This window comes from Lethenteron reissneri, chromosome 4 (assembly GCF_015708825.2).
Source record: "Lethenteron reissneri isolate LAM-NWPU_2019-01 chromosome 4, ASM1570882v1, whole genome shotgun sequence".
NCBI lineage: Eukaryota > Metazoa > Chordata > Hyperoartia > Petromyzontiformes > Petromyzontidae > Lethenteron > Lethenteron reissneri.
This window is the reverse complement of record NC_083782.1, coordinates 4,138,466-4,209,408: the sequence shown is the minus strand read 5'-3', so window position 1 is coordinate 4,209,408 and position 70,943 is coordinate 4,138,466. Positions and strand designations below refer to the sequence as shown.

Below are 70,943 nucleotides of genomic sequence, written 5' to 3'. Positions count from 1 at the left end.
GCATTAGGGTTTCCACGATACAGCAAAACAATACTACGTAACACGGTCCACGCTAATTGTACGTTTTTAATAAATACTGCTATATCGTTTCTCATGTTAGTTTCTTCATATCTTACTTCCCGAAGAAACAGTAAAATAAACACAATTAGTTATTGACGAATCACTGTTATCCATTACACTGCTGGTTTTCTGTATCACAACATAAAAGCCGAGACCATTGCGGTAATTTAGAATGTTTGCTGCACTATACTCTTTGGTTTTTTCGGTAAAGTCACGTAGGTAAAAAATAAATAATAAAAATAATGGAAATAATACCTACGTGACTTTACCGAAAAAACCTAAGAGTATGAATCCTTGCAGTCACGAAAGCTTGAAATCTAGAATTAGTTTGCCGTACTGTGTAACTGATACCTACGTGACTTTACCGAAAAAACCTAAGAGCATGAATCCTTGCAGTCACGAAAGCTTCAAATCTAGAATTAGTTTGCCGTACTGTGTAACTGACTCAAGTATGAGGGCCTCCCCACGCATTGCGGGTCGCGGGAGTTTATTTGACCATACTTCACTCACGTTGGTCATTGCGGTTGATGCAGGCAGAGAGAAGTGACCTGCAAGCACAATGGATTTTGCTGCACTGCCCTCTGCTGACCACTTGCGTAGCACAACCCCGCAGGAGGTAATTATACAACCTCGAAAGTACATACACTGTTCTTGAATTACCAGGCAATTCCAGAGCAAAGAATCGGCATTGTATCTCGTTTATTAACATCGCTGGACATGCAAAAGGCTTCTCGAACAACAGGTATTTAGGCCACAGCAGGTTCAGCTTTTCAAATCGACAGATCTTAACTTGTTTGACAATACGATGACGAGACTCATAAGTTAGAGAACCCAGACGGGACCTAAAAACTGGACCACAATAAATGTGCCAATGGTAAAATATCTATATAATTTCAAGTGTTTTGTAATATTCCATAGCACTAGAACATTGGATGATAAATGTGTTTACATTTTCAAAGCTATATGGTGTAGCGAAAGCTGTGATTTAATTATTATACAGCCCTGTATGTCAGTCAAATTTGAACCCAGATTCCAATCATATGAATATGAAATTATAAAGGATGTACCTAACTACACCCTATAAGGCAGCATAGCTTCAGGTTTGGTACACAAGCTCAAAAACTATACGAGGTAAAATGATAAACTAAATCTATGTGAAGTATACCATAAATTTAACATCCACAAAATGTCCCTGCTACATTTCCTCAGCTTTTTCTTTAAAGAAGACATTTTTTTTACGCAAGACACCACAACTTAACCCCTATGAAAGAATAATTTACATTCTGGCTTTAATAGTTACTTTGGCAGATTCATAATTATTTAAACTTCAGAATCTGTTGCATCCATGTCACACATGCAAAACCATTTACCACCATAGAAATAGGATGAATTCGAGATGCCCATATAGTTTTAAAGACAAGTCCACTGAAATCATTTCATTTATTCAATGAATTTGTGTACCCCACACTGAAACAGGGTCAGCCAACTGAATGCGGATGGATCACACATTCCGTGTGATCTTGCCCGTGTTGGCCATGCACAATTTATTTCATTGATCAAAAATCATTTGAAACAACTTATACTTCATATATAGCATATGAGTAACATTGAAACAGAGGAAACTTTTTTTTTTATAAAAAGAGCCCAATGTAAAGTTTCCGTGTTCCCCCTCCCCCCCAATGCCAGAGTAGTCCTCATATTCGCCGCCTGTGTCTTGACGATTCACATGTTTGCATGCTCGTGCTGTAGCCTCGTTCCGTATGCCCGGGACACCGTGTTCCACGCGTCCATGTAGCGATCCATGCACATCGCTACGCACTTCTGCAATGACAGCAGCAGTCGCACACAGTCAGTCACTCCGCTCGAAATATCCAAACGCGGTTTCAATACGTGTAATGTGAGCATGTAACTCCGTCGTGGGCAGTTGAGGGCAATGTAGCTAAATCTTTTGTTGTACTGTTCAATGCACCCACTTCTATGCTTCCTGTTTTCACCAACCTGCACTGAACAATGTAACCACCTGTGGTTAAATAACTCCTATGGCCTGCACGGCGTAGCAAGGCCCTCATGCAGCGGTCCATAGAACATAGGGCCGTACATGTTAATGTGTACATGAAACCCTAATTCAAAACCGTTGTACAAGACAACCAGGGGAAAAAAGATATGGGCCTGGGAGAGCCTGTAGAATTGAGAAATACAGACAACAAAAGCTGGAGAATATTGAGAGTCTAAGGTTACAGATGACGTTTGCCAGCGTGATTTGGTGTTGTGGACGTGCAACGCTCCAGCTGGAGTCCTTATTGAAAAAAGGGATTGTTTGTCAATGAGAAGGATTTTGGTGTTAAGTTTGTAACATATGAGAAAGGTTGAACTAATTTAAGGTTGAGACTGCATCAAGGCAGGAGGTGGGACTCAAAGCACCAGTCAGCTGTGATGCAGTCTTGTGGTTTTTGCATGGCATTGGGTCAAACCTGTTCAGAATTGTCGAGGGACGTCCCGGGTTTGCTGATGCACTTCTTAAAGCATTTGTCTGTCATCCTCTGTAAATAGACACGAGATCAGTAATTAAAAAACAATTCAGTTTAACACGTAGGCTTTCGCGACCAATATCATTCATAATAAATGTTTTTGGGTTTAGATCGCGTTATTTATAAATGTGTCGTAACCCTCCACCACCCGACACGGCCAATCAGCAAAAAAGTGTCACGTTGACAAAAGACAAATAGTTCACTACCGGTGTGTTGAAGCGTGAAACCACAACATTTACAATATTTGAGTACGACGTTTCGCTGGTAATTGCATCCAGCATCATCGGGCAATTCGCCAACACACTATTTGTATTTTGTCAACGTGACACTTTTTTGCTGATTGGCCGTGTCGGGTGGTGGAGGGTTACGACACATTTAGAAATAACGCGATCTAACCAAAAAACGTTATGAATAAAAACCAATTACATGCGGGTTGTCTTTTCATTGGTCTCAAAGCACCTGACGTCAGTTACGTAATAACATTTCTTATATCCAAGACGTACACCCTGTAGCTGATAATTTGGGTGAACAGAAAAGCCATTTGAATTGTTTCCTAACATCCATTTAGGTTTGAGCAAGACCAGTTCCAGTGTTTTTCCTTTCACTCAGAAGGTAGGATAGTCCCAAGACATTTCGGGCATTAGAAATTATCAATTAGATTATACAACGAATTTGGTAAGCCACCAGCAGCCAATGTAGTTCACGAAAAACTGATGCAACTGGTTCTCGGCAATAAATACCCCCATAGCAGTGAGGTACTGCATTCTGAACGAGCTGAAGTGTATAAGAGATAAAGGCAATCCTAGGGAGGAGTGAGCTTTAGGAGTCTAGTTTGGATTAAACAAGTGCACGAATGACTATGTCAAGGTCTTCTGAGAAAAATATGTACTTTGTGGATTAGCGCCGAAATTAAAAACGACTGCTCCAGACAACCACATCTCTCCAATTAATACTTTGAAGGTAGCTCTCTAGGAATAAACCCTCATCCGTCACACCCCAACTCCTTGCAATACTCTTGCAGTACGACATCAACGGCCAATACCTCTACTTTGTCCGTGTTGAATCTCAGCCAGACTCTTCACGAGCAAGAAGAGACATCAGTTATTTTCCCACTGCCCTTTAATAATGCCCCTGTGATGCCTGAAAAGGCCATCATGAGCTGTGTTGTCATTTGTACGTTGCTGAAGATGTTGCCTATGCTTCCTCATGACCTCCCCAGCGGCTTCATGTATTTACATTAAACAAGAGTGGTACATACCGTTTGGTTCTTTCGGTAAAAGTCACGTAGGTAGAAAAAATAATAGATCAAATTTTAAAATGCTGTTGATTCTCTCTTCAGCACACCGGTGGGCTAAAGAAGTGAATTATTTTGTCCTTTGAAAAACGTGACACATTTTTTACTGTTTGGCCGTGTCGGGTGGTGGAGGGTTATGACACATTTATAAATAACGTGATCTGACCCAAAAACCTAGATTATGAATAATATTGGTCGCGAAAGCCTACGTGTTAAATTGACGTTTCGATGGCAACACAAGCGACCGTCATCAGGTGTCAAACCCACGTGACTTCACCGAAAGAACCAAAGAGTATGGATTCCCGCAGTCACAAAAGCTTCCAAATGAAGAGTGGTACCGTAACACCCCTGTTTAAGACGGAGATGCGTTCCTGAAAGGTGCGACAATGAACATCGAAACGACGTAACAGGGTAGGTGGAGGAGGTGAAGGCTGAGAGGCGACGGATGATGCAGTCAGCGACACGGGTGTGGGCTTGAGGCGAAGCAAATCAAATAGCGAAATTAATAAAGTGACAACGTATTTGCAAGATGACGTAAAAGGGGGAGGCGTAAATCTGGGTATTACAGTACTACAACAGAGCCCTGCAGAACACTTCAACAATTAGGGAAAACTGAACTTAATGAAAATCAACAGCTACATGGTGATGATCAAAGCAGGAAATGGTTCTGCTGAATATGGCAACAACGACTACGGATTTCGATTTAAAGCTTTCGTGACTGCAGGGATTCATCTTCTTGGTTCTTTCGGTAAAGTCACGTAGAATGGAAATAATAAAATAATAAAAATAAAACATAATAAAATAATTCTCACGACGTTTCGGCCACAACGCAAGCAGCCGTCCTCAGGTGAAGAACAGGTCTGCCGAAACGTCGTGAGAATTATTTTAATATGTTTTTTTATAATTATTTTATTATTTCCATTCTACGTGACTTTACCGAAAGAACCAAGAAGACTACGGATTTCTCACCAAATGGTGCAACTCCAGTCGGACTCACCGAAGAGACAACAGTAATATTATGATAATGACGATGATGATGATGCTGATGGAATATGTGGACCTTGACCAGTATTTAAAACCTCACAATCTCACAAGCAGGACAAGCCCTGTAAATCCGTGGCCATCATAATGGACTGCAGTGGCACAAGATGACATCTAGTGATGGGAGGAAGTACTTAGGCAAAAGCTACTCCAACTGCAGCCGTCCAGCCATTGATTTACAGCACACCCAGTGAGTGATGTAATGATTAACAGATCGATATCGCCATTGGAACCTCCTTTGCCAGTAGCAAAATATGATGATTGTTTTTTTACCTTTTTATCTGGCAACAAAACTGACACCTTTTTTACAAGGAGTCATGTTTGCATTGACCACAATAACTGCGGTCGGAATGCAAACAAAAAACACAACTCTGATAATGTATGCACTGTCCTTGAAATTGATTGGTCCACACCCGAGACAGCTTTCCTGACCACTGAATTGTGCCATTTAATCGAATCGTATCGCGAGACGGACCGTGAAGAGTGAATAATTACGAGACATCTGTGAAAACGAGCTTTGTAACTCATCGGATTTCCCCAGCATAAAGATTCTGATACTTCTCGCCGACAATATAACATCCGCTTTAGATAGTACAATAGATAGCGTGCAACAATACCGTACACGCAGTACAGAAGCGGCAGTACGCACAGTGCAAACGATGTAGGGTAGCCACGAATATCAACGTTGCAGGCAAATAGTCTGTCACTCATTTCCATGAGCCGAGTGATGACATTCGTAGGCAATGGGGCAGTCCTCGTGGCAGATGACCGCACGCACAGAATCAGGACCTTCTTTAGATCGACACATCGTCCGTCGTGATCGCGCTATTCCATTTAAATCACCAAATGTCTCGGCCCGCATCTACTTTTTTTGGGTTAGTCCCACGTGGTAGTTGCAGCTTTATGCCAGAATGCATGTCATTGAACCCTCCACCACCCGACGAAATTGTCAAGTTCGCTAAGATTTGTTTTAAAAATACGCAAGTATTGATCACGTGAGAATAGGGTTTCCCCTTTTTCCTCCTATTGATCACATTCTGAACAAAAAAAACCCATCGCTTTAGACGTTTTACTTGAATTTAGGTCTACAATATTTTAATAGACTACCTTACATAACTTGGGTTGTCTTTAAATGGACAGCTAAAGGCACGAGCCGCAGTGCGATTATCGCCTTGCAAGCCAAACTACGGACCCCAGTCTGCGCTCATTCAACGGAGGAAAGGTAAACAACACTCCCTCTCACACGACGTCCTCCCGCCGTGGCGAGCAAGACCCTTTAACATTTGGTATTCAGCTCCAGAACATATCACTGCTGTCAACGCAAGGCTGGAACGTGCCGCGTACTGTCACGGTTTGCTACGTACGGTGCGAAAGAAGTTCAACACACATACGTGCAAACACACGCCATGCAGAAACATGGTGTGGGCCAGTTTCAAAGACAACGTATATTTGATCAGAAGCATGTGTGTTTGCATGTTCACCACACGCACTGTGTGTGTGTGTGGTCAATGCAGACTTGATTCCATGCGAAAGGTTTATAATTGGTGTTTGAACATCGTACCACCTGTTTAATTGCCAGAGGTCCCATGACATTACTGTACATACAAGTTCACACGTTCGAGGCTTGACAGGCCTAGGTTTTTTCGGTGAAGTCACGTAGGTAAAAAAATAAAATAAATTACTAAAAGTAATACTGTAATATAAATCTTTGCCTCACTTGATGAAGCAAATCTAGCTGTGACGGTCCCACCTGATGACGGAGACTTGTGTTGCCTCCGAAACGTCGTGATTTATTATTTTACTTCTATTATTACTTTGAGTAATTTTAATTTTTTTAAATTGAATTTTTCTACCTACGTGACTTTACCGAAAACAACCCAAGAGTATGAATCCTTGTGCAGTCACGAAAGCTTCAAATCTAGGCCTTCACCTGCAATAGTTCCTGAGCGTTCGCCAGAGCGATCTGCACTTTCACTTGCTCCATGAGCATGCCGGTGTCCACCTTGCCGCCTCCGGCACCGGCGACGTCGCCGAAATCGCCGGTGAAGTCCATGGCCGAGCAAGGAGCGAGGAGATCTCGGGTTGGAGTCCGGGTCGCTGGGCCGGGCAGCTTGAGCCGGGGACCAAGGGCACAGATCCACGTGCGTGCGAGGGGTCCTTGCGGGGTCCTTGCGGGGTGGGGTGGCCACGGGCCCAGTGCCTGCAGAAAGCGTGCGGCAAAGAGCCTCCGCAAAACGTTGTTTCTTCAGTTTATAAATATTTCAATGTCACGGCGACGTTGCGCGATAATAATTACTGGTCGCTGTTAAAGCATCGGGCCGTGGCAGGGTTGCCGATGTTATTATTGAAATGTTGAGCGGGCTACTACAAGGCGGACATCTTGGTAAGGGGTGCGTTTGAGAGGGGGGGGGGGCGATGGGGGGTCCTGCCTCACGCGATGACGTCACGGCGAGTCGGGTCAATGTGGTGACGTCATGACTCGCTTGACCCCTAAACTGTACAGGCTGGTCCAGATGTCTTGTGACCCCCCCCCCCATTCATCTCTCTCAATCCTTGAAGCTTTCTAATATATTTTCTAAAGTAAAGGTAATTTAAAGCAAAAATGAATAAGGAAAGGTACATAAAATGTGAGGGGGGGGGTCTATTAATTGGGGGTCACAGGACATCTGGATCACCCAGTACTGTACAGTATTATTGATCCCAATATCAGCAGCAAAAACAACAATTCAAAACACATTCATCAATAATATTGCGGCTTTAAAAGGCGACGTTTCGTGCCATAGCCCTTCTCGATGGCACATCAATCAACATGAAAAAGGGGTGGGGGGGGGGGTGGAATTTTCTCGAAACGTCGCTAATTCACACAGAGTTAGGACCGCACGCAGCGGCACCGACGAACGGCGATTGGCTTTTGTCTCGGGCCTCATTGTCCCCTTTGTGTTGCGTGTTGATGTCTCCTGTGGAGACGACTGTAGATCGTGGCACGACACCTCGCACGCTTAAAAGGGCCGTGCCACGTCAGTTTCATTTACTTGGTAGAGCCCTGTGAGCCATTCGGCTCTTGAATCGGGTGCAACCGCAAGAAAAAAACTAAAACATGAACAGGAAAACATCTTAAAGTGAATATGTGACTAAGTGCAGACAGAAAATCCAATAAAAGACGGCAAAATATTGCAGAAAAAGCACCGTACATCAACGATGTGTGCAAAAATCCCAGTGGGATGTAAGTCATTCTAGATTTGAAGCTTTCGTGACTGCAAGGATTCATATTCTTAGGTTTTTTAGGTAAAGTCACGTAGGTAAAAATTTAAAATTAATAAAAGTAAAATAAAAATCACGACGTTTCAGAGGCAACACAAGCCTCCGTCTTCAGGTTAAACCGTCACAGCACGATAGCTGTATCAAGTGAGAGAAATTCCAAGAAAACAGTCCTTGTATATATACTGGTTGAGGGTGGGAGGAGCCAAGGATGTAAGTCAAACAAGAACAACCACAACCAACCTAACCACGATGCCACCGCTCCCCCAACACGAAGACATTTCACGCACAGATGCGTTGAGAGCCTTTTACTGCCCCCAAAATTAAAGATTTTAACCCTAAGGGGCCGTCCATAAATGACGTCACGCGATTTTGAAATATTTTGACCCCCCCCCCTTGTCACACAAAGCTCTGCCCCCCCCCCCAAAACCATATTTCCATTTTGAAAATAAAACATGCTTCAAATCGCTTTAAAGTATTGTCGTTGTAGTGCGTATTTAATGTGGCGCTGCACCCTGATGTTGTAGGAGAAAACGTTTATTAAAAAGTATATTTAATTAAGTTGTCTATATGTATTTAAAGTTGCGCATTTTGATGTGACGTCATATTTCTCAAACTCCCGCCCCCTCGTTACACATCGTCACAAATGTCTGACCCCCCCCCCCCTAGGTGCGTGACGTCATTTATGGACAGCCCCCAACCCCATCGAATGCACTCACCAGACATCTCGTTTTTTAGTAAATCTGGAGTTGCCTTGGGCCAAGAACCACGGTAATTCGTAAAACATTCTTTAACAAGCCTGACTGCTGATGAGATACACAAGTTCGAAACCGGGTTGCTCCCTTAAAACAAATGCTGCCGGATAGTATTTGTCTGGAAAGCAAAGTGTCCATAGTTGCACACTGGAGGAGAGTTTTAACATTTTCCATTTGTGCATCATCATCATCATCATTGTCAAGTATCTGCATCTGCCACGGTTTGTGTGTGGATGTGGAACGTAAAAGCCAGGAGGAGATCTTCTGCTTAGTCGGGTGTTGCACGAGGTGTTTCTTTGCGGCTTCTTGTATGTCATCATCACCATCATCATCACGATCCATTGGGCAGATAGCCCGTAGTAGGTGGTCCACAGCACATTTCGTCATTTGCACTTTCCTCTGTCTTGTGTCAATGTGCTCAAGTTAGGGGCCGTCCATAAATGACATCACGCACCTGGGGGGGGGGGGGGGGGGGGGCGGTCAGACATGTGTGACGATGTGTGACGAGGGGGGGGGGGGGTTTGAGAAATGTGACGTCACATAAAAATGTGCAACTTTAAATAAATATAGACAACACGTTCTACTTAATAAAATGTACTTTTTAATGTTTTCTCCTACAACATCAAAGTGCAGCGCCACATTAAATACGCACTACAATGACAATAGTTTAAAGCCATTTGAAGCATGTTTTATATTTGGGGGGGGGGGCAGAGCTTTGTGACGTCATATTTGAGGGCGGGTCTGACTTTTTGTGACACCATGTGACGAGGGGGGGTAAAAAATTGTCCAAAATCGCGTGACGTCATTTATGTACGGCCCCTTAGTGGCACATCTTTCTGGCGCCGATCTCTTATGTCGTCGTAAAGACATTTTTCCCGAACACACTGAATTTCCCTTTCATACATCCTACATGTGTCAGTAGTGTCAGTAGTTTTCTTCACTTGTATGCATGTATCGAGGGGTTCCCAGGAGACGGAGGTAAGGATATGGGCCTTTGCCAAAGGTTTATTACAGACTTTCACTTTACACAAGGGTACACAACTCCCAGGAGCTAGGGGTCCTGAGTCCTGCTCCCTGCCCGGCTAGCTCCGGTCTCTGTCTCCGTGTCGGATCGTGGACTCTGCCGACTCCACCGAGTGGAGAGAGAAGCACCTCTATTGGCTACCACCGGCGTCCTTCCAGACTCACGACTTCGTCCCTCCACACCCTGGTTCCCTCTCTGCCCTTCTCACTCTACTCGTTTCCACAGTGACCCCGCCTTCGTCACGGGGTCTCCCTTAAATACTCTAGGAGACGTGACGTCATCGAGCCGCCCAGCGCAAACGTGACGTCATCACACTGGACGGCACACAAGACGTCACTGTCCCCATTTTACTCCTCTACACATGTTAACCTTTTTCGCACCGTACGTAGCCAACCATGCTAATCGGAGGTGCCTGGGAAGGACAACACTTGCTTTCCAATCTAGATTTGCAGGAATCCACACTCTTTGGTTCTTTTGGTAAAGTAACGTTGGTACAATATAAATTAAATCTCGACGTTTTTTCGCAATTGTTTATTGCTGTGGTTGTTTCCACCTGGTGATGGGCACTTGTGTTGCGCCCGAAACGTCGTGATTTAATTTATTTTTTTACCTACGTGACTTTACTTGCTTTCCAATCATCCGTCTATTCTTGTGAACTCCATTTGGCTTTCCAATCATCGACCTTACTCGTGATCAGTTCCAAGACAACACACGACTCGGATTAGCCATTTCAATACATTTATTGTTAATTTCACATCAACGATGAACGTGTTCCGCACCACGTACGGACATCCCCCCTTGCTGATGAACCAGCGTGCAAGGGTGATTTTTTTAAGTTACGGTGGGAAACATCAAGAACGATCGACAGCGGACTTTGTCAAAATGTGTGCTGGTGCCAGCGTGCGAGACGAATATCTTGGCAAGGTCTGATGTTGCCCCGTCAATATGAAATGTCACCGTGAACTTGCAAGTAAACCACGTATTGTTTAGCCTAAATCAACTTACAGTCCATTGGTAGAAATGATGGAAGACACATCCAAATTGCATACAGGGCCTATCAATAACACTTTCACTTATGCACCCGACTCAAAAGGATATTTACGGGTTTGCTTTTGAGTGTATGCAGACTGCAATGAAATGGTGGACCGCTTTGAGTTTACAGTATTTCAGTCATTCCACATTCTGCATCTTGAACCATTATTATTTTGACTTTCACTCTTCAAGTTGCCCCAGTAAAAGCCATTTTGCACTCTGCACACCGTCAAGCGGAGATGAAAACGCCTTAATTCTGTGCAAGTCAGCTTCACTCGTTTCCACTTGCCTCTGCAGCAATGCCACCTTCTACAGCAGTATGTATGTATGTATGCTGAACTTCTTTCACGCCGTATGTAGCCAACCGTGATAATCGAAGGTGCAGGAGAAAGACAACTAAACACAAGAAGCAGTTTTAAAGACATTGCTTTTCAATCTAGATTTAAAAGTGCATAGCTCCAGATGCTTCCTAATATCGGAAGAACGTTCCAGACGGCCACGGAAGCGCATCCCAAATCGCGCGATGCGGTGACCGACTTTGTTCAATGGCTAACCTTGACGAGATCAGCAAGGTATTATGGTTCATTTGTGGAAAGCACTTTGTGTAAGGAGTGTAGTAAATTTTCAGTGCCAACAAAAGATCCTGCCCTCCTTAATTGCATTTTGTGACAGGGCATCTGCTTTGCACAATGTCACCAACAAGAATGACACCGCACAGACATCCCTGCGTACCCTCTTCTTTACTGCCCTTGCTCTTGTACTCCGACACTTTCACAACCGTTATGGACCTGATTTATAGTCTTTAAAACGTAGTCATACCTCGGTATACGACCGCTTTGGAATACGTCGAATTTGGTATACGTCGTGTTTTTACGAGAGAAAAAGTCTTGGGATACGACGTCTTGCTTGGGATACGACGCGCTTGCTAGAACTTGTATGGGTCGGGATGAGTCACCACGTACCCCGTTCACACCTCCTCCTCTTCCTCACCACCATCCTCGTAGGCTATCAACTCCTCTTAGCAAGGTAAAGTGATGTTACATTTCATTAAAATTTATTTTAATTTATTTATGCATTTATTTTAATGTATGTATGCATTTTAGTAATTAGTAGTGTCTAAATTATTTTATACAACCCCATTAATTTATAATATGCCATGTAAAATATCATTTCTTATACTCTGCAACGGATATTTCCTTTCACTTTATTTCTTATGGGAAAAATTCGTTTGGTACTTACGTCATTTTCGGTATAAGTCCTACCTTCCTGGAACGAATTAACGACGTATACCGAGGTACCACTGTACATACATTTTTCTAAACAAGTAAACCATTATCAGTGTGTGTGTGAACTGAAGAACAAGTCAGGCTGGATTGCAAAAGGTTTCGAGTTCAATACCCACGAACCTCACAAAGATAATTCATCATCAGCTCCACAGCGATTCACGTTACTTATTGTTTTGCGGTCCTGTGAACGGTCGATGGCCTAAGCAAAACATCTATTGGAGTGTATTGCCGCAGGCCATCGGCACTATTCACTTTGGCTGCCATACAATCAGGGATGTATCGATTTAGGACTTTGCATCATGCCAACCCCTGCAAGGATTAAATGGACATTCATCTTATTTGCGCAGCATTTCAAGGCAACGGAGCAAAGTACTATTTGTGAGAGTTAAATGTTAACGTTATAACAGTGTACCTCCTCATATTGAATACATCAATGTTTTCTGGTGAGCTCAATACACCAGCTGTGTGAATGAGTGAATCAGTGTTTGACTCACACATACATACACAATACGAATCTGCAGCTCCACGTTTGATGGAAAACAGCGCTAGGAATTGAAACGCTAATACGTGAAGAAAAGTAGCTACAAATAAATCACATTTTAAATATTATTGACAATCTTGATTTTAAGCTTTCGTGAATGCAGGAATCCATACTCTCTGTGATTCTTTCGGCCGTCTTCAGGTGACAAAAATAATCTCCCTCTCGTGCCTATATAAAGCCACAACAGCAGATAATTTTTCTCACCTGAAGACGGCCGCTTGTGTTGCGACCGAAACGTCGTGTTTTCTTTTATTATTTTTTCTATCTACGTGACTTTACCGAAAGAACCAGAGAGTATTATTGACAATGTCAAAATAACCCTGTTTTGAAACCACCACCTGTTAACTTTTAACTCCACAAACTTGGTGCTTAGGCCACAAGTGGATGTGTTTTCGTTTTCATTCTCAACTGAGTTAACGACAACGTTGGCGTCAGTGCATGATATTTGCAACATAAACGAGTGCACGATACAGTTTAGCTACAATGTCGTGTAATCAAGCTCTACAGGCGCACAAATATGCCGTTACAGATTCCCACTGTGGCTTCCTTTGATCGTACTGTGGATATATATTATGGAAATGCCCAGTCGCAGATTACCCGAACCATTTTGATAGAATCAAGCACGTTCTTAAGGGAGAATGATGGCATTTTTCATGAAATTTTAGCACAAGACGATGCAAACTTAATGTGGAGCTTTCGTGACTGCAGGAAATTACTCTTTGGTTCTTTCGGTAAAGTGACGTATAAAGAGAAAATAATAAATTAAATACTAGCATACGACGTTTCGATTGCAACACAAGCAATCATCATCAGGTATAAATGAAATAGAAACACAAATCTAGTATACTTAGAAATGTAATGTAATACAACAGAGAGTCGGATAACATAAGGGTGCTGACTGTTATGTTATCCGACTCTCTGTTGTATTACATTACATTTCTAAGTATATTAGATTTGTGTTTCTATTTAATTTATACCTGATGATGATTGCTTGTGTTGCAATCGAAATGTCGTATGCTAGTATTTAATTTATTATTTTCTCTTTAAAACGTGACTTCACCGAAAGAACCAAAGAGTAAGACGATGCAACCCTAAGAATAACAAAACCTCAAAAAATAATCAACAACACTGCCCTGAAAGAAGAACAATATCATGGGGGACATTTCTGGAAATGGCCCATCTTTTGCGATGAAAAAAATGCAATTGCCTAAAACGTCACCAAAATGTTGTCTCTTTTCTTCCACCGCGATGAATGGCCACAGCCAGAAGACACGTTATCTATTATATATATTCGTACCTTTTAGGGAAGAAGTGTTATTGACGAATGTTTGAAGTTTTCGTGACTGCAAGGATCCATACGCTTTGGTTCTTTCGGTAAAGTCACGTAGGAAAAAAAAATTTAAAATGATGACAGACGCTTGTGTTGCATCCGAAACGTCGTGATTTAATTCATTTTTATTTTTACCTACGTGACTTTACCGAAAGAACCAAAGAGTATTGACGAATGTATTGACTTTTTGTTATTTGTGCTTGTCTACCACTGCCAATGCAGTACCGCACCAAAATGTGTTCAACCTCCGATAACAATCCTGTTTTACACCAATTCAAAATACGTAGTTCCGCATAGCTACCAGCAGAAGATTGAATTGAGAAAAAAAATCCTACAACTGTCCGACACAATGAACGCAACAGCAGCAATATCCATGAGTTTGCGAATGTTGGTTTCTTACACTAGACAAAGTTTAGCAACGGACAACACCAAAAGGCATTTCCCCTGGGTCGGGGGTCAAAACTATCGGCGAAGCGAGACGTAGGCCAAGGGGAGGGGGGGGGGCGGGGCTGGTGGAGTGCACCGCGTGCGGGGTCGTGTTCTCGCGCCTGTCGCCGTGGCGCGTGCCGGCTAAGTGATGACGGTCGGGCCGGTGCGACCCGTGCGCCCGTGGAGATCGGAGAGCTTCTGGGAGATGGCCACCAGAGGAGCCAGCATCACCTGCGCAAAAAGGAAAAGGGGGCGCGCGCGATTTGTCACGATTGTTTTCATGCCACTGCCACGATCGTCGTCAAACTTCTTGGTTCTTTCGGTAAAGTCACGTAGAATGGAAAAAATAAAAATAAAACATAATAAAATAATTCTCACGACGTTTCGGCCACAACGCAAACAGGTCTGTTGGGAAGTCAGCGTCTGAAATCAGACGCTGTCTTCCCGACAGACCTGTTCTTCACCAGAGGACGGCTGTTTGCGTTGTGGCCGAAACGTCGTGAGAATTATTTTATTATGTTTTATTTTTATTATTTTACTATTTCCATTCTACGTGACTTTACCGAAAGAACCAAGAAGATGAATCCCTGCAGTCACGAAAGCTTTAAATCGAAATGGATGTCAAACGTTAAACATTTCCATGCGACGGAAGCCATCGCACTTGAAAGACGCGCCGACGGACAGAGAAGTTGAAGGGACCACTGCAAGGAGGTATCTGTGAAGGAAACAGTCATGCCCCAAGGGACTAGAGAATGACCACCGCAGCCATCATTGCCTGTGATCAAATGATGAAGCTGTCGCATGGCTAGGCGCAAACTCACACGCTAAATAAATAAATTATTCCACTGCAGGGTAAAGACCTCCCCAAGCGGTTGCCAACTCTCACAGTCCTGCGATGTACTAATCCACCTACTCATGAATGGCTTTCATCGCTCCATCTCCACGGTGGACGTATTTCGGAAATGTTTCCACCTTTGGCTGCCACTCCATGGTTAGTGTCGACCACTGGGGCCATCAACACGGCCCGCAATGTGTCCTGCCCAAGCCCACGTGATTGTTCTGTTACCACTGTCACCCAAACAAAGGAATAAATAAGTCACTCGACATTTCTCCGTGATTGAGAAATGCCACTCCAAATGAACATTTCTGCTCAAGAATGCCTCCCGCCCACATGCGTTTGAACATTGCATCGTCGCGTGCGTTAAGTGCCGTAGGATTACAAACTCTTTATTAAGTCAGTGCTCTTTGTGTTTAGTTTGTTGTCCTTCCCCCGCACCTCTGATTAGCACGGTTGGCTACTCATGGTACACGAAAGAAGTTACACGTGTATAGGGCAATTGGCAACACGTGACAATGTTTTATCCGCAAAATTATGTAAAAACACGAATAGGCAAAGAAATGCTGTTATAGCCTCAGTTACTGTTAGTTACGCAACATTCCGTAAAGAACCTGTACTCGTTCTATGCGACATTGATGTTTCTGTCTTTGTGTAGTTGTTGCTAATGTGCTCACACACCACGCATCTCCCTTGTAAAACAGTCGAGCACGTGGTCAAACGGGACCATCACTCGTCTAACAAATCAAATAAACATAAAAGAAAGCGGAATTCTATTAATTAACCACGCTTTAATGAAACGTACCCTACTCGTAATGGCAGAACTCCACGACTCCAGGAAGTGGCCGCAAAGCTTGCAATAACGTAAGGGGCCGTGGTGATTTACAGCCAACATAACATATACAAATTAATGTAAAAAAATACTTTTATTTCTTTATTTTTAAAAGAATATTGTATTGTCATCAGTATGACATAAGTATACCAAGTTTGCAGTCGATACCACATTGAAGTGGGTTACAATTTAGTTACAATATTTGAGATACGACAACAACAGACAGAGTGAGTTAAATAAAAACGTGTAAAAAGATCGTTCAATTTATGTATTTATTTTTTATGATAGAATATAGTATTGTCATCAGTATGACATAAGTATACCAAGTTTGCAGTCGATACCACATTGGGAAGTGGGTTAAAATTAAGTTACAAGATTTGAGGATACGACAACAACAACAGAGTGAGTTAAATAAAAACGAGTAGAAACACTTCCTCGCTTGCGCGCACCTGAGGATCTTGGTAGATCTTGGCAGGGTCCTTCTCATAGCTGTCGATGTAGAGTCGGATAGTTGCCCCGGCACTGCCCGTTCCGCTCAACCGGAAAATGATGCGCGAGCCATCGGTGAAGATGAGGCGTAGACCCTGGGGAAAAAAACAGAGATGGAGTGTACATTCTGTACTCCTTACAAACAGCAAATATCTCTTGACGTAAAACAAGGGAGCAAAACCGCTCACGAGCCAAGCTCGTACAGTAAAGCCATTCACGGATAATTTCTAACTGGGGGCGCTTTGGGTTTAATTGAGACGAATGACGTTGCGGTATTAGCCATATCGATTACTGTCAAAATAGCTTCACAAATACAACGATGCGACATGGTAAGAGTCATTACGACTCCGATGTGTGTAAAAATACTTGGCCTCGCGAAAGGCCAGCCTGCTAATTTCACCCAAGCAGAGTGAGGAAACACTGCTCGCTCCAAGGGTGTGTGGCCCACCCACTGCATGAATGACCCTGCTGCCAAATTATCCACTTGAAAAAATGAAAATAAAACCCCATTTAACTTTGCAAAAGTCTTTACTATGAGCGACACGACTAGCCAAGAAGCAGGTTTCATTAATGCATTGGGCAAAATCGTAACGGACGATCGTCACAAGGGCCCCGTGCGTCCCGGGATATGCTGCGCACATACATTTGGGAAGCTTGCAAAAAAACATAACCGCAATGTAGACCCCCCCTATCACTTCGGCTACCATTTAACCCTTTCGCCGTATAAGGGGCCTGCAGCTCCCACCGTCGCTAATCTGTATACGTCGGCGCAAGATGACACCCGGAATATTCGCACCGAAATCCGATCAGCCCCACGACTGTCCCCGCCATGCAGCCGCGTCGGTGACTGCAACCGCCGCCCGAAGACAAAGATCCCCTGCATAGCCTGTAACAAGCTGTTGGGGCAAGTGCTGAAAGCGAGGAGAACCTATGAAGGCTTGCAAGCGCACGTGAGGGGGTGGGTGGCCAGCACCACGCCCGGCCACCTTTGTTTCCCCAGTGCTGATGTTTACACACCGCACCGGGTGCTCAATTGAGACCGAGTCGGCCTAGGGGAGGCCCAGGACCGGTTCAGATAACCATCACTGGTGTTGGCCATAAGCGGGAATTGAACTCGGGTCGCCGGGTTCGTTGCGCAGCGCGCTAACCGCTACATCACGGCTCACCACCTGCACTGCTGCCTGCACACACAAGATCGATTTAAACTAAAACTATTTTAATTTTACAAGGTAAGGCCCATTGAGCCATATAGCTGTTTCTCAGAAGCGACCTGGCCACAAATGATAGCTCAACGAAGTGGCTTATCGTGTGGAAATTTATAGCAGCCAAATACTTTAAACGCCTTATTTTGACTATAAATGTGGAGGGAAAAACCGGAGGAACTGGAGAAAAATCCACACGACCATGGAAAGAGAGAGAACATGCAAACTCCAAATATACAATAGGTGTCAGGGTCGGGATCGAACCCACGACCTCCTGCATACCAGGTGAGGGAGTTAACATCTCACCGCCGTGGCGCCCAAAGGTTCTTCCGACGTCAACTCCAGCGCTCGCAATGCGTGCGGTCGAATCGCGCGATCATTGAGAATTCAGGTAACATCCGGCCTGTCACCGAGTCTCACGCGTTCTCGTGCTGCCACCACGCCCCGCATCTCACGCAGTGCCAAACGGCAGTGCGGCACAAACCTGGTTCTTGGAGACGCTGCCGTCCACGGGGTCGGTGTAGGAGAAGTTGTCCGACTTGGCGACCGTGAAGGTCTTGTCCCCCTCGGTGAAGGCCTTGCCCACGAAGGCCGGGTCGAACAGCTTCTTCTCCAGGTCGGACATCATCGTGTTGGCCGCGCCCGAGTCCACCTCTTCGTAGTCGTAGCTGATGGAGGAGGACGTGTCCGCTTTTAGATTTCGTCGTTTTTTTAAAAAAACGTTATTAGAATTGCGAACGAATACAATGGTTGAGGCCGTCATGTAATGGGTTTGCAAACTTCACTTGCAAACCATAGGCCCATAGGAAAACCATAAGTCGGTCACGTGTGGTGGGGTAAAGTGTGGGTACTTCCACCTAATTCCCAGATGACTGGCTAGCGTGGTAGCATAGGCCAAATATTTTATAGACGGGGAGCTCTTGAGCTACCATCTAGAGCAGGCCCCTTCTGTCAGCAGTGGAATGAGCAAGTAATTGCAGGGCTGCACCTTTTCCTTTCCTCCATAACAAATGGAAGATTTGTATCTGTGCCTATCGGTGTATGCGTGTGGGGAGCAGCAGTGTAGGAGTAAGCGCGCTCCACTATGAACCCAGCGGCCCAAGTTCAATTCCCGCTCACGGCCAACACCAGTGACAATTATCTGAACCGGTCCTGGGCCTCCCCTTGGTCGACTCAGTCTCAAATGAGTACCTGGTGCGGTGTGTAAACATCACCACTGGGGGAGACAAAGGCGGCCAGGCGTGGCACTGGTTACCCACTCCCTCGTGTGCCATGCCAGCCCTTTATAGGTGCTCGCTCACAGCACCTGCCCCGAAAAGTCCGTTACAGGCCCGACGGGCGACCTTCTGCCTTTGCCTTGTGCGTGCGTGTCCATTTACCGGGTGAAGAAGTTGCGTCCGTATTTGGCCCAGTGCGCCTTCATGATCTGTTCGATGCTCTCCTTGCGGAAGGCGAGGATGGACAGCCACGCCAGCAGGGCCCACATCCCGTCTTTCTCTCGGATGTGGTCGGAGCCTTGGGTTCATTGTGAAACAAGGACACGAGCTTTTGCATGCGCATTCTTCTTCGTCTAATGAATGGAGAAGTATCGATGGTGTTTCATGTACGAATGGGGGAAGAGAGGAAGCAAGAAGATCTGCGATTCGGCGGCGAGTTTAAGAAGGCATTCTTTTTGCATCGCGCTGACGTCCTGAAACGCGCCGAGCGTCTCTTGATTCCGTGGTCTGCGCAAGACGCATCTATTCAGTCTCGCCTTATTATTGGTTTAATTAACATTTTCTAATTTAATTTACTATTGGCACTCCACCGCCCCTCCTGTACGTGTTTTCTGGCTTGGTTAGGAAGTTGGGATTGTGGTCTGGGATGTGTAGTAGTAGACCTCATGGACTCATTGTTGTTTGTGCTTTTGGGCTTGGTGCCATTTCATAATTTGTTTATTCATTTTTAATTTTGCTTGGCACTTTAGTCGGGTCTTCATTTGCTTGGTAGTTGTGGTATATGTGATGTGGTTCTTATATATACAGTTAATGTGCAGTGTTATGGGATGCTGTTAGCATGAATGACGCTAGATTAAAGAAAATAATTATTATTATTTTTCTCGTTGTGAATGAATATATTGAGCACGGTGGTGATTTACTCTGCTCAAGTCAGCGTTCGCCACTGAGATCGTGATGGGTTTCTTTCTTCATTCCTGTTTAAGTCGGTGTTAGCCGCGAAGGTCGTGACGGGTTTCTATCTTCATTCTTGTTTCTCCGTGCCTCCTGTAACCATTCCCGTTCCGCCATAGTGTGCACCGATGCCCACTTTATTGAGGGCGATATCGGCACGTAAAATAAACATTCATTGTTGATGCGAGTTTCAAGATACGGTGACGGGGGGGGGCGGGGTCTTGTTTGTGATGTTTCACCAGTTCCTTAATGAGTACTTAGTATGCGATTCAAAGAGAGAACTGTTAACAATATTGGGTCAGCAACCAACTGTATAAACCCACGGCATGGGAGTCACATACGTATAAAAAGCGTTGCCTGATACACAAACCCTGCCTATAAAGTGCTGGACTGCAGGCCTACGCCACCAGTCTGCTGGGTTATTATTGCAAACACAACGTGCACACTCCCTCGCGCGTTTGCGTTGCTTGTTTAGGATACGTACCCGTGCCGAAGCTCTCCTCTCCGCACAGCGACAGCTTTCCCGCGTCCATCAGGTTCCCGAAGAACTTCCATCCCGTGGGCACCTCGAACAAGGCCACCTTCTCCACCTCCGCCACCCTGCAGACGAATCACACGATCGTCCCTGATCCAGGGCCCACAACTCTGGAGGACCCAGGGCCCATAAACTGTGGAGGTCCCAGAGCCCACAACTGCCGTTATGCGACACGAGAGTATTTTTCGATTTAAAGCTTCCGTGACTGCAGGGATTCATATTCTCGGATCTTTCGGTAAAGTCACGTAGAAGGGAAATAATAAAATAATAAAAATTAAACGTAATAAAATTCTCACGACGTTTCGACCACAACACAAGCAGCCGTCCTCAGGTGAAGAACAGAGATGTCGGAAAGACGTGACTTTACCGAAAGATCCAAGAATACGAGAGTATTTGTTTCAGTTTTGTCATTTTGCCAATCTCATCTCGGATGTGCCAGAATAATCCCGTAGGACTGCTCACTCTTCGTGTTCGAGAATGGTCCGCGGAGGTGGATACCACAGAGTTACCTCCAAGAACCCGTCACGTGACCCTGTTTGACACGGGCAGCACTCTCGTATGCCCGTGATGTGAGACAGAGCAGGATGGCTGGGAAGGTGGGGCGGTTTGCGTCTGAGTTAAGAGCCAGCGGTGATTAAACCAAGCCATCAAGCACTTCGAGTTGAACTTTAATGCTCAACTGTGATACTGAACTAAAAGGTTAAACAAATTCGAAAAGAATCCGTGAGACGTTTATGGTACACGGAATTTTGATTTACGTTTAATTGTCCAAAAAATATATATTTTTAGTGGGTCGTAAAACAGTGCAGCCTAAGTGGAAATGTCACATTTTAAATGGCGCTGTAGAGCTCATCCTGCGCGCCCTTCTGCGTTGTTTATCACGCGATGTCCACTCGGCAGCGCGAGTTACATTTTTATTTAGTGTTCCTAAAAAGTGCTCTAAAGGGACTACATTCGATTCAAAACTCAGCTGCCCGGGTTTTGAACCGGGTCTGCATTGGCTCCCTGTAAAGTACAGAATCGACTTTTAATATTATTTTCTTATCATGTTTAAGGCCTCGAATGAGTTGGCTCCTAAATATCGCACCACCTATCTGCTTTAGTTTTATATTCCACTGCTCATTATGATTCCAAAGACCAGACTTTGTTCTATGGGAGACGGAGGCTTTTTGCAGCCAGGCTCCGCGACTGTGGAATTCCCTTCCTCCTCGTTCCATGAGGGAGTCTGAGTCCATTACACTTTTTAAATTGCGTCTTAAAACTCGCCTGTTTTTAAAACGGCCTTTCTCCGTAACTTAAACCGCTTTATATAAAGCACTTTGAGGCCTTGTGTGAATTGCGCTATTATAGAAAACCGAGTTTATTATTTTTATTGTTGTCGTTGTCGTTATCTGCGAGACAGGGCGCATGCAACACACACATAGCGTAACGTTGCCAAGCGCTTGGCTCCAGTAACCCCACGGCTGGCCATTGCGTGAAAACAAAACACCACCAACACGGAGCGCGGCGTGTTTCGTATTCGCCAATTAACTCTCCCGATGGGCAACGCGTGGGGGCCAACGAATGAATGGTTGGTTGGTTGAATGAGCGCTCTGTTCACGTGCCACGAACATATCGGTCGTCCGCCACCGCGGCGCTAACAGGACTTGTTGTCTCAACACAGCTGCCCCCATTGTGCTCCTAACGCAGACCACATGGTACGCAGCGTAGATTTCATAGAGAGGCCGGCCTGTGTTCATGCTCAGAGGCACGTTGCGTTATGCAGACGCTGACATTAGCTCTCCAATCAATATTGTTATTTAATGACTGTTGCTTTAAATAGGCTTGCTTAAAGGAAGATGTAACCCAAAAACACAAATGGCTTGGATATCTTATAGATACATAATCACCAACACATGTCCATGCGGCCACCTCATCTTTTGAATAACCTGTGTTTTTCTCGATTGGCATCGGCTCTCAGTCAGATATTTTTGGGTGGAATAAAGTGTTCTGCCGTGGGGGAAATGTTGATGAACGATGCCAGCACCCAAAGGATTCCCTGGAACTCGTTTGTCGCTGCCCCTGGCTGACCCTGGCTGCCCCTGGAGCTCTCGGTTCCTTTTGCTGCTGTCGCTGTTGCTGCTATTGGTGATGTTGGTGCAGTGGCGCAGCGGGTAGCGCGCTGCGCCACGAACCCAGTGTCCCGAGTCCGATTCCCGCTCACGGCCAACACCAGTGACAATTATCTGAAACGGTCCTGTGCATCCCCTAGGTCGACTCAGCCTCAAATGAGTACCTGGTGCGGTGTGTAGTAAACATCGCCACTGGGGAGACATAGGCGGTCGGGCGTGGTGCTGGCCACCCACCCCCTCGTGTACCGTTGCGGCTTCCATAGGTGCTCGCTAACAGCACTTGCCCCAACAGTCTGTTAAGGCTACACGGGGGATCTACGTCTTTGCTGTCGGTGCTGGGCCACGGTTGCTCTGGCCCTGGCTCTGCCGCGGTGTTCCGTTGCTCCCTGAACTTCCCGAACTTCGAGCCAAAATCTTTTTGTTCAATTTACAAATGGCCCTTCAGATGCGATTGCAATTAGACGCGACGTAAATTGTAATCGTTGTTGTCGTCGTCAGTTTAACTCGTAGGCTTTCGCGACCAATATCATGGGTTAGAGCGCGTGAATATAAATGTGTCGTTAAACCCGCCACCACTCGACACGAAACAGGAGGATTTCTCCACAAATCTGGCTGTCGCCCGATGAAGCTGGTTGTAATTACTGGCAAAAACGTCGTACTCGGACTGTAAATGTTGTGGATTTGCTCTCCAACACACCGGTGTGCTGTACGAGTAACGAATTGGTCACGTTCTGTTCACGTGACAAACCTTACTTGTTGGCTGTGTCGGGTGGTGGCGGGTTTAACGACACATTTATATTCATGCGATCTAACCCAAACAACTGATTTTGTGGATATTGTTGTCGTCACTCTGCTCTGAACAGATGAGCGGGCGAGTAATTGAGCAGCGCCAGGACAGTAACACGACAATTTACGTGTCCCGCTTGTACGTCGTTTCGCAACATACGTCGTCACTTTATTATTAACACCGCTGCCCGATTCGTGTCGCCTCGACCTACACACTTCACGTCGCCGACAGCATCATCGTCCGTCCTTCCTCCTCGTTATCTGTCGACTCTCAGCCTCCGCCTACACCACCTACCACCGTGTAAGTCGCTTCTACGGTTCACCTCGTTTCGATATTCGTCGTCCCACCTTTCAGGAACGCACCCCGCCCCCCCGCCCTCCAACATAACCGGGGGCGACTGCCGTACCAGCGAAGAAAGCCGGGCGGTGCGCTGCAAACCATCTCACGGCGCGATCGCGTTACAGTCGCAACGCAAGACGGCCTCGTTTGTAACCGGCTCTGCTTGGCGCGCGCACGTATGCACAGTCTGTTCTCCTATGGCGCGTGTTGTTTTCATGACGCGAATTGGATATAACGCGATGAACGTTTTTAGGGAACGCATTTTTTATCGCATGGATGCGAATTGGATACAATTTCGACCGAATGAACGGAACTACGTCGCGCGAGTAGGAAACACGTTCCTTTGGAGTGGGCAGGTAGGAACCTGGTTGGACGGCGCATTCGTGCAATCCGTGTCACGCGGCGCAAGCTGCGTGGGGCGGCGCATCACGTGGTGCTGAGCCCGCCCGAAGCGCTCTATGAAATACAAATCGAGGGCGTGGCTATGCACGACAGACAGACAAATAATCCCTGGTGGGCAGTGTGGAACTGTTGTTCCTACCTGTGTAAGCGGTTGTACGGCTGCCTCGGTGGAGCATCGCGCAAATGGCGGGATGCTGCCGGATGCTTCTAGATGCTACCCAAGCACCTCGGTCTTTTTTCGGCCGCATCTCACGTGTTATCGTGGACTGCGATTACCCCTGAATTGTATTTCATTTATTACAATGCGCTTTGTCCGTTACGCGGCGATCTTCAGGAACGCAACTACCACCGCGTTATGGGCGGACAGACTTTACGTCCGTCCGTCCGTCCTTCCGAAGGTACGTACCGGTCGATGGCGCCGCTGGTGGGCATGCTACGCGCGAAGCCCTTGACGCCCGTGCGCTGGAAGAACGGGATGCACGAGATGTTGGCGGCGATGACGGCCACCGAGTCGGAGGGGTTCACGAAGAAGCCTTTGTGCCCCAGGATCATGTTGCGATCCTGCACAGGGGCCACGACGCGGCACGATCGCCCCACTGTTATCGATTTACCCGTTGATGTAAGTCGTTACCAATTTACCCATGGTTCATACTCTTAGTTCTTTCGGTAAAGTCACGTGGGTAAAAATTTTAATTAACTGTCACAGCAAAAAATCGGTATCACTTGATACAGATTTTTTGCTGTGACAGTTTCACCGGAAGACGGAAGCTTGTGCTGCCTCCGAAACGTCGTGATTTTATAAATTTTTTTTTTAATTAATTTTAATTTAATTTTTTACCTACGTGACTTTACTGAAAGAACTAAGAGTATGAATCCTTGCAGTCACGAAAGCTTCAAATCTAGAATTACCCATGGTTGTCGACTGTTATCGATTTAGACATTTTCATTGACTATTATGAATGTTATCAATGTACCCGTTCTTATCGACTGTTAATCAATTTACCTATTGAGGGTTCCGCGGTGGAGAGATGTTAACTACCTCGCCTGGTAGGCAGGAGGTCGTGGGTTCGATCCTGATTCTTGACGCCTGCTCTATATTTAGATTTCGAATGTTCTCCCTGTCTCTGCCCCTGTGGTCATGTGGATTTTTCTCCGGGTCCTCCGGTTTTTTTTCTCTCCACATTTTGAAACATGTGTTTAGAGTATTTGGCTGCTATACATTTCCGCGTGATAAGTCACTTTGTTGAGCTATCATTGGTGATAGCCAGGTTGCTTCTGAAAAAGAGCAATATAGCTCAGTGTGCCTTACCCGGTAAAATAAAAAATAGTTTAGTTTTATTTTTCGATTTAAAGCTTTCGTGACTGCAGGGATTCATCTTCTTGGTGCTTTCGGTAAAGTCACGTAGAAGGGAAATAATAAAATAATAAAAAGAAAACATTATAAAATACAATTCTCACGACGTTTCGGCCACAACTGTCGGAAAAACAGGGCTGTCGGAAAGACGCTGTCTTTCCGACAGCCCTGTTTTTCACCTGAGGACGGCTGCTTGCATTGTGGCCGAAACGTCGTGAGAATTGTATTTTATTATGTTTTATTTTTATTACTTTATCATTTCCCTTCTACGTGACTTTACCGAAAGAACCAAGAAGATGAGTTTAGTTTTAGCTCATTGTTATCAATGGTTATCAATCTACCCATTGCCATCGACGATTACCAATCTACGCATCGCTATCGACCACTTGCGAATTGCGTGCGTCGCCCCGCCCTGGCGCCAGCGGCGGGCGGACTCGCTCACCCCGTCGCCGTCGAAGGCAGCGCCGACCCCGAACTCGCCGGACTTCATCGCCGTCACGAGCTCGGCCGCGTACGTGAGGTTGGGGTCCGGGTGGTGACCTCCAAAGTCCTCGAGGGGCTCACAGCTGACGGCCGAATCCGCGGGCGCGCCCAGCTCCTGCACCAGCACGCGGCGCACGTACGGCCCCATCACTGCGGGGTGACGCACGCACACACGCACGCACGCACACACACGCGGGACAAAGACAAAGATCCCCAACGTAGCCTTTAAGCAGACTTGTGGGGCGAGTGTTGTTAGCGAGCAGCAGCACCGATGACGGCACGGCGCACGAGGGGGTGGGTTGGCCATCACCACAGCCCGGCCATATTCGTCTCCCGAGTGGCGACGTTTACACACCGCACAGGGTACTCGTGTGAGGCTGAGTCGCCATAGGAGAGGCCCTGGACCGATTCAGATAATTGACAATGGTGTTGGCCGTGAGCGGGAATCGAACTCGGGAGGCTGGGTTCATAGCGCAGTGCGTTAACAGCTACACACACGCCCGAACACAAACACACGTAACAACAACGGTCATCATTGGCCACCCAGGGACGGTGATGTCAGTGCCATGTTGTTCACAAGTTGTCCAGCCATCCAATTTGGCCATCTGCTACTCTAGTCAGAATAAATGTTCCCCATACTCTTTGTTTTTTTTCGTAAAGTCATGTAGGTAAAAAATAAAATAAAATAAATGAAAACAACTAAATTAAATCACGACGTTTCGGGCGCAACACAAGCGTCCGTCATCAGGTGGGAAAGCATGTCCTACTGCTGATGCAGACTGTTTTAAAGGTTTGAAATGGGTGTAGCCTAAGGGTTATAAATGAGTGGCTGGGTCTAGTGATGTTAATGTGAGAAATTAGCATGTAATTGGGTACGGAAGTGGCTATGTTAATGTAAGAGATTAGCATGATGTTAAAGTGAGAAATTAGCATGTAACATGCTAATTTCTCACATTAACATTACTAGACCCAGCCACTCCTTTATAACCCTTGGGCTACACCCATTTCAAACCTTTAAAACAGTCTGCATCAGCAGTAGGACATGCTTTCCCACCTGTGTTGCGCCCGAAACGTCGTGATTTTATTTAGTTGTAGCCATTTAATTAATTATTTTTCATACGTAACTTTACCGAAAAAAACCAAAGAGTATGAATCCTTGCAGGCACTAAAGCTTCAAATCTAGAATTATATGTTCCCCGGCCGCGGCTTTAGTCATGTTTTCATCGTTTTAGAGTATTTGGCTGCTATCCATTTCCACGTGATGACAAGCTACTTCGTCGAGCCATTATCTGTGCAGACAGCTTGCTTCTAATAAAAAAAAAAAACTGTAGAGCTCAGTGGGCCTTACCTGGTAAAATAAAAAATGTGTTTTCATTTAAACAGTTTGTGTTTGTCTTAGCCGTGTTTCTGCCCACCCTCGACCCCTTCCATCCAACGTCTATTTTCCCCGCACGTGTCCGTCCAACTGTCCCCTGTCCATCAGCAAGTAATTCCGTCGAGAATGTGTCCGACCTGCCAGGCCCCCGGCCCTCACCTCCGTGCATGGCGTCCACGCGGAGCTTCAGCGCTTTGGGGCCGGTGAGGAGCGACTTGATGGCGGGCAGGTCGAAGATGTCCTTGAGCATGACGAGGTAGTCCTCCACCGAGTCGATGATCTCCACTGCGGGCAAAACAAAACCACGCACACAGCCACCGCTCCGGCATCGCCACGGCACCTTGACCTCCTCCCTGACGATGCCCTGGCTGACCCCCCCGTCTGACCCCCCTCCCCGTGTCTCCCTCCAGTGGTGGACGCGTGGATTTTTCTCCGGGTCCTGTGTTTTTTTCCCCCTCCACATTTAAAATCTACGTGCGTTTAGTGATACGGGTAGTGATAGGGGTGGTGATAGGGTTAGGGTTAGAGATGGGGGTAGTAACAGAGGTAGTGATAGGAGTTGGGGTAGTGATAGGGGTGGTAATCGGGGTAGTGATAGGGGTAGATAGGGGTAGAGGTAGGGGTAGTGATAGGGGTAGTGATAGGGGTAGTGATAGTGGTAGTGATAGGTGTAGTGATAGGGGTAGTGATAGGGGTAGTGATAGGGGTAGTGGTAGGGGTAGTGATAGGGGTAGTGGTAGGGGTAGTGATAGGGGTAGTGATAGGGGTAGTGATAGGGGTAGTGATAGGGGTGGTGATAGGGGTAGAGGTAGGGTAGTGGTAGGGGTAGTGATAGAGGTAGTGGTAGGGGTAGTGGTAGGAGTAGTGGTAGGGGTAGTGATGTGGACAGAGATAGGGGTTGGCCTGGCCATAGCCTGGGTGGCGGGGGCAGGGAGTAGCAGTAGCAGCAGGGTGGGCTAAGGGATGGGGATTGTTTTAAGGGAGGAATGGAAGCTGCAGGTTGTTATCGTGAAGATAAATATTTTATGTGCTGCAGGGGGATTTGGTTCTAGCCACGAAGGGGAGCGAGAAGGGAACAGGAACGAGAGCGCGAAGACTGGGCACAGGGCGAGGGAGGCACAGAGAGGCATGGCAGAGACTGGGAGCATAGAGGATGGGATGCGTTAAAGAATTAAGATGTGATAGTCTTTGGGTCTTGATCTGGCTTCTTCTTGGACAGGAGGTTGAACTTGAACTAGACAATTTAGACAAGACTCTCTTGCAATCACACTTAACATTGACAGAAAAAATGTCTACATCTGATTGGGAACATGTAGATAACATGACAGCCTCGTCAGCCGCCTCAATGTCAGCTAAATGCAAAGATAACCTGATTGCAAAGATCAACCTCCTGTCCAAGAAGAAGCCAGATCCACACATTAAAACGTTAGACGATGGCAAGATTGTTATCAATCAGAGTAACAGTCAGAGGTCGCAAACGGGTTTTGGTTCCTTACCCGTACCCGTACCCGGCCGCACCAGGGTCGCAAACGGGTACCTGTACCCGGCCGGGTACGGGTTACCCGTACCCTACCCGATACCCGGCCGGGTACGGGTAGCCGGGTATCGGGTAGGGTACGGGTATCGGGTACCCGATTGCGACCTCTGGGATGAAGCCATGTTGCAGGCGCGGGTGGATTGATTCTAGGAACTTGAATTGTGAGAAGAGACAAGACGTTGGGAAATGAGTGACAAACGGGGTGAGTCACATGCGGCTACCCATACCCGTACCCGGCCGCACCAGGGTCGCAAACGGGTACCCGTACCCGTACCCGTACCCGGCCGGGTACGGGTAGCCGGGTATCGGGTAGGGTACGGGTATCGGGTACCCGATTGCGACCTCTGGTAACAGCCCAATTTCCGACAGCCTAAAATCGGTTCTAGCTAAAGGGTTGAATTTGGCAGTCACTCCTAAACACATCCCAGTTGATGAGATCGTTGCCCAGGTCGACGTAGCCCTTTCAGGGTTTGGGCTTCACTAGCTCCGCCCCCTTCGCTTATGACCCCTGGGCTACACTCATCTCAAACCTTTATAACATCCTGCCTCAGCAGCTCTCTCGCTATCTTTTCACCTGATGACGATTGCTTGCGTTGCGATCGAAACGTCGCGATATTTTTATCATTTTTTCTATCTACGTGGCTTTACCGAAAGACCCAAAGAATAGGAATTCCTGCAGTCACGAAAGCTTTAAGTCAAGATTTAATTAAGATATGAGTGAAGCTAGATAGGGTGGGGCAAGACCTTGGATCAGATCAAATCAAATTACTGCTCTTGCTGTCGTCGTCGTCGTTGTTGTTGTTGTTGTCAGAGTCAGTGGTGAATAGTAAATAGCCGGAGAGAGCGAGCGATGGGAGTGTGACGCGTACCGGTGAAGGGCTGGGCACTGCCCTCGACGTTGAAGGTCTGCGTGCCAATCTTCGTCAGATCCACGTTGATGTCCGGGCAGGTGAGGAACTCCTTCAGCGTTTTGCTCAACTCGAAGATCTTTGCCGTCACTCCCTCGGGCGCAGGCCCTGCCACGCGCGCGGTTCAGTCCCAACGGCGGCGAAAGAGAAAAGTAGATAAAGGTTCCACGTGGATGAGCGCCATCTCCGCATGACATTTGAACAAAACAGTCGCTACGACCTTAACAAGCTATTTAAATTTTACCAGGTAAGGCCCATTGAGCTATATAGCCCAATGAAGTGGCTTATCACATGGACATTTATAGCAGCCAAATACACGAAGTGCATGTTGATTCTAAATATGGAGGGAGAAACCGGAGGAGCCAGACGAAAATCCGCACAACTACTGGGAGAGAGACATGAAAACTCCAAATATACAGGTATCAGGGTCGGGATTGAACCCACGACCTCCTGCATACCAGGCGAGGTAGTAAACATCTCCTAGTCACCGTGATGATGATGATGAGAGAGACACACAAACTCCAAATATACAGGTGTCAGGGTCGGGATTGAACCCACGACCTTCTGCATACCAGGCGAGGTAGTAAACATCTCCTAGTCACCGTGATGATGATGATGAGAGAGACCCAACAAACTCCAAATATACAGGTATCAGGGTCGTGATTAACCCACGACCTCCTGCATACCAGGCGAGGTAGTTAACATCTCCTAGCCACCGTGACTTTGACTGGGAGCCACCGTACAAGAAACGGCAGCGCGGTCAAGTAAAGTCAATTTGTAATTCTGTTTAAACACGTGGCGCCTATCCGACGCATATTGCCACCCGGACGGCACGGGGAAGGTAGCGACCTCCATTGGCCGTGTTGAACTTAATGCCGAAGTCTCCGTTGGGGCCGCCGGGGTTGTGGCTCGCCGTCAGGATGATCCCTCCGACCGCCTTGCGCTTGCGGATGAGGTTGGACACGGCCGGGGTGGAGAAGATGCCTTTTTGTCCGATCACCAGCCGCCCAATCTGCGGTAAATCACCATCATCACCATTACCACCATCGCCATCATCAAGAGATCACCGTTACTGAGATGAAGAGGTCATCGCGGCCGATTCCGATGGCGTTAACAACGCTAAGCTCCATGGGAACGGATGACAGCACAGACGAGACGCATGGTACAAATGATGCAATACATACCGATGACAAACGGGGTTAGTAGTAAATACAAATCTAAATAAATTCTAGAATCAAATCGTTAGCCCGAGCCATGGTGGGGTGTGGGTGGGGTGAGAACCGCACCCGCACGACGCATTCTATAAGCGGCGCGTTAAATCAGGGAGTAGTGCGGAACCCCCGTTTTGCAGAGCACCCACACGGTAATTTTAGCCACGTCACCGCGTCGGAAAGGTCAGTGCTATACACGTTCGCCGCGATTGCACGTCGTGCCAAGACCCCCCGCACGGATCTGGGAGAAATACATTTTGGGAGATACCATTTCATTGACAAGAGATTTTTTTGCCAGAGGGCACATTCTGTAAGCATTAGCAGCACGAACCTTTTTTATTTTTATTTCAGCAGGTAAGGCGTACGGTGATTTTACTGCAATATTTTGCTGTCTTTTCTTGGATTTTATGTTTGCACATAGTCACTTTAAGATGTTTTCTTGTTCATGTTTTTGTTTTTGTTTGTTGCGGTTGCACCCGATTCAAGAGCCGAATGGCTCACAGGACTATACCTAATAAATTAACTTGAAGTTGAACGAAGTAGCTTATCACGTAGAAGTTTATAGCTGCCAAATACTCTAAACGTATGTTGATTCTAAATGTAGAGGGAAAAACCGGAGGACCCGGAGAAAAATCCACGTGACCAACGGGGGAAAAGACAGAGGGAGAACATGCACACTCTAAATATACAGCAGGCGACGGTCAGGATTGAAACCACGACCTCCTGCATACCAGGCGAGGTAGTTAACATCTCGCCACTGGGGTGGACGCTGGCTTCATACCGCGAACATCCGCCACACCAAAGTGGCCGAACGCGATACGGCCCAGCCAGCCGGTCGGGCCGTAGCGCGTCCGTCTCTGGCCTGCGAGGAGCAGACGGTGGGCGGTGAGCACCGGGCACACCCTTGTGTTGTTGTTCCGGAGACCGGGAGATCAACGATCGATGTTCGGTCGCCGCGTTGTCGGCATTCGTCGTGATTTCTGACTTAACAGAGTGGGCCGCGTGAAGGCTGTCATCTTCCACCTCCACTCCAAAAACGACGCAATGCCCGATCCGCAAACTGCTCTTGACGCGGTTATCTGGCTCGACTTACTGAACGTGAAATTATAATTTGCTGCTTTGCATCTACATCAGCCGTACAAAAGAAGAAGAAGACCGGACACGCACGCGCACACACGCACGGCACGTACTCCGTTTGCCGCCGAGATGCGTGCGATGAGGGCAATGGCGTGGTGCATGTAGAAGCGGCCGTCCCCGCCGCATAGCAGGGTGGCCCCGGTTCGCTCGGCGGGCTCCAGGGAGCCCAGCACGGCCTGCACGAAATTCTCCGCATAGTGCTCCTTGCTCTGGAAGACGGAGACGCGCTTGCGCAGGCCGCTGGTGCCGGGCTTCTGGTCATCGTACGGCTTGGTCGGTACCCGCACCACCTTGTGAGCTGCCATGGTTGACCGGCGACCTGCGGAGAGGGTGCAGGGGTAAGACGTTGACCGGTCGATTTTGTGTGTGTCCGTGTGTGTGTGTACGTCAAACCCGGCGACATGAGTTGGATTCCCGCTCACGGCTACCAACACCAGTGACGATGATCTGAACCAGTCGTAGGCATTCCCCCCTAAAATGAGTACCTGGTGCGGTGTGTAAACATCACTACTGGGGAGACAAAGGCGGTGGGGAATGGTGCTGGCCACCCACCCCCTCGTGTACCATTCCGGCCTTCATAGATGCTCATAAAACAGCACTTGCCTCAACAATCTGTTGAAGCTATATGGGGGATCTTTGTCTTTATATGTCCAAGCGGTAACACAGCGGTGAGCAAACTGCGCTGCAAACCCACCGACACAAATTCGATTCCCGCTCACGGCTACCAACACCAGTGACGATGATCCAAACGGGTTCTGGGCATTCCCCCAGGGTTGAACATATTGCTGCCATACATAAGCGTAGAGTGTACCTCCCATTATCACCAGTGGATGTATGTTGAAGTTATTTAGCACTGTACGTAGCCAACCGTGCCAATCGACTCCTGTGCCTGTATATAAAGTAGGTATCAGTCTTACACATGTAGTATATCAATTATACAAGTAATGTACAATTTCTGAAAGCACTATGCAGTACACCCTATTAGTCCACTCCTTGTATGCACATTCTAAATCAGGCTTTTGTTTACTGTAACGTGTATTTCGGACATTGTAGAAATGTAGAAACCTTATATGTGTATATGTCCGTGTGGATATCAAGACGCAGACGTTTTAAAAAATGTATTTTGGATGATAAGTCCCATGCATTGAGATCATCAGCTGTTTTACGACCAGATTTACCACCAATACGTGGGCTGCATTAAATGTACTGTACATACTATACTCAATGTGGCATCACACTTAAACTCACATGCAAAGTCCCTTATTGCCTGTCCACAGTCCTAAAGCCAGTGATGGCAATTCCACGTTCTTATGGCAAGGATGAGTCGGCCCAGAGGAAAACCACTGCTGTCGATTTCCCACAAAGTGGTACTCGAATTATACACCCCAGTGGGATGATGGGCTGACACGACCCCAATTTACTGACAACGCATGGATATATTGAGTACATTGCCACAGCATGTGCAGTGGTATGCATTACGCAGGAGATCCATGTGCAGTTGAGTAAGAGGGAGGTTACTGCATAGGAAGTGACGGTTTAATGTCAAAGCCTCTCACCAATTCCAATCGAAAGAGTTTAACTATCCTCGTCCAAGATGCAGAGCCATCACGTTCACAACACCCAACAATGTACGGAAAAGGAAGGTTAAAAGGTCACGAGCTATCAGTCGGATATCTATACACGGATCACAACTTCATGTACATAAGTACCCTTCTTACTAGTATTCTGATCACGTTCCTAACATGCATTTTGCACACCGCAGTCACAACCCCGAAGAACACGCAACACGCGGACACGCAAACAAACATTTGCCTGTGATGCGAACAGTGGCTCTCAAAAAATACTAGCCGGTAACCTCTCTCAGTGTGAACACGAAGTCCTGAATTACAGTGCCGATTGGCTGACACTAAACCACCTCTGTATCACAATTGCCCAGAATCAGAATATATATTTCTCCTGGAGGAATCCGATGAGCGAAAAAGCTATAAAGATGTCCAGTGAAATGTACATCCGAAATCGTGAAATACAAGTACAACCACGGATCTTGATGATGACGACGACGATAACAACAACGATAATTACATTGCTTGCCTGAGTTCAATGAGTCTTGTCTTGCAAACTCCTGCACCCACAGTGGCAACTGAGGACTCTGCACCGACTTTCTGTGCATATATAGTGCACACACATACTGCACTGGTTGCTAAATATAAAGTCAGCCTGTGTCTGCAACGATGACATTTGACTCGACGAATGTATCCCTAGACCCACACACCCTCGCCCAACCCCCTACTACCAACCACTGTCATCACCAGCCTCGGCCGTGGTCAATCCACTGCTGAATGAAGATCCCCAACCTGGTGATCACAGCTGAGATGCAAAAAATAATTATTATCCGTGCAGGCACCACGATGCTTGCACGCAAGAACTGACCGCGATCGCTCCATCTCACTTCGCGGACGTGCTCCGTGCTCCGTCCTTTGGCTGCAGCTAGGGAACTACTCTTCACCATCGGACACGTCTTCCCGTCTAGCGGGCGTGCCCTTTGCAATGAGACCACTCTTCTTAGAGGATTCAATGACAGGTCACTCAAATCCACCGTGTTCTTCTTTCCCGTCTCTCAACGTGACAGCGATTTCACCAAGCACACGCCGACTCTGAAACTTTTTACCAATTCAACGTGGAATGTTCTATATTATTGGAAGATATTTTCTGTAGAAAGATATATTCCAGCTCAATTGCCCCTCAATTATGTAAGCTAGCCTTGCCTGGTATGCTGGAGGTCGTGGGTTTGATCCCGACCCCTGACGCCTGCTGTATATTTGGAGTTTGCGGTGTCTCTCTCATCATCATCATCACGGTGGCTAGGAGATGTTAACTACCTCGCCTGGTCTACAGGAGGTCGTGGGTTCGATCCCGACCCCTGATGCCTGCTGTATATTTGGAGTTTGCGGTGTCTCTCTCATATCATCATCACGGTGGCTAGGAGATGTTAACTACCTCGCCTGGTATACAGGAGGTCGTGGGTTCGATCCCGACCCGTGACGCCTGCTGTATATTTGGAGTTTGCGTGTCTCTCTCTCTCTCCCCGTGGTCGCGTGGATTTTTCTCCGGGTCCTCCGGTTTTTCCCTCCACGTTGATAATCAACATCACCACGCGTTTCGAATAATATTTGGCCGCTGTACATTTCCACACGATTGGCCACTTTGTTGAGCTATCATTTGTGGCTAGGTCGCTTCTGAAAAATAAGGTAATAGCTCAGTAGGCTTGACATAGTAGCGATTTTCTTACCTTTCCTATACATTTGCAGTGCTATCGAGTTTTTGTATTGTTTGTTCGAACGTTCTGACCCCGTGCCCCTACCGGACATCTGTGAAAAAGATCTTTATAGCTCGTCGGATTCCTCCAGTACAAATGCATACAATATTCTGATTCCGATAACAATTGTGTCACATATTCTGGGTCTTTCGGTAAAGTCACGTAGATAGGTTCAAAGAAAGACCCAAGAATATGAATTCCTGCAGTCACGAAAGCTTTAAGTCAAGATTTAATTGTGTCACACTTACCTACGCGTAAAGCACTTGACCACCTCGATGCAATTGAAACACACCGCGTAATCAGGGAGTTGACAATGCCCTTCAAGAGACTATCCACTGCTAGCCTGTTTCACACGTGCGCTAGGTGTACCGTACACAAACACACAGGACACACACACACACAGGGCACACACACACAGGACACACACACACAGGACACACACACACACGAGACACGCACACAGGACACACAGACGACAGAGAGACAGAGGCACTCTCACCGCTGTGACAACACCACACACACCACCACACTCACCACTCACCACACTCACCGTTGTGACACCACACACACACATTACACACACCACACACACACACACCTCCACACTCACCACCACACCACACACCACCACCACACACACCACACACACACCACACACACACCACACACACCACCACACCACACACACACCACACCACACACTACACACACCACCACACCACACACACACCACACCACACACTACACACACACCACCATACCACACACACACCACACACACACCACACACACACCACCACACACACCACACACACCACCACACACCACCACACACACCACCACACACGACACTCACACCACACACACACCACACACTACCGCACATACCACACCACAAACACACCACACACACACCACACACACACACACCACCACACACACCACCACACACACACCACCACACCACACACACACACACCACACACACACACCACCACACACCACACACACACCACCACACACACACAGCACCATACCACAACACCACACACACACCACACACACACACCACACTCACACCACACACACACACACCACACACCACACACACCACACACACACACACACCACCACACCACACACTACACACCACACCACACACTACACACACACCACCATACCACACACACACCACACACACACCACCACACACACCACCACACACACACCACACACCACCACACACACCACACACACCACCACACACACCACACACACCACCACACACCACCACACACACACCACACACACACCACACACACCACCACACACCACCACACACACCACCACACACGACACTCACACCACACACACACCACACACTACCGCACATACCACACCACAAACACACCACACACACACCACCACACACACACACCACCACACACCACCACACACACACACCACCACACCACTACACACCATACACACACATCACTACACCACACACACACCACCACACACACACAGCACCATACCACACACCACACACACACCACACACACACCACACTCACACCACACACACACACCACACACCACACACACCACACACACACCACACACACACACACCACACACCCACACACACACCACACACACACACACCACACACACACCACACACACACACACACACCACACCACACACACACCACACCACACACCACACACACACCACACACACACCACACACACACCCCACACACACACTCACTACACACACACCCCACACACTACACACAAACCACACACACACACCACACACACACCACATCACCACACACACCACACACACACCACACACACCACACACACACCACACACACCACTACACACCACACACACACACCACACACACCACACACACCACTACACACACACCACACACACCACCACACCACACACCACCACACCACACACTACACACACACCACCATACCACACACACACCACACACACACCACCACACACACACCACACACACACCACCACACACACACACACACACCACACACACACCACCACACACACCACACACACCACCACACACACCACACACACCACCACACACCACCACACACCCACCACACGACACTCACACCACACACACACCACACACTACCGCACATACCACACCACAAACACACCACACACACACCACCACACACACACCACCACACCACACACACCACACACACACACCACACACACCACCACACACCACCACACACACACACACAGCACCATACCACACACCACACACACACTACACACACCACACTCACACCACACACACAGACACCACACACCACACACACCACAGACACACCACACACACACACACCACACACACCACACACACCCACACACACACACCCACACACACACACCACACACTCACACACACACACCACACCACACACCACACACACACCACACACACACCACACACACCACACACACCACACACACCACACACACCACACACACCACACACACACCACACACACTCACCACACACACTCACCACACACACACCCCACACACACACTCACCACACACACACCCCACACACTACACACAAACCACACACACACACCATACCACCACACACACCACACACACACCACACACACACCACACACACCACACACACAACACACCACACACACCACACACACACACCACACACACACACACCACACACACACACCACACACACACACTACACACACCACACACACACCACACACACACACCACACACACACCACACACACACCACACACATACACAACACACACACCACACACACACCACACACACACCACACACACACACCACACACACACACACACACCACACACACACTACACACACCACACACACACCACACACACCACACACACACCACACACACACACACACCACACACACACCACACACATACACAACACACACACCACACACACCATACACACACCACACACACACACACCACACACACACACCACACACACACCACACACACACACCACACACACACACACACCACACACACCACACACACCACACACACACACACACCACACACACCACACACACCACACACACCACACACACCACACACACCACACACACCACACACACCACCACACACACACCCACACACACTCACCACACACACACCCCACACACTACACACAACCACACACCACACACACTACCACCACACACACCACACACACACCACACACACACCACACACACAACACACACACACACCACACACACACACCACACACACACACACACACCACACACACACACCACACACACACACACACACACCACACACACACACACCACACACACACCACACACACACCACACACACACCACACACACACACACACACACACACACACCACACACACACCACACACACACCACACACACACACCACACCACACACACACCACCACACACACACCACACACACACACCACACACACACACACACCACACACACACACTACACACACCACACACACACACACACACCACACACACACCACACACACACACACCACACACACACCACACACATACACAACACACACACCACACACACCATACACACACCACACACACCACACACACACCACACACACACACACACACACCACACACACACCACACACACACCACACACACACCACACACACCACACACACATCACCACACACACACCACACACACACCACACACACCACACACACACACCACACACACCACTCACCTTGGCGATGTCGGCAGCGTCTCACTGCAGGACGCGGTGCGGCTGTGGGAGTGACGTCACGGGTGGGGGAGTGACGTCACGGGCGGACTGTTCCTTCTCGCCATGTGGCGGGCAAGGTGGGGGGGGGGGGGGGCTTTTGGCGTTGAGGTTGTTTTGGTTTAATTCGGATGGGGTGGGGGTGGGGGAGATAATTACTAATATGTTAATTAGCTCAGACTCACACACACACACACGTGTTGTTGCTGCTGTTGTTGTTCTACGTCGTGAGTTAGATGCGCTTCCTGGGTTTAAATGGGGATGTACCATTAGCATCGATGGGTGGGGGGAATAGGGGGTGGGGTAGGGGGTTAGAGGGGGGTCTGTGTGGGGGGGTTAGCGTGAGTGGGTGGGGGGGTGATACGGGGGGTGAGGGGGGTGGGGGGGGTGAGGGGGGTGATAGGGGGGTGAGGGGGGTGATAGGGGGGTGAGGGGGGTGGGGGGGGTGAGGGGGGTGGGGGGATGTGGGGGGTAGGGGGTGGGGGGATGTGGGGGTGGATAGGGGGGGGATAGGGGGGGGGATAGGGGGGTGGGTGGGGGAGATCGGGGGGAGCAGGTGGGGGGAATAGGGGGTGTGGTAGGGGGTTAGGGGTGTGTGGGGGGGTGATAGGGGGGTGAGGGGGGTAGCTGGGGTGGGTGGGGGCCATAGGGGGGGTGTGGGGGGGGTGATAGGGGGGTGAGGGGGGTAGCTGGGGTGGGTGGGGGCCATAGGGTGTGGGGGGGGCGAGGGGTGAGAGTTTTTCAATGACCTTGCATTGCTGCAGTGGTGACCGCGAGCGAGTTTGTATGTCACGTGCGCCTGCGTCGTGCAGGGCTTTGTGCACTTGGGGGCCGTCCATAAATGACGTCACGCACCTAGGGGGGGGGTCAGACATTTGTGACGATGTGTGACGAGGGGGGGCGGGGGTTTGAGAAATGTGACGTCACGTAAAAATGCGCAACTTTAAATAAATATAGACAACACGTTCTACTTAATTAAATTGTTTTATCTTACAACATCAGAATGCAGCGGCACATTAAATACGCACTACAATGACAATAGTGTAAAGCGATATGAAGCATTTTTAAAAAAATGTTTGGGGGGGGGCAGAGCTTTGTGACGTCATATTTGAGGGGGGGGGTCTGGCTTTTTGTTACGCCGTGTGACGATGGGGGGGGGGGGGTCAAAAATCGTCAAAAATCGCGTGACGTCATTTATGGACGGCCCTTGCCACTACAGTCTGTTCGAGGCTGTAAGGAGGATCTTTAAGTGTCGGGGGGGGGGGGGGCGGTCTAGGAACCCTCCCCTAGATCGACTCAGCCTCAAACGGGTACCCGGTGCGGTGTGTATCAAACATCGCCGGCTGGGGAGACAAAGGCGGCCGGGCGTACCGCCGACAGCACTTGCCCCGACAGTCTGTTGATGGCCACACACGGGGGGAGGGTGGGGGTGGGATCTTTGGTGCGTGGTGCTGCGTGTCTGCAGTAGCTGCACCCTACCTCGTGACCAGCCACACCCCCCCCCATACTCAAGGGGGGTTGGTGGGGCACGTTCGGAATACGTCAAGAAGTGACCTTGGAAAGCCCCTTGCTCAGCTATTCCGTGCACCAGTGTGACATTCTCCGTATTATTGTTATTTTCAGTTTTAATTAACCCGGTTTTCAATGTTGGCGAAGCAGCAACGCTAGCTTAGCTGTGAACGGCCGATGGTATAAACACCTTAAAGTCGAGGCTTGACTGCAGGGATTCATATTCTTGGGTCGTTCGGTAAAGTCACGTAGAAGGGAAATTATAATTATTATATTATTTTATTATTATATTTTATTATTTCCCTATCTACGTGACTTTACCGAAAGAACCAAGAAGATGAATCCCTGCAGTCACGAAAGCTTTAAATCGAAATCACGTAGATAGGTTCAAACAAAAAAACTAAATATAACAAAATAAAAAAAATTACAATAATTTTTGTTATTTTTTTTAACCTATCTAAGTGACTTTACCGAAAGACCCAAGAATACGCCTTCAAGTCTTGAAGGATACACTTACTGCATACCTGTGAACCCCTTATCAGTGCTATTACAGACCAATTCGGATCTTATTTGGTCACCCCGTGACCCTTATAAATATCAACGTTCGTCCGACAAAGTCCCAATCACAAGGGAGAAACACAAACAAATAGACAAAAAAATATGCGTTGCTCGCATTGAAACGGCTGTACACCGTGTGGACCTGAAAACTAAATTTCCTTGCACAAAAATACAGGGTAAATCGTCTGGGATGACACGGTGTGACTTCCTCTACTGTGTGTAATGGCTTGAGTACAGCATTATGCTGCTTCCCAAACGCGTGAGCGTTGGTGAACACCGGTGACCAGCGTGGTGAAGTATGGTCAAACGACCTCTGAGCAGTGGATTGACAAGATGTATGTTGAACTTCTTTCGCACCGTACCTAGCCAACCGTGATAATTGGAGGTGCAGTGAAGGACAACAAACTACGACACACAAAAGCAGTTCTAAAGAGATGAATTGTCAATTTGGTGTAGTATATAGTATAGTGTGTATTGCAGTGTTTATTGTTGTGTATGTATGTTGAACTTCTTTCACACCGTACGTAGCCAACCATGCCCATTGGAGGTGCGGGAAAGGACAAAAACGACAACACACAAAAGCAATTCTAAAGAGATATGTGCCAGAAAGGTGACACGTGTTTTAGCAAACATAACGTTGAATGGACTTGTACATGCTGTATGCAACCAGCTTAACAGGGGGGTAGGGTTAAGCTAAAATGACAATTCGGAGGCCATGTGAACAATCATTTCTAAATCCTTTATATTAAGTTCACTTGCTTGCTTGCTTGCGCGCTTACGACCGTGCAAATCTTTCGGTCGTTTTTTAACCCACTTCCCGTGATCCAATCGAGCTGACATTTTTCACACAGACTCGTTGTGCGTGACAATTAATTTTCGTTAAATTTTTTTTCCAAAATTTTACACTTTTTAGGAATTTTTTTTTTATATTTAATTACCAATTGCTTAATGGTGGCAGGCAATCATCTGACCCATAGGTGGCAGCCATCTCAAGCCAGAGGACGAGAGGACTCTAGCCGCCACGCATATAAAGGATTTATAGTGAAAAACTTTGTTTTTACGAGTTAAATTTTTACATCCTGTGATTAAATAACAGGCTATTTATGCCTGGGCAGTTTCTATGGGGAATGTATAAAACGAGTTTAATTACAAGCACAGGACCGGACGGTATTTACAGGGTACTTAAAACAAATGTTAACCCTTATATATAGGATGAGGCCGTAATAAGTATAATATATATTGTCCCCCACCCCAAATATATTGCTATGAAATAGATTTCTGTTTATATGATTGTGGTTATGGTTGTACTTTATTAATCCCTAATCTCTGCCATTACATACAATGAAACAAGAAAAGGCAAAAAAGAAAAAAACAGAGCAATTTAATACAATACACTATTAGACATTATTGTAAAAAAAATACATCCTATGTGTTAGAGAATTTGTTTAAATTTTAGGCAGGAAATGGCAGGAAATTCGTTTTCAAATTTAGATTTTTTTTCTGGGGGGGGGGGGGACCCCCACACCCCCTGGAAGATTTGGTCCCCCCCAATGTTGACTCCATTGCTACGGCCTTAATATAGGATGAACTTTTTAATGGAACAGGAACGGATAATTCACTGTAACATGAAAACAAATGTATGTTAATTACTTCAAAAAGTCTACACTTGTTCACCATCATAGTCAGCACGTGCCTGGAATTTTCTCCAGGTGGTCTCCAGAGCCCGGCGGCATATTTATTGTGGTATTGTTGCAAATTTCTCAGAAGTGTTGACATTTTTCTACAGTACGGTACTGCAATTCTCTTTCCCGTGGTCCCAATGATGCGCATTCCGCAATCTGGGATGGATACCGTGGGACTGACCTAGAGCCAAGCTCCTGAAACCAAATGTGTGTTGAACTTCTATCGCACCGTACGTAGCCCAACAGTGCTCATACATTACCCAGATGGTATTGGCAGGAGCACTCCGATATCAGCTACGGGGGTCCTGTTATGGAGCATTATACATATAATATTTATACTGGAGGAATCCGATGACCTATACATTTATTGTTCACAGATGTCCAGTCAGGGCGGATAAGAACGCTACAACAACAAACAATACCAACACATGAGAGCAGCGCAAAGTACAAGAAAGGTAAACAAATCACCCAAACACACAAATAAAACTAAACCATCTCCATCCTTACCAGGCAAAGCCCACTGAGATATGGACATCGAGGTGTTTGCCCAGCGTCGAAGAGCCCTGATACCCGGCCACCTCGACACTGCCTTCTAGTGAACTTTATAGCTCATCGGATTCCTCCAGTACAAATACATATCCTGATTCTGGTCTTAACGTGATCCCGTGAACCCTACACTCACTCGAGTAAGCCCTGGCCAGGTCATGGACTTGCCAGAGGGCAGCAGAGTCCATATAGGGCAAATGTCCGGTGGGCTGGACTATTCTGAGGTTCGGTGAGCCGGTCTGTGGTGGGGAAATTGCCAATGTGGATGACGTTAGGCACCCCACCCCTTCCTCATTAATGATCATTAGCAGGTGACATCACTCCACATGGGGCACCCCCCGACCCCTCATTAATAATCATGAGCTGATGACGTCACTCATGTGGACCCCGCCCCCACCATTCATTAATAATCATGAGCGTTAATAAAAAGAAAGTGAAAATATATATAATAAATAACTATACTAAAATAAACTGCTAGTACGCTCACCGAGGTTAATAACCAGGCTACAGTCTACATTATAGACTGCCAGTACACTCACCCAGCTTAATAACCAGGCTACAGTCTACATTATAGACTGCCAGTACACTCACCAAACTTAATAACCAGGCTACAGTCTACATTATAGAATGCCAGTCCACTCACCCAGCTTAATAACCATTGCTGCAGTCTACATTATAGACTGCCAGTACACTCACCCAGCTTAATAACCAGGCTACAGTCTACATTATAGACTGCCAGTACACTCACTCAGCTTAATAACCATTGCTACAGTCTACATTATAGACTGCCAGTACACTCACTCAGCTTAATAACCAGGCTACAGTCTACATTATAGACTGCCAGTATCCTCACCAAACCTAAGAACCAGGCTACAGTCTACATTATAGACTGCCAGTACACTCACCAAACTTAATAACCAGGCTACAGTATACATTATAGACTGACAGTACACTCACCCAGCTTAATAACCAGGCTACAGTCTACATTATAGACTGCTAGTACACTCACCCAGCTTAATAACCAGGCTACAGTCTACATTATAGACTGCCAGTACACTCACTCAGCTTAATAACCATTGCTACAGTCTACATTATAGACTGCCAGTACACCCACCAAACTTAATAACCAGGCTACAGCCTACATTATAGACTGCCAGTATACTCACTCAGCTTGATAACCAGGCTACAGTCTACATTATAGACTGCCAGTATGCTCATCAAACCTAAGAACCAGGCTACAGTCTCATTATAGACTGCCAGTACACTCACCAAACTTAATAACCAGGCTACAGTCTACATTATAGACTGCCAGTACACGCACCACACTTAATAACCAGGCTACAGTCTACATTATAGACTGCCAGTACACGCACCAAACTTAATAACTAGTCTACAGTCTACATTATAGACTGCCAGTACACGCACCAAACTTAATAACCAGGCTACAGTCTACATTAGTGGTTTTTGTTTTTAAAATTATTTTTAGTTTATTTATTTTTATTTACTTAATTTATTATTCTTTTTCTATCTACGTGACTTTACCGAAATAACCAAAGAATATGAATTCCTGCAGTCACGAAAGTTTTTTTAAGTCAAAATTGAATCATGAGCGGGTCATTTTTTTTGATTAAATATTTCAGATTAACTGCAATGCACCCGTCCTTGGACGGGCTATAGGTTAGTAGTTACTTAGTGAGCTTTGCCTGGTAACATAAAACAAAGTTTAGTTTAAGCTCCCTGAGTGGAGCGGGTGATAGGCCCTGTCAAGTGCCGTGTGAGATGAACGCCGTTCTGTCTCCACGTGTGAATGTAATGCTTGTTTAGCCCATCAGCCTATTGGCGTTCCAGATCAATATTATCCAGCGAGCAAAACTCTGGTTTTGAACGTACGGGTCTCATCAGCCGTGGCGGGCTTGTTAACTGTATTATAACATTCAGCAGCAGCGTTTGTTTGAGTGAGCAAACTGTGGACTGATTTCAAACTCATCTGCAGCGGCAGGCTTGTGAAATCGATTCCAATCGATTGGTTCAGTCAACTTTCCAGACCAAGTGACAGTCAGCAGCGCAGCTTTGTGTTCAGTTCGTTGTTTTGTTTTGCGTTTAGTTTGCTGTCCTTCTCCGCACCTCCGATTGTTGGCTACGTACGGTGCGAAAGAAGTTCCACGTGCACGCTAACAGGGCGAGCCAACTCCGACTCGACGTGAGCGCCGCTCTTCCAACTTTGTCCACAAGGCGGCGGACTTGCCACGCGTGACCAGCCCCCCCAAACAACCCCCCAGGAAGATTCACCTTGGATGATGACAATTCCAGTCCTCCCGTCCCCCCTTTGTCAATCCACTGCTGGGTGAAGGCCTCCTTCCTCTAACAACATCGTGTCGGGGTTCATGGTGGGGGTCGTTTGACCGCTGGTCAGTGCGGGGTGGTGAAACGCGGCGCTCCTGTGACGGAGTCAGTCATCCCTGTGCGTTAGGCAGAGACACACAAACGCATTGCCAGGGTGATTGTGCATGCCTTGGTGGGGGGTGGGGAGTAAGTTATTGAAGGCGGGTCCGGGATCAAACGCGTGGCAATGAGAAATAAATCGGTGGACGAGAGTGGGTGGAAGTGAACCATTCGTGGGAAAACTGAATTTGATCGATAATCGTGACACACACGGTGGGACCTGATGATGCTGATGCGCGTTTCCAGGCCTGAATTCCGATCGTTGGACATCGCAGGATCACGTGGGTTGCCACGATATCACGATGTCACGATACGATATCAAACGTCACGATTATCGCGATATCACTTTCCCATCGCTTTGTAATCTATTTTAAAACGTTATTGTATCGTGTGTGTTGTGTGTGCGTTGCTGTGGGGAGCGGTGGTGTAGTGGTTAGCGCTGCGCTGCGCTACAAACCCGGTGACCCGAGTTCGATTCGCGCTCACGGCCAACACCAGCGACGATTATTTGAACCGGTCCTGGGCCTCCACTAGGTCGACTCAGCCTCAAATGAGTACCCGGTGTGGTGTGTAAACATCGCCACTAAGGGAGACAAAGGCGGTCGGGCGTGGTGCTGGCCACTCACCCCCTCGTGTACCGTTCCGGCCTTCATAGGTGCTCGCTAACAGCACTTGCCCCAACAGTACGTTGAGACTACACGGGGGGTATTTGTCTTTGTGCTTTGCTGTCTGTACTTCAATGATAATAGAGATGTCCTTAAAAGTCCTTCAACTGCAGGTCACTGAAGGCGAGTCAGATGTCTTGTAATAACCACTGCGACTTGAACCAATGCTGCTGATACACATCTATGGGATATTTTTTTTTTGCCAGAATCAAAATGATGAACAAAAAAAACAAGAATGGGCTTCACCCTTCATGGCACTAAAACAGGTGTTAAGATGTTCAAACAACTAATTAGATATAACTGCTATTAATACTTTTGTAATGACTGTCGAGTCAACCTGCGGTGCGAGTGGACTAGTTGCCACGGGAGGTAATGACAGGGGAGTCAGTTGTGAGCACGAAGGGACTGGTGGCCACGGGAGGTAATGACAGGGGAGTCAGTTGTGAGTGTGAAGGGACTGGTGGCCACGGGAGGTAATGGCAGGTGAGTCAGTTGTGAGTGTGAAGGGACTGGTGGTCACGGGAGGTAATGACAGGGGAGTCAGCTGTGAGTGTGAAGGGACTGGTGGCCACGGGAGGTAATGACAGGGGAGTCAGCTGTGAGTGTGGAGGGACTGGTGGCCACGGGAGGTAATGGCAGGTGAGTCAGTTGTGAGTGTGAAGGGACTGTTGGTCACGGGAGGTAATGACAGGGGAGTCAGTTGTGAGTGCGAAGGGACTGGTGGCCACGGGAGGTAATGACAGGGGAGTCAGTTGTGAGTGCGAAGGGACTGTTGGTCACGGGAGGTAATGACAGGGGAGTCAGCTGTGAGTGCGAAGGGACTGGTGGCCACGGGAATGATCGAGAAGGGGGCGTGGTCAGGTGACGGAAGAGTCCGGGTGGAGTCTGCCGGTGGAGCGAGCGTCCAGAGTTGGCGAGAAGGTTCGGGAAGGGGGGCGTGGCCTCGTGCCGGTATATAAAAGGGAGATGCGCGGGAGACTCGGGGCTGTTGCGATGGGGGTCTCCGCCTGATATCACGTGAACGCGTCTTCAATAAAGTGCCATCTCAAGCGAAGTGTGCCAAGTCGTCATTACACTTTGACTCTTGCATTGCCTTTGGGCGTTCTCTGGTGGGGAGACAAGGCCATGAAGAAGGTTGTCTCTGATGTAGACCAATCAGTCTCAAAGACAATGCAGATATAATTATCAGAGCATGTGTGTTTGCACGTTTTTCCAAGTATGTGCGGTTAATGCAGACTTGATGCCTTGCAGTTGGTATCTATTTGGTGTGTAGACGTCTTAACACCTCCTGTTTTTACACGCTTTTATTTAACTCTGTTGTATCTTCAAAAAAGAAATTTTGAAACTAAATTTTTACACACTTCCCAATGTGCTATCGACTGCAAACTTCGTATAGGTATGTCATGCTGATGACAACACGATATTCTATCATAAAAAAATCCAAAACATATATTTAAAACTTTTTACACGCTTTTATTTAACTTACTGTATGTGTTGTCGTATTCATAAATCTTGTAACTCAATTTCAACCGTCTTCCCAATGTCGTATCGACTGTAAACTTCGTATAGCTATGTCATACCGATGACAATACTATATTCTATCATTGAAAATTAATAATAAATATTTTTAAACAATTTTTTACGGCTCAAATTGTCCACGCTCAACTCACGTTGGCTGTAAATCACCACGTGGTCCCTGACGTCACGGCAAACCTCGGGGAGCCACGCTCAGGGGCGGGGGATGTGGAAGGAGGGGAGGGGCGATGGGGGAAGGGGGCAGGGGGAGGGGCAGCTCGGACAGTACATTTCATTAAAGCATTAAAAAAAAAAAGTATTTTTAAATATGCTATTATTCCCAGAATGGGAAAAGCCTGTTATTATATATTTGTCCCACTGCTGACACGCGTTTATTTTTGTTAATGTGGAGGGACGGTTTAACACGTAGGCTTTTGCGACCAATATTATTCATAATATAGGTTTTTGGGTTAGATCGCGTTATTTATAAATGTGTCGTAGCCCTCCACCACCCGACACGGCCAAATAGTAAAAAAATGTGTCACGTTTTTCAAAGGACAAAATAATTCACTTCTTTAGCCCACCGGTGTGTTGAAGACAGAATCAACAGCATTTTTTTATTTGAGTTGGACGACGTTTCGCCGGTAATTACCATCAGCTTTATCGGGCAAGAATGGTGAAGCTCTCCTGTTGCTCCCGGTCTTAAATAGAGCAGCATCAGGGTGGCGTCATCATTCAATTCAATCTGGTGCAGTGATTCATTGGTATTTATCGATCTATGAAGGAGGAGTTCATCATCGGCCGTGGTCAATCCACTGATGGATGTACACCTCGCTAAGCCGCCCCCATCTCTCACGATCCTGCGCTGTAACCATTAACTCGGCACCTTCCACACGAACTTCGTTCCATTCCTTGGTTGCCATTCCATTACTATTTTCGACCATCGCCCATTGTTCCCTTTCCAGCAGACAACGTTCTGCCCAATCCCACCTACTTTTAAATGCTGTAAGTTTGAACGATGCCATTAACAATCCTGGCAAAAATCGCTGCTTGTAGTTACCAGCGAAACGTCGCACACGAATTGTAAATGATGTGGGTTTACTCTCCAACACACCAGTGTGCTGAAGTAGTGACTAATTAGCGCGTTCATTTTTTCGTGATAAACTTGACTAATTATCTGCGTCAGGTGGTGGTGGGTTAACGACACAAATTTACGCGATCTCACCCAAGGAACCCTTTATTTTGATCCCGTGTATGTTTTCAAATCCACGCGTTTCTCTTTCTGTCTCTCAATGTACAGTACACACGAGCGTGCGTTTCTCCATCATCACTGGCTCGAGTTTGTTCCATGTGTTCCGTTAAGGACCTGAACCTTGCGTCTTAGAACACACGAGGACGATGTTTCATTCTCATATCCGTCTCATTCCACGTAGAACAAAAGAGTTTGTCTAACACAACCCATCGGTGCCACGGCCTTCTGCGATTGCATATTACAGCAGCATTGATTCAGCACAAGCAAACACCCTGGACCGGTTTTACACACGCAGTGTCTCATCAGACGAGTGTTTAAATCGATGCTGGTGAATTACCAGACGTTTAGAGTATCGACAAGGGCGTGTGCGAGTTAGACGCAAAATAATACAAAACACGTAACACAAACTGATCATTTGGTGTCGTTGTGCTGTGTGTAACGTGCATGTGTTGTTGTATTGTTGTTGTTATTGTTGTGTTGTTTGAAACACTTGCTTTTCCGGCCTGCACTATCATTCTGTAATGATGGCGTTCCCCCCGTTATTTACAGACGTGATTGTTGTTGGCATTGTCAAAATTAAAATCTGAATATTTAGTTATACTGGAGGAGTCCGATGAGCTATAAAACAATCTTTTTTGTTACAAATATCCAAGCTAACGGGGCCCCATTGTATAGAAGCATAGCTGGTTCCCACAGGAGTGAACATTTGTGACCACTGTTACTGATGTGTCCTAATAAGAGCCGCTCTGCAGTTGTCTATCCCTCTGTATCACCACCGCCGACGATTGCTCAGTCGGTCACAATTTCCATCATCTATTTGACGGTGACCTTAGACGAGAGGACCGCTGTGCAGTTCTTCAGGAACTGCTGATGGTTTTTGTTGTTGTTGTTGCTACTGCAGCCATGATGCGCAAAGGCTGAGAACACGTTTCTTGCACGAGCGCTGTACGACCAATGGAAGGGGATGCGTGGCGTCGTCTGGGGGGATGGAGGAGGAGGAGGAGGAGGGAGGGAGATAAATGCGCCGTCTGTACTTTGGCTGAGTGCTTAGCCCAGCAGGAAATCACTTATGAGCAATGATAACAACACTGCAGTGAGCAGATGAGCGAATGATGGGAGGAGAGATGCAGGTGGAGGGGGGGGGGGGTAGAGGGGGGGTACATGCGAAGTATAAACATACATCATGGGACATCCCTTGCCAGTATCAAAATATAAGAATATGTTTTACCCTTTCTGGCAAGTAAAACAGTTTGTTTGAAGATGTTAAAACACCAAACAGGAACCACCTTTTGCAAGGAATCATGTCTGCATGAACCACACGTACATGTGGTGAACATGCAAACATGTTTGAGGCTAGGCTCTAAAGAAAGCTGTCTCTGGTGTGGGCCAATCAGTGTTAAAGACACCACGAGTGTATGTGGTTCATGCAGACATGACTACTTACAAAAGTCACGTAGAAGGGAAATAATAAAATAATATAAATATAAAACAATAAAAATTCTTACGACGTTTCGACTGCAACACAGGCAATCGTCATCAGGTGTGAATTCCTCACAAGCAATCAAATTTTCTTGCTGTGGATTTCACACCTGATGATGATTGCTTGTGTTGCAGTCGAAACGTTGTGATAATTTTTTCTTGTTTTATATTTGTATTATTTCCCTTCTACGTGACTTTACCGAAAGAACCAAGAATATGAATCCCTGCAGTCACGAAAGCTTTAAATCAAAATTTACTTACAAAAGGTCTTAGTTTGGTGTTTTAACGTCTTAACACAAACTGTTTTATTGCCAGAAAGGGGGTGATTGGGCGACCTTCCGGCGGCAATTCGCTGCCACTTGCGAGCTCGCGGGGTGGTCCGATGCAGAGGCGCTACGTATTCTTCCCACCGCGCTGGACAACACAGCCTTGGCGGTGTTTTTTTTGTTCCATTCCCGAGGCGGACAGAACGACGCTGCGTCAGGCTTAGTGCCAGTTGGCGACAATTTTTGACCCGCCGTCCAATGCGCAGCGGAAATTCGTGATGCGGAGTCGGGTAGAGACCGAGACGGCCCTCGCCTTCCACAGCGCACTATTGTCACTGGCCCAGGATGCGTACCCAGGATGGAGCAGGCAGGACTGGATTCTCTGGTGCTAGAGAAACTGTTGACGCTGGCTCAGGAAATGAACGTTTATGTTCGCTGGCCACAGAGGAGGATGACCTGTCCTCGATTCAGGTAGCCCGCGGCATCCAGGTCCACTGTAACCTGAGACGATGTGCTGGGGTGGTGCCCGGGGCTGGATTTCCGGGAGAAGAAGGCGACCAGGAGCACCGAGAGTCTCCCTGGGGCTGCACGTCGGGTGGTTGGAGCCCACGGGGCAGAGTCTGAGCGGGGCGACGACGGGACCAGCGGGTGGGGGGGGGGGGGGGCTTGCCTCCGCCATGGTGGGGCCCCATTACCTGCTTCAGGTGTGGCCTGCCGTGCTGATTTGGGGCAGTTTTTCATGGCTTCGCCGTCCTCCGCCCTGCCGGCCTCCGCTCCTCTGGGTCTAAAGGCAGGTCGCGATGCGTCACACACCCGGGCGACACAGCCACCTCGTGCATCCCCATTGCAGTCGGTGTCGGGTGCACACGCCATCGCCCCTCATAGGGATAAGGGGTACGAGGGTGGTGCTTCGGTGCGTGATGGTTGACCACGGGGGTCCGGGCAATGGACCGCACTGGCACACCGTGTCATGGCAGCGGGAGCGGGATCATCCACGGTATGTGGATTTGTGCAGGGTGTTGAAGTGCGGATGTTCATATATACGGGGGCATCCGCCACCATGGTTTCCGAGTTTATTTTTAGGACTCTGCCATCGACGGTGGATTGCCTTAGTCCAGTAGATAATCCATGTGTTGTCTCTAATGGCGGGAGTTTAGGCATTGTGGGGCCAAATTAAGGCATCGATACGGATTGCCGATATTCATTGGCAGTGCCGTGTTTATTGGGGATGTATTTTTTGAAGAGGATGCCCCTCCGCATTTTAATTGACCAGGGTTGTGTGGAGTTACTGTCGGGCCATCGGTTGAGGTTTTTGGAGTCCCCTATTGGGTGGTGTATGGCTAAGGCTGTGGTTCGGACCCTGGTGCGTGACACTATTAGGGCTCCCCCGGGGGCACAGATGCTCGTACCCTTGAGGCTGCGGAAGCGGCTCGACCAGAAAATCACTGGGGGTGGGGTTCTTTTAACCCCTTCGAATAGAGAAGTTTGTGGGCTCACTTTGATAGGTGCTCCTACGATAGGAAGGGGGAATCAGGAGCCCTTCCTGCACATATTAAATGCTGGGCTGGATACCGCAGTCATACAGGCTGGTGTGGTGTTGGCCCACGCGATGGCTGCGTGTTGTGAGGATACGGATGATGTAACCACTTGGGTCGTGGCTGCAGTTGAACGGGAAGCAGTGTTGGGTGATTCGTGGATGGATCCGTTGTGCATGGATAATTCGGATTTGTCATGGGAGCAGAGGGGCGAGTTGCGGGCATTGCTTTGGGAATTCTCCGATGTATTTAGTAAGGGTAAATTCGATGTGGGCCGCACATCCCTGATGAATCACCAGATTGATACGGGTGGCGCTGCTCCCATTCGTCAGAACTCATTTCGGTTTAGTCCGAAGGAAAAGGACTACGTTTGTCAGGCGGTTGACATGGTGTTGGCCGCCGATATAATCTCCCCATCAACCAGTCCATGGGATGCTCCTATTGTCCTGGTTAAAATAAAGGATGGGAGTTTGTGGTTCTGTATGGACTTTTGGAAATTGAATAAGGTCTCCGTGGCGGATGCATATCTGCTCCCACGGATGGACAATTCGTTGGATGCCTTGTCAGGGGCATGGTTTTTCTCCACCCTGGATCTATTGTCAGGGTTTTGGCAGTTGCCCCTGGATGAAAGTTCAAACCTCAAAACCACGTTCCGGACACCGCAAGGGCTGTTTCAATTTAAGGTGCTTCCGATGGGGCTTCACTCGGCTTCGGCCACATTCCAGCGACTTATGGAGTTGGTACTGTTGGGGCTCCAATGGGAGTCATGTCTGATCTATTTGGATGACGTAATTTTCTTTGGCCGCACGTTCCAGCAACATCTGCAGCAGTTGCGTGCGGTATTTGTTAAAATGCGGGCAGCTATATTTAACATTCAAGCCGCATAAATGTTACCTCTTGCAAAAATTGGTTCAATACCTGGAGCACATTGTTTGTGAGTCCGGGATCGCCACGGACCCTGACAACATTGCCTGCATGCGTGGCCGACCCCCATGTCGGTGGGTGAGGTCCGCAGTTTTGTGGGGTTCGTGTCGTATTACCGCCGCTTCGTGCCCAGGTTTGCGACAATCGTGAAGCCGCTTCATGCTCTCACGGCAAAGGGCCAGAGGCTTTGGCGAGGGACAGAGGAGGAAGCCGCATTTCTTATGCTGTGCGATGGGCTCGTGAACGTGCCCCCCCCTCAATACCCCGATTTCTCCTTGCCGTTACGTTGCATATGGACGCCAGTGATACCGGGATTGGTGCCGTGTTGCCGCAGGTAGAGAACGGGGTGGACAGCGTGGTCGCTGACTGTAGCCGGGTGCTGTCCCCCGCAGAGTAGCGCTATTGTGTTACGTGCTGCGACTTGTTGGCTATCGTGCACTTTGTACAATGGCACCGCCCGTACCTCTACGGTAGGCAGTTTATGGTGCGCACAGATCACGCGCTACGCGTTGACCAGCTGTCCGCGCAACTCTCACGATGGTTGGAAATCTTGCAATATTATTCATTCAAAGTCACCTATAGGAAAGGGTTACGCCACTGCAATGCGGACGCTCTGTCACGGTTATCGCCGAAGAGCCAGTGCGCATGTTTTATGGGTGCCAGCCGTTGTAAGCAGGTGGATGCGGGGGAGCCGGGTGTCGTTGTAGCATCGGTGGATGCTCTGCCACCTGCACCGGGGGTGGCGCGCGATAATACTATTGGTCTTGCGCACGAGGAATGGGGGCGCCTCTAAGCGGAGGACGCCTCCTTACTAAAGTTACGGTGCCGTGTTGATACACCAAGTGATAGGAAGGGTCCAGGGGGTGTGTCCCCCGTGGTCCTCCGAGATGGGCTACTTATGCGCTGGGATACGGAGGTACAGCGGTACTGTATCGTGGTGCCAACTGCTCTGCGGGGTAGAGTGGCGAGAGCTGCCCATGTGCGATTGATGTACCTATGGGTGCAGAAAACGTTGGCTACGTTGAAGCGGAATTTATTTTGGCCCGGGATGGCAGGGGACGTTGACAACGTTCTCACGGGTTGTGTAGAAGCCCCCGCCGAGATTGACCCGACCACCGCTGCAGTCCATTGGGGTGTCCCGTGTAAATGAGCTAGTTGCCCTCGACATCCTCGAGCCATTTCCTACCACTCTAAGGGGAAATCAATTCTTGCTGGTAGGGGTGGAGTACCTGTCACGGTGGCCGGTGGCATGGCCCCTACCGGATCAGTCGGCGGCGTCCATTAAAGACGCGTTCCTGCATGGTTATGTATTAGATAAGGGGGCCCTGGAACGTCTCGTTATGGACCAGGGCCGAAATATGTCTTCAAAACTATTGCAAGAGGTATGTGATCTGTTGGGTATGAAGAAAATTCGAACCTCGCCCTACCATCCCCAGACTGACGGGATGGTATAGCGTTTACATAGGACACTTACGTCCATGTTGTGCCAATGAAGCACAGTCCGATTGGAACCTACACATTCCGGGAGTTATTGCGGCCTATAGGATCGCCCCTCATGTCTCTACCGGATTCTCTCCGTTTTTTTTTATATATGGGAGAGAATGCGACCCCCCTCCCCATGTAAGCCCAGTTAAATATTGAGCTAAGCAAAAAAAGTGTTGCCGTGCCGGGACTGATGAGCCTCACCCTTAAGTGGTTGAGGGAAGTACAGGAGGCGTCCTGGGGAAATTCGGCCAAACGGCAGGCTGCAAATGACAAATTGGCCGGGCTTAAGGAATCAGGGAAATCGTGGAAACCTGGGGAGAGGGCATGGCTGCATTGCTCCCAGGTGCCCGTGGGCACATCTCCTAAATTACATAGGCCACGGCAGGACTCGGTTGAGGTAATTGAGGTTATGAGGCCGCAGTGTGTACGGATCCAGGTTGGTCGCAGGCGTTGGTATGTGCATCCGTCACGACTGAAACCATATTTTTCACCTTATGAGGGAAATTCATCTCCACCATCTGATGGCCGGGTGTGTGATGTGTCCGACGGGGACGGACATACGTTTACGGAGATTGCACCTCTGCGAGACTCTGTTCCTCCATCCGCAGGATCCCAGGGCGTGACGCACATGGAACCACCGGTGGTGCCGCCCACAGGCGGACCGGGGTGGACGGTACAACCGCCACCCGTTTCTTCCTCTCCTCCATCTTTGTCCCGGGGGAACCGCTCCCATTGGGCCAGCTGCGAGTCACCCCCGGGGTCCCTGGGGGACCCGTGCCGGGTCCATATGAGGAACCGGCGACAAGGACCCATTCCAAGACAGTTCGGTACAGATGACTGCCCCTACTCGTCGTTGGCCGGCTGTTATCTTGGGGGCTGGATTGTTGCCATGCATTGCGAAGTGTTGCATGGATATTGCGGTGTTCGTCCTCCCGCTGCGCTACGTATGGAGCTCAGCCGGGACGGCTGGTTTTTTTTTACAGGTGGGGGGGGGGGGGGGTAACGTAGTGACGTGGAATGAGTCACGGAGCGCGTGCTGCTGGGAGATTGCTAGACAATAGAATTAGGGGTAGCAGCCCGTCCTACCAGTTGCACCTGTGGGAAAGGCACGGAGCCCTCTGGGGGATCCAGAGGGGGGCGTGGCCGAGGGCGGAGCCTGGCCACGCTGGGCAGGATAAAAGGCGAGCTCCGACTCACAGTTGGGGCTGCTGCGATCTGGAGTGGAACTCGTTGCGCCGTCGCTGTTGTGACCTTCACCCTCTTTATGCTGTGGGTCTGCCAGCATGGTGACTGTCCCGACCCGGTGTGTGGTTATCCCCTAAGGCTGTGAAGGCCGGAGTAAAAGAGAGAGAGAGAACCTCCCACTAGTGTCTGTGAATTAGCACACGACACATACATACACACACACACACAGATAAAGGTAAAGATCTCCCGATAGAGGCTTCAACAGACTGTTGGGGCAAGTTGCTGTCAGCACGCAGCTATGAAGGCCGGCACGGCACACGAGGGGATGGTGTGGCCAGAACCATTGGTGATTTTCTTATTTTTACACACCGCACAAGGTACTCAAGGATGAAGGGAGCCCTCGGACCATTCAATGAATCGTCACTGGTGTTGGCCGTGAGCGGGAATCGAACTCGGATGGCTGGGTTCGCAGCGCAGTGCGTCAACCACTGCGTCCCTGCTCCCCATATAGAGGCAGAGATCCCCCGTAAAGCCTTTTCACAGACTATAGTGGCAAGTGCTGTTAATGAGCACCTATTAAGGTCGCGACGTCAGACCGAGGGAGTGGGTGGCCAGCACCATACCCGGGGGTCTTGTTTTTTCTCGCCATTGGTGATGTTTACACACCCTCGCCAGTACTCATTTGAAGGTTGAGTCGACCTAAGGGAGGCCCGGGACCTGGAACAGATATTCTCCACTGATGTTGGTTATGAGATATACACGTACACTCACGCAATAATGCACATAAATACTGTACAAGCATGCAAACAAAGACAGATTCCCCAAGGTAAGCAACAGTGATTTCTCGTTTAACGCGGTGGATGCGTTCGTGAAGTGAAAAAATTAACCCGTAAAAACAAAGTTTTTCACTATAAATCCTTTATATGCGTGGCGGCTAGAGTCCTCTCGTCCTCTGACTTGAGATGGCTGCCACCTATGGGTCAGATGATTGCCTGCCACCATTAAGCAATTGGTAATTAAATATAATTTATTTTTTCCTAAAAAGTGTAAAATTTTGGAAAAAAATTTTCACGAAAATTAATTGTCACGCACAACGAGTCTGTGTGCAAAATGTCAGCTCGATTGGATCACGGGAAGTGGGTTAAAAAACGACTGAAAGATTTGCACGATCGTAAGCGCGCAAGCAAGTGAACTTAATATAAAGGATTTAAAAAGAGAGGACTTGCCGTATTTCTGATGCTTGCATATTTTCGATATATGGCGAACCTACGAGTGATGTGGCAGAAAAATACGCCCGACCGTCTTTGCACCCCCAATACTAATGCACACCGCAGCTGAAACTCACTCGTTTACGGCTGAGTCATCCTAGGGGAGGCTCAGATACCTACAACCTCCTGCATGCATACATGTGCGCACACACACTAGCTACAGGCAAGTCCGCAGCAGCGTGAAACAGTCTAGCAGTGGAGAATAACCCACAGAGGCATTCCAGTCTTTGTTCCGTCAAGTGAGGTCAGTGCCTCTAACTTTGTTGTGACCCTTGGGTTGTAGAGGTCATGGTGTGTGCGCGGTGACGTGTGTAAGTGTGTATGTGTGGGGAGCGGTGGGGCAGTGGTTAGCGCGCTGCGCTACGAACCCGGCGACCCGGGTTTTATTTACTCTCACGGCCAACACCAGTGACGATTATTCTAACCGGTCCTGGGCCTCCCCTAGGTCGACTCGGCCTCAAATGAGTACCTGGTGCGGTGTGTAAATATCGCCACTGGGGAGACAAAAGCTTCGGCCGTAGTTGCTGGCCACCCACCCCCTCGTGTGCCGTGCCGGCCTTCATAGGCACTGCCCGATAACAGCACTTGCCCCAACAGTCTGTTAAGGCTACACGGGGGATCTTTGTCTTGTGCGAGCGTGAGTCCAGTCGCTGGACCCATCTCGCATTGTCGGAGTCCGATTCACGAGAAACAAAACCGAGACCTTTTATCCCCAAAGCGAGTGAACGATGCGACCTCCTATCAATTGACTTGGACGCTTTTACAAAAACGAAGATCCCCCGCAAAGTCGTTGGGGCAAGTGCTGGATGGCCAGCACCAGGTGTTCGCTAACAGCACTTTCCCTAAAAGTGTGTTTAAAGGCTACACGGGGGATCTTTGTCTTTGTATTGCACGTGAGTGGGGAGCGGTGGTGCAGTAGTTAGCGCGATGTGCTACGAACCTGGCGACTTCGTGCTCACACAGAGTCAACATCGGTGACGAATATCTCAACCGGTCCTGGGCCTCCCATAGATTGACTCAGCCTTAAATAAGTAGCTAGTGCATTGAGTGACTGAATTAGTTCGTGAGCGAATAACTAAGAAACGGGGCCACTGATTGATGTAGTGAGAGAGAGAGTGGCTGAGTGCAAAAGCAAAGCGTGTGAATAATGAATTAATGAATGAAAGCACGAATGAGGCACTGGATGGGCGAGAGACTGAGTGATTAAGTGAGTGGGACATTGATCGAATGAGTGGATGAGTGAACCCTGGGATCAAAAACGAAAAAGTTAAAAATAATGTTGTTCGCCTAATATTTCGTGGAGAGAGCGGGGGTTGGGAATTCATAGTTGCAAGCAAAGACCCGGTCGTTACTTGTGCAAAATTTAAGCTCTTTAGCCATTATAGAACATCATTAACTTCATTAAAATGTACATCAGTCACTCAGTAATTCTAGAACATAATTGCAAGTTGCATCAGACTCTGGCTGTATTATTCCAGCTGGCGAGGCCCCATTGAGCTCAGCAGCTCCGCTACGATGACGATCACATCCCAAGCGCGTCGGCATTGGTGGCAGTTACAGAATTACAGGCAGCACTCACTCACTCATTCACTCGCTCATTCACACGAATGCTCATGGAGTGACTCATTCTATTACGGCGGCTGTCACCCACTCAGTTAGTCATAATGTCATTCATAAACACAATTTCTTGAGTCACTCACTCAATCCTTTCGCGCAGCCACGCAGTCACTCACTCATTCACTCAACTGCTCATTCAGCCACTCACTCACTGAGTCACCCACTCGTTTAGTCATTCACTCAGTCACTCAGGCGCTTAATCACTCACCCACTCAGTCACTCACTCACTCACTCAACCACTCAGCCACTCACTCAGTCACCCATTCACGGCTATAGACATCCGATGTGTGTGTGAGTGGGTGCGTCGCCCTGTATTATCGTTGGGAGTGGTGGCACAGCGGTTAGCGCGCTATTCTTTGAATCCGGCAACCCGAGTACGATTCCCGCTCACGGCCACCGACACCAGTGAGGGATTATCCGCACCACTCCTGGACCTCCACTAGATCGACTCAGCCTTAACATTACTACCACGCAAGCCCCCCCCCCCTCCCTCTCGTGCCGGCCTTCAGCAGACGATGACTCGCAAACTACATCACTCGCCCCAACAGTCTGTTAAGGCTGTATGGGGGGTAGGGGGGAGGGAGATCTTTCTCTTTGTGGGTGGATGGGTGAGTAAGAGGGGGGGTGGGTGGGTGGGTGGGGGGGGTGGATGAGGGGGGCGGGGAGGTTGGGGAGGGGGGTGCGCCTGGACGGGGTCGCGCCCCAAATTACACAGCCCGGCGAGCTGCAATAGGGCAGCATGCCCCCCAGTAGCACGTGTTTGGACACCAGCAATTAAGTGACATTATTGTTGTGCAGCTCGGGTTAAAACCTCAACCGTGAATGGGGGGGTGGGGGGCGAGGGGGGGGGGACGATGGGGGGGGGGGTAGTTGAGGGGGGTGGTTGTGTGTTGTAGTTCGACGCATGTGTTCATGTGATATTCACGGAGAGAGGGGGCGCACTGGTTAGCTGCAACTGACTGCATGAGCGAGTGAGCCAGTGAGTGAGTGATCGATATGAGTGGTTGAGTCAGTGAGTCAGTGATCGATATGAGTGGATGAGTGGTTGAGTCAGTGAGTCAGTGAGTGAGTGATTGAATCACTGTATATGGAGTTGTTTTATCTTTTTTGTACGGTACGCATGCATTCATGTTGATTTGAGGAGAGCGGTGGCGCAGTGGTTAACGCACTGAGCTGCGAAACCGTCGATTCGCACTCAGAGCCAACACGAGAGATGAGGACTATCACAGGCCTCCCGTAGGTCGACTCAGCCTTGAACGAGTACGTGGTGCGTTGTGTGAGAGACATCAGTATTTGTAGAAGACAAAACGGCGGTGGCCGAGCGTGCTGCTGGCCACCCACTCGCTTAGTGTAGCTGTGCCACGGCCTCAACATATTCAGCATCGACAGCGGGGGAATCTATTCCTCGCAGTCTTCAGTCTCACGACACGAAAGGAAACTTTCATTCGTGGAATTGGCCAACTATCCCAATGCAGGTCCCTGCTGATCACGAGTCTGGAAACTCGTTGATGCTTTCTTGGACGAATAAATGACGTTGTTATTAGTACTGTATTGGATTATAGTTAAGATACACAAAACGACTAAATGGAGAAATATCTCCCGTATTGCTTTTTCAGATCCTACCGCACCGCATCAGCCCGCTTCTTCTCGAGTCCGCGCCTCCAGTTTCTCGTTCCCCAGCTCCTTCTCCCTACTACTCCACTCAGCTCCAGGTCCTCCAGTCTCAGCTCCAGGTCCTCCAGCACCAGCATCGGCCCACGATTACTTTCCCCAATTTATCAACTAATCCAGCCCCGACAACGAACACGAAAAATTGCACGCACGCACACACACTCACATCCTGCCCACACACACAAAGATGGCACGTATAGTCTGAACATCATTTTGGGGGGGGGGCAAGTGCTGTGAGCGAGTACCTATGAAGGCCAACGCGGCACACGTCGGGAGGGGTGGTGGTGGCTGACCAGTGGCGATGTTTATACCGCAGAACGCACCAGGTACTTATTTGAGGCTGAGCCGACCAGGCGGAGGCCCAGGACCGGTTCGAGATAATCGCCGCTGGCGCCAGTCGTGATCTGGACTCGAACTCGGTTCGCAGGCTTCGTAGTGCAGCGCGCTAACCGCTGCCCCCCGCCTCCTCACCCCACACACGCATTGATAACACACACGCATTGATAACACACACACACGCGCACACTCACGTCACCGGGAGGTCTATAGTAGCTGGCGTCTGTGATCACCACTCCCCGTTCAATGGACAAGACCACCCACCCATCTGCGCGCTCTGTCAGGCAATGCCTTTGACAACAAAACACAGAGAGCTGTCTTTCACTTGCTGCGGGGACCCAGCGGCTTCACGAGAACACACACACACACAGACAAAGATTCCCACCCCCCCCGTCCGTATAGCCTCGAACAGACTTTCGGGGCAAGTGCTGTGAGCGAGTAGCGGCACCTATGAAGGCCGGCACGGCACACGAGGGGGTGGGTGGCCAGCACCACGCCCGGCCGCCTTTGTCTCCCCGGTGACGATGTTTACACACCGCACCAGGTACTCATTTGAAGCTATACTACCCGCACACACACCGATAAAGACATCTCCGTATGTGCGTACGCCGCTGCGTTGTCTTTCATTGATCTGCTCAGTTTTTCAACAAAAGAAACAAATAGTTTATTTTAACAAATAATAGTTTGGTGGCAGCGGTGTCACAAGCACACGCAAGAGACACAACAACCCATCACACGCGTCAACAACAACGTGTCTCTCTCTCATCATCATCATCACGGTGGCTAGGAGATGTTATCTCCCTCACCTGGTCTACAGGAGGTCGTGGGTGTGATCCCGATCTTGACGTCTGCTGCTGTATATTTGGAGTTTGCGTGTCTCTCTCTCTCTCTCTCATCATCATCATCACGGTGGCTAGGAGATGTTATCTCCCTCACCTGGTCTACAGGAGGTTGTGGGTGTGATCCCGACCTTGACATCTGCTGCTGTATATTTGGAGTTTGTGTCTCTCTCTCTTCATCATCATCATCACGGTGGCTAGGAGATGTTATCTCCCTCGCCTGGTCTACAGGAGGTCGTGGGTGTGGTTCCGACCTTGACGCCTGCTGCTGTATATTTGGAGTTTGCGGTGCCTCTCTCTCTCCGTGGTCGTGTCGATTTTAACCTCACACATTTAGAAACGCGCGTTATTCGAGTATTTGGCTGCGACTATTAATTTCCACATGACGATGAGCCACTTTGTAGCGCTGTCATTTGCGGGCAGGTCGCTTCTGAAAAAAAACATCTATAGAGCTCAGTGGGCCTTACCTGGTAAGAAAAGAAAAGGTTTTAATAAAAAAAAGATGGGTCTTTAGCACCGGTTATTTATTTATTTTGCTCGCAGTGACCCTAATCTCTCTCCAACTCGCAACCCAGCTATCGTCCGCACCGCGTGTCCATCTTCAGCACCAGAATCACAGTCATGATTTACGCTGGATCAATCCCGATGGGCTCCAAAGCTCTTTTCTCGACCACCACCCGCAGACCCACGGCCAACGTCAGCCACCACTGCCGACAGAGCCGATCCCCGACTACGACCCTTGACCCTCCGCCAGACCCCCCCGCCCCCTCCTCCCATCCCCCGTTAAAGTGCTGCACCGAAGCCCACACTGGATCGCGACGCGTCTGAAGCGCTCCGTGTATTACATTCCCAGAGAAGACTGCAGCAAAGGCACCACCACCAACAACAATCACCACCAACAATCACCACCAGCAGCAGGCTGAGAGAGTGGCCTACGTGCGGGTGGGTTTGGGGAGTGGTGGGTGTAGTGGTTAGCGCACTCTGCTGCGAACCGCGTCGACTCGAGCTCGATTCCCGCTCAGGGCCAACTACAACAACACCGGTGACGATTATCTGAACCGGTCATGGGCCTCCCCCTAGGTCGACTCAGCCTCAAATGAGTACCTGGTGCGGTGTGTAAACATCGCCACTCGGGGAGACAAAGGCGGCCGGGCGTGGTGCTGACCACCCACCCCCTCGTGTGCCGTGCCGGCCTTCGTAGGTGCTCGCTAAAAGCACTTGTCCCAACAGTCTGTTAAGGCTACACGGGAGATCTTTGTATTTGCAGGTTGGGCAGTGCCTTAACTTTGAACTCTTCGGTTCAGGCAATGGAATGGGGGGGGGGGGGTGAGACGGCAACAATTTGCGGTTCAAACCGCAGGCCGTCCTCGTTAATACTGGAGGTGTGATGATGATAACGATGAGTTTAACACGTCGGCTTTCGCGATCAATATCATCCATAAGAGGTTTTTTGGGTGAGATCGCGTAAATATTTAAATGTATCGTACTCAGATTGTAAATGTTGTGGCTTGGCGCTCCAACACACCGGTGTGCTGTACTAGTGACGAATTGGCAAGTTCTGTTTGACAACCCTTACTAGTTGGCTGTGTCGGGTGGTGGCGGGTTTTAACGACACATTTATATATTTACGCGATCTAACCCAAAACACCTCTATTATGGATGATAACGATGATGGCCAATGAAGAGCAACTTTGTCTGAGAGTTGGTGGATTGTAAATACACTCACCTGCTCGCTCATCCACTCACTCAGTCACTCAGTCACCCGCTCGCTCATCCACTCACTCCCTCACTCAGTCACCCACTCGTTCACTCAGTCACTCAGTCACCCACTCACGAGCGCTCACGCGCTCACTCACCCACTGATTCACTCACCCACTCACCTACTAACTCAGCAACTCTTTCACTCACCCACCCACCCTGTCACCCACAGACACACACAGACAAACACACACCCTCACACACACACAGACACACACACAGACACGCACACCCTCACACACACACACACCCTCACACACACACCCTCACACACACACACAGACACACACACCCTCACACACACAGACACACCCTCACACGCACAGACACACACACAGACAAACACACAGACACACACACAGACAGACACACCCTCACACACACAGACACACACACAGACACACCCTCACACACACAGACACACAGACGTACACTCAGACGCACGGTGACACGATGAAACGCCGCTCGCCGCTCACGGCTCTCGCTGTTTCATGTCAGACCTCGCGTAGCGCCAAAGTGGAGGTGGGAGCCGCGTCAAGAGGGGGGGGGGGGGAGACGGGGGGTGGAGACGGGGGGGAGACGGGGAGGGAGACCGGGGGAGAGACCGGGGGAGAGACCGGGGGGGAGACGGGGGGGAGACGGGGGGGAGACGGGGGGAGGGGGACGGAGAGGGAGACGGGGGGGGTGACGGGGGGGAGAGGGGGGAGGAGATAGGGGGGGAGACGGGGGGGGAGACGGGGAGGGAGACGGGGGGGGGGGGTTGAGACGGGGGGGGGGGGTGGAGACGGGGGGGGGGTACTCTGAGAGTGAAGTTGAATCCAACAGTCGCTCTCTAACCTTCAACACAAACTGTCATTTGTCAAACTTTAATATTTTTCACCCTCTTTGTGTAGCATTCCCTTAATCTCGGGGGGGGGGGGGGGAGTTGGTTAGGAGGGGGGGTCGAGTAGGGTAAGTACTATTAATTTTATTTATTATTATTTGAGCTCAAAGGATCAGTCATTTGAGATCCACACTGTTCACTTTGTAAGTGAGAAGTTACGAAAGGGTGATAGGCGCAGCCCTGCAACTGCACGCTCCTGACCACTGGCACGCGGATGGCAACGGTGGCTTGAAGCCTCCGTGAAGTCCCACGACTCCTCGTAAATTCGGGTGCCGTGCGCTTTGATTTTGCCTGCTGGGAGTTGACTGTGTGGCTGAGTTGAGATTTGAAGTTTTCTTGACTGAAAAGATCCATACTCTTTGGTTTTTTCGCTAAAGTTATTTTTTATTTTATTATGTTTTCACCTACGTCACTTTACCGAAAAAGCCAAGGAGTATGTGTGGCTGAGTATTTGTACTTTTGGAGACAAAGGCGGCCCGGGTGTGGTTCTAGCCACACCAACGCAGTGTTGTGTGTGTGTGTGTTTGTGTGCCGTTTGTAGCGTGCTACGAACCCGGCGAGCCGAGTTCGATTCCCGCTCACGGCCAACACCAGTGGACAATTATCTTAACCGGTCCTGGGCCTCCCCTAGGTCGACTCAGTCTCAAATAAGTACCTGGTGCGGCTTGTAAACATCGCCACTGGGGAGACAAAGGCGGCCGAGCGTGGTGTTGGACACCCACCCCCTCGTGTGCCGTGCCGGCCTTCATAGGTGGTCGCTAACAGCACTTGCCCCAACAGTCTGTTACAGGCTACACGGGGGATCTTTTTCTTTGTCGTGCCGCCCCTTTAATAGGTGCTCGCTAACACAACCCGCTGTCCCAACAGTTGCGTAACAAACGCAGTCTCGATGCACACAGATTAAGACCAACCAAGTGACTTTTATCAGCGACTTCCCCTAGGTCAACTCGGCCTAAAATCAATACACCCCCCCCCCGCCACCACTAGAGTTGAAAGGCGGTGATGCGTGCGTGAATGACACCCCCTACTTTTCCCACCCGCGTCATGTTCTCGCGTGCCAACCTTAATAGGCGCTCGCTGACACGCTATCCTCTGCAGAGCTCGTTAGCTCAGGGGACCAGGTTGGACTCTCCCGGCAAGCTGGGGGGTCTGTGCTGCTCATGTTCGACAGGGAGAGAGAGAGAGAGCACGTGGTGGCGTGGGGGGGGGGGGCACCGGGCGAGAGAGTGTGGGAGAGAGAGAGAGAGCGAGAGAGAATTTTGACTTTTAAACAACTTTTATTGCCGCCAACAGCAACAGCACTGGAGGCGATTCCGATATGAAATACACAACGTCACCAGCAAACAAATGAAAATAAACGCTATAAATCCACGCGCACCGCGCACGCCACGGTGACGAGCGAGCGCTTCAGAAGGTGAACACCACGAGGGTGCCGTCCACGCTGGTAGAGAGGGGTTTGTCCGGCTCCCCAGCGTTCGAAGAAGACGCGCTGCACATCACCGATATGTGTGTGGTACATGGCGTGCTCCAGCCGGAGCCGCGCCTTAAGCATGAAATGCACAAGTCTGCTACCCCTGGCGAGAGAGAGTGGTGGAAAGAGCGAGAGAGAGAGAGTGTGTGGGAGAGAGCAAGAAAGAGAGTGGTGGGAGACTTTTGACTTTTAAACAACTTTTATTGCCGCCAGCAGCAACAGCACTGGAGGTTATTTCGATTATAAATACACAAAGTCACCAGCAAACAAATGAAAACAAACGCTACAAATCCACGCGCTGTGGTGCTAAAAGCACCGCGCACAACACGAAAGAAAAGTCACGTGGTGGTGGTGGTGGTCATCGCGCACGCCACTGGTGACGAGCGAGCGCTTCAGAAGGTGAACACGAGGGTGCCGTCCACGCTGGAGAGCGAGGGAGTGGTGGGAGAGAGCTCGAAAGAGAGTGTGTGGTGGGGGAGAGCAAGAGAGTGGTGGGAGAGAGCTCGAAAGAGAGTGTGTGGTGGGAGAGAGCGAGAGAGTGGTGGGAGAGAGCTCGAAAGAGAGTGTGTGGTGGGAGAGAGCAAGAGAGTGGTGGGAGAGAGCTCGAAAGAGAGTGTGTGGTGGGGGAGAGCAAGAGAGTGGTGGGAGAGAGCTCGAAAGAGAGTGTGTGGTGGGGGGGAGCGAGAGAGTGGTGGGAGAGAGCTCGAAAGAGAGTGTGTGGTGGGAGAGAACGAGAGAGTGGTGGGAGAGAGCTCGAAAGAGAGTGTGTGGTGGGAGAGAGCGAGGGAGTGGTGGGAGAGAGCTCGAAAGAGAGTGTGTGGTGGGAGAGAGCGAGAGAGTGGTGGGAGAGAGCTCGAAAGAGAGTGTGTGTTGGGAGAGAGCGAGAGAGTGGTGGAGAGAGCTCGAAAGAGAGTGTGTGGTGGGAGAGAGCGAGGGAGTGGTGGGAGAGAGCTCGAAAGAGAGTGTGTGGTGGGAGAGAGCGAGGGAGTGGTGGGAGAGAGCTCGAAAGAGAGTGTGTGGTGGGAGAGAGCGAGGGAGTGGTGGGAGAGAGCTCGAAAGAGAGTGTGTGGTGGGAGAGAGCGAGGGAGTGGTGGGAGAGAGCTCGAAAGAGAGTGTGTGGTGGGAGAGAGCGAGGGAGTGGTGGGAGAGAGCTCGAAAGAGAGTGTGTGGTGGGAGAGAGCGAGGGAGTGGTGGGAGAGAGCTCGAAAGAGAGTGTGTGGTGGGAGAGAGCGAGGGAGTGGTGGGAGAGAGCTCGAAAGAGAGTGTGTGGTGGGAGAGAGCGAGGGAGTGGTGGGAGAGAGCTCGAAAGAGAGTGTGTGGTGGGAGAGAGCGAGAGAGTGGTGGGAGAGAGCTCGAAAGAGAGTGTGTGGTGGGAGAAAGCGAGAGAGTGGTGGGAGAGAGCTCGAAAGAGAGTGTGTGGTGGGGGAGAGCGCGAGAGAGCGACTCGTGGGAGAACACGCCGATTGTGGAGAGTAAAACACATGGGCGAGAGCGCCTCGGCTCTCATCTCCCGTCTCTTTTTTTACGATCAGTGGAAGCAAGAAGATGCTCGGTGTAGTCGGCACTTTGCTTCGTTCATCATTTCGTAATTTTTTTTTTACCACTTTGCTTTATGTAAACCCCCACCTCTCGCTTACTCTCTCGCTTACTCTCTCGCTCACTCTCTCGCTCACTCTCTCGCTCACTCTCTCGCTCACTCTCTCGCTCACTCTCTCGCTCACTCTCTCGCTCACTCTCTCGCTCACTCGCTCACTCTCTCGCTCACTCTCTCGTTCTCTTTTTTTAATAATAACTTTGCTTTATGTAAACCCCCACCTCTCGCTCACTCTCTCGCTAACTCTCTCGGTCACTCTCTCGCTCACTCTCTCGCTCACTCTCTCGGTCACTCTCTCGCTCACTCGCTCACTCTCTCGCTCACTCTCTCGTTCTCTTTTTTTAATAATAACTTTGCTTTATGTAAACCCCCACCTCTCGCTCACTCTCTCGCTAACTCTCTCGCGTCTCGGCAATCATCTCCCGTCTCTCGGCTCGCGTCTCTGCAAGTCGATTCTCTCTGTTTGTCTTCTGCATAAGTGTCTGTCTGCGTGCGTCCCTCCTGTCTCACCGCACCCCCCGAATAGCGCAGTTGGCTCCGTACGGTGCGAAAGAAGTTCACCATATTTCGGTTTAAAGCTTTCGTGACTGCAGGGATTCATCTTCTTGGTTCTTTCGGTAAAGTCACGTAGAAGGGAAGTAATAAAATAATAAAAATAAAACATAATAAAATTTCGATTTAAAGCTTTCGTGACTGCAGGGATTCATCTTCTTGGTTCTTTCGGTAAAGTCACGTAGAAAGGAAGTAATAAAATAATAAAAATAAAACATAATAAAATTTCGATTTAAAGCTTTCGTGACTGCAGGGATTCATCTTCTTGGTTCTTTCGGTAAAGTCACGTAGAAGGGAAGTATTAAAATAATAAAAATAAAACATAATAAAATTTCGATTTAAAGCTTTCGTGACTGCAGGGATTCATCTTCTTGGTTCTTTCGGTAAAGTTACGTAGAAGGGAAGTAATAAAATAATAAAAATAAAAATAATAAAATTTCGATTTAAAGCTTTCGTGACTGCAGGGATTCGTCTTCTTGGTTCTTTCGGTAAAGTCACGTAGAAGGGAAGTAATAAAATAATAAAAATAAAACATGATAAAATTTCGATTTAAAGCTTTCGTGACTGCAGGGATTCATCTTCTTGGTTCTTTCGGTAAAGTCACGTAGAAGGGAAGTAATAAAATAATAAAAATAAAACATAATAAAATTTCGATTTAAAGCTTTCGTGACTGCAGGGATTCATCTTCTTGGTTCTTTCGGTAAAGTCACGTAGAAGGGAAGTAATAAAATAATAAAAATAAAACATAATAAAATTTCGATTTAAAGCTTTCGTGACTGCAGGGATTCATCTTCTTGGTTCTTTCGGTAAAGTCACGTAGAAGGGAAATAATAAAATAATAAAATATTATATATTTAGTATTTTTTATATTTTTATTCTTTTATTATTTCCCTTCTACGTGACTTTACCGAAAGAACCAAGAATGTGTATGTTTTCTTGGTTCTTATAATAAAATAATATAATAACATAATATTTTATTATCACCATACATACATACGACACAACGCAGCCCGATGCGCTCTGCGTGTCTGTCCGCTGTCACGTTTGACTGGACAGTGTCTATCAATACTAATTGTGTCTGACTGTCTGTCTGTCCGTAGCCTTGCCGACAAGATGCGCGTGCCCTTCTCGACAACCTCGCCGTCCGTCTCGTTGCACGAGTGCTGGTGGTCTCCTTCATGTCTCTCCGCAGGGATCAGTTGAACGTGTCGGTCTGCCTCCAATCAACTGTCTCGCCCATCTCGTCCGCAACTCCCTTGCATCTCCATCTCCCTCGACTCTTGCCCACTCAATCGCCAATCATCGCTTTGCATTCCCCAAATCGACCTCGCCGTCTGCTCAGGCTGGACAAGGGTGGCGAACCGCTTACGTGCGGGTTCGATTCCGGACTCGGGCGCTTTTTAAATCCTTTATATTAAGTTCACTTGCTTGCTTGCTTGTGCGCTTACGACCGTGCAAATCTTTCGGTCGTTTTTTAACCCACTTCCCGTGATCCAAATCGAGCTGACATTTTGCACACAGACTCGTTGTGCGTGACAATTTATTTTCGTGAAATTTTTTTTTCCAAAATTTTACACTGTTTAGGGAATTTTTTTTAAAATACTTAATTACCAATTGCTTAATGGTGGCAGGCAATCATCTGACCCATAGGTGGCAGCCATCTCAAGCCAGAGGACGAGAGGACTCTAGCCGCCACGCATATAAAGGATTTAGAGTGAAAACTTTGTTTTTACGGGTTAATTTTTGCTGAGTTTGAATGTCCTCCCCCCTGTTGCTGCAGTGTGAGAGTGAGTGTGTGCGTGTAGGTGCTCGCTTACGGCACTTGCCCCAACAGTCTGTGAATGCTATATGGGGGATCTTTGTCTTTGCAGCGGTAGTGTAGCGGATCGGGCGCTGCGCTACGAACCCGGCGGCCTGAGTTCGATTCCCGCTCACGGCCACCAACACTGGTGACGATTATCTGAACCGATCCTGGGCCTCTTCTAGGTCGACTCAGCCTCAAATGGGTACCTGGTGCGGTGTGTAAACATCGCCACTGGGGAGACAAAGGCGGTCGGGCGTGGTGTTGGCCACCCGCCCCCTCGTGTGCCGTGCCGGCGTTCATAGGTGCTCGCTAACAGCACTTGCCCTAGCAGTCTGTGACGGCTATATGGGGGATGTTTGTCTTTAGAGTGGTAGTGTGGTGGTTAGCGCGTTGCGCTACGAATACGTCGACCCAAGTTCGATTCGCGCTCACGGCCACCAACACCTGTGACGATGATAATGTGAGTCGGTCCTGGGCCTCCTTTAGATCGACTCGACACTGGAGAAACAGCACTTGCCCCAAAAGTCTGTTAAGGCTATACGGGGGATCTGTGTTGTATGTATACGAGTGTGCGTGTGTGTGTACACGTGTGCGTGTGTGTGTACACGTG

The 70,943-nt window shown here is 48.6% G+C and overlaps 2 protein-coding genes across 5 annotated transcripts; both read right to left on the bottom strand.

The window, feature by feature from the left end:
* Window positions 1-742: 742 nt before the first annotated feature.
* TIMM13 (translocase of inner mitochondrial membrane 13) lies at window positions 743-9,283 on the bottom strand. Its single transcript, XM_061562670.1, has 4 exons — window positions 9,260-9,283; window positions 6,854-7,123; window positions 2,532-2,600; window positions 743-1,881 (listed from the first exon to the last, which is right to left on the bottom strand). Exons 1-4 carry the CDS (start codon window positions 9,266-9,268, stop codon window positions 1,783-1,785), a joined length of 447 nt encoding a protein of 148 aa, XP_061418654.1. The 5' UTR covers window positions 9,269-9,283; the 3' UTR covers window positions 743-1,782.
* A 1,398-nt stretch (window positions 9,284-10,681) lies between these two features.
* On the bottom strand, window positions 10,682-39,586 carry PGM1 (phosphoglucomutase 1). 4 transcript variants are annotated; one of them, XM_061562647.1, is made up of 13 exons: window positions 39,462-39,489; window positions 35,848-35,870; window positions 32,337-32,602; window positions 30,785-30,947; window positions 29,897-30,043; window positions 27,650-27,775; window positions 26,075-26,265; window positions 24,685-24,839; window positions 20,589-20,704; window positions 19,316-19,451; window positions 18,421-18,604; window positions 16,695-16,829; window positions 10,682-14,809 (listed from the first exon to the last, which is right to left on the bottom strand). In XM_061562647.1, exons 3-13 carry the CDS (start codon window positions 32,586-32,588, stop codon window positions 14,720-14,722), a joined length of 1,695 nt encoding a protein of 564 aa, XP_061418631.1. In that variant the 5' UTR covers window positions 32,589-32,602; window positions 35,848-35,870; window positions 39,462-39,489; the 3' UTR covers window positions 10,682-14,719. The 4 variants fall into 4 exon arrangements, with proteins under 4 accessions (XP_061418631.1, XP_061418622.1, XP_061418615.1 ...); XM_061562638.1 differs by lacking the exon at window positions 35,848-35,870 and having other exon boundaries at window positions 39,462-39,586; XM_061562631.1 differs by lacking the exons at window positions 35,848-35,870; window positions 39,462-39,489 and adding an exon at window positions 34,375-34,481.
* Between the last annotated feature and the right edge of the window lie 31,357 nt (window positions 39,587-70,943).

What these genes read in the sequence shown, in the direction of transcription:
- TIMM13 (XM_061562670.1), bottom strand. An exon ending in ACGCTCAGGAACTATTGCAG is followed by an intron (nt 2,601 to 6,853) that starts GTGAAGGCCTAG and finishes GTCTATTTACAG; the next exon opens with AGGATGACAGACAAATGCTT. An exon ending in CCCTCGACAATTCTGAACAG is followed by an intron (nt 1,882 to 2,531) that starts GTTTGACCCAAT and finishes CTGTCATTGCAG; the next exon opens with AAGTGCGTAGCGATGTGCAT.
- PGM1 (XM_061562631.1), bottom strand. Translation starts at nt 34,453, where the DNA reads ATGCACAGAAAGTCGGTGCAGAGTCCTCAGTTGCCACTGTGGGTGCAG. An exon ending in ACAAGACTCATTGAACTCAG is followed by an intron (nt 32,603 to 34,374) that starts GCAAGCAATGTA and finishes CCCTCTCCGCAG; the next exon opens with GTCGCCGGTCAACCATGGCA. An exon ending in CGTGGACGCCATGCACGGAG is followed by an intron (nt 26,266 to 27,649) that starts GTGAGGGCCGGG and finishes GTCACCCCGCAG; the next exon opens with TGATGGGGCCGTACGTGCGC.